This window comes from Haliotis cracherodii, unplaced genomic scaffold (genome assembly GCF_022045235.1).
Source record: "Haliotis cracherodii isolate W230 unplaced genomic scaffold, xgHalCrac1.p SCAF_5, whole genome shotgun sequence".
Taxonomy (NCBI): domain Eukaryota; kingdom Metazoa; phylum Mollusca; class Gastropoda; order Lepetellida; family Haliotidae; genus Haliotis; species Haliotis cracherodii.
This window is the reverse complement of record NW_027266308.1, coordinates 56,985,123-57,057,211: the sequence shown is the minus strand read 5'-3', so window position 1 is coordinate 57,057,211 and position 72,089 is coordinate 56,985,123. Positions and strand designations below refer to the sequence as shown.

At 38.7% G+C, this 72,089-nt stretch overlaps 2 protein-coding genes across 2 annotated transcripts; both read left to right on the top strand.

The window, feature by feature from the left end:
* Positions 1–32,163: 32,163 nt before the first annotated feature.
* On the top strand, positions 32,164–56,359 carry LOC139443785 (ALK tyrosine kinase receptor-like). Its single transcript, XM_071224702.1, has 9 exons — positions 32,164–32,192; positions 32,942–33,091; positions 35,824–35,914; positions 39,175–39,239; positions 40,669–40,798; positions 41,455–41,552; positions 44,610–44,702; positions 55,057–55,158; positions 56,167–56,359. The coding sequence occupies exons 1-9, from the start codon at positions 32,164–32,166 to the stop codon at positions 56,357–56,359; spliced, it is 951 nt and encodes a 316-aa protein (XP_071080803.1).
* An 11,655-nt stretch (positions 56,360–68,014) lies between these two features.
* On the top strand, positions 68,015–70,182 carry LOC139443784 (uncharacterized). Its single transcript, XM_071224701.1, has 2 exons — positions 68,015–68,064; positions 69,168–70,182. Exons 1-2 carry the CDS (start codon positions 68,015–68,017, stop codon positions 70,180–70,182), a joined length of 1,065 nt encoding a protein of 354 aa, XP_071080802.1.
* The last annotated feature ends 1,907 nt before the right edge of the window (positions 70,183–72,089 follow it).

Below are 72,089 nucleotides of genomic sequence, written 5' to 3'. Positions count from 1 at the left end.
GGGTTATCATATTTGGTTGAAATTTCACATGTGTTATGATACATGTATCTATGGGTTATGTCTGAATTTGCAGCACCGAACTATTAATCTTACCACTTTTACAGGTGTTATGATCAAGTAGGGTGTGACAATGGAGCCAGTAGAATACCGAGCAGTGATTAGGTTTTCATATTTGAAAGGTCGCACACCAAAAGAAACTTTTGATGAAATGAAAGCAACTTATGGGGAAGATGCCCCATCATATGACGTTGTTAAACACTGGCATCGCCAGTTCAAGTGTGGTCGGACATCTGTGGAAACAGCTGCCATTTCTGGTCGCCCCCATTCAGCCATTGATGAGGAAACTATCCATCAAGTGGAGACCGCCATTTTGGCAGACTGACGTACCGGTATAACTGTTCGCCAGTTAGCACAAGATGTGTGTAGGGTCTGTGGAAAAAATCATCCTTGACAATTTGAACATGCATAAGGTTGCTCACACCTTTCCATCGGAAGTGGGTCAGGGGAAATCTTTAATTAACACCCCTGGTACTTTGAACAATCGACAGTTTGTGTGTTGGGATTTTGTAAGGGACTGATCATTTATTATAGCAAGGTGAGGTGAGATTTGTCTTAGAACTGTATATTCTTGACATTCTTCACTTCCTTATTAGCAAATAGGAGCTTATTCATCTCGATTTCAGAAACATAGCTAATGATCACAGAGCAGTGCATATGTTGTATAGTACATGATCAATCATCACGGTTATTTCTCTGTGGCAGTATAAATCAAATCTTGGGAAGACATTGGATCCCTTGACAAGAACTGTTATTACATAGCTAGCTCCAGACATCAGCCTGTCTTCACTTGTTAGTGTTCTTACAGGATCTATTTTTGTGAAGGGGGGACAGGAATAGAAATGTTTTCATAGGTCTCAGGGCACTAAATAGGATGGGTTGTTAATTCAAGTGTGCAAACAAGAAGTTGTTTACGGTCTTGCAATCAGTTTTGTGCTACATTCAATGTAAATCACTTGTCTGTAGGTAATATGGAATTGCAGGTGTTATTAATACCATTTCCATAAGATGGGTCCTCCTAAAATCTTGCAGAATGCCATTTCACAATGAACCCCGGTGGGGATTGCAGGTTACAGTATTGTGGTCTTAATCTCAACCAATGGATCTGGTTGATGTTTTATTGACAAATTAACTCACAACAGAAGAGATAGTTAGGAGCACCCTCATAGTTAGAATATTGTCTCAATCATCATGTCAAGGACCCAGGTTTGATTGCCCACATGGGTTCCATGTGTGAGTTAGGGTACTGTCTCAATCATCACTGCAAAGATTGTATTTCAGTGGGCTAGCACTATGTAATCAGCATTAGTCTGGACAGGAACTGGAGACAACGGTCACTGGATAATTTGAGGAAACGGCAACTGCATAAGAGAAAACAGCTTATAGGGTTAGTGAAAACTGGCACCATTAAGGGAAACTACGTCCACCACAAATGGAGAAAGGGGCCTCTTTAATAATAATGTTTTGATAATAGAGCACTTTAAAAAAGTAATCCTTTGTGTTTTCATGTTGTGACTGTAGAAGGCAAGAAGACATGTTAAACTTGTTACACATCTTTAAGAATCTACAGTGAAATGGTTTCTGTATAACTTTAACAAACTGATCCATTGTATGAACTTTATCTTGAATGAGAAACTCTCATTTCAATGTTTTGTTTGTAGAATGCAGTTATCTATTATCACCAAACACACAAGTGCATGCACACAGCTATCTCACCCCTGATCTCCGACAATGTCCTACCTACGAGTACTCTGCTTTTAGAACATTGATCAAGATCTGTCTCTTCCGCCAAGGGGGGCACAGGTGGCCCAGTCGTCTAAGGCGCCGCGATTCGCTGTGCAGAATTGCGTCCCTTGGCCATGCCAGAAACCTATGATTGTGGGTTCGAATCCCGGTTCGCCCCGATTATGTTTCTAGGTTTGTCAGCACCATACCCGTGCTCGTGGGTTTCACGGAAGTGGTAAACATCTAAGACCTGCATCACTTCGGGCTTTCCTCCCACATTAATCTGACATGCTGTGATATAACTGGTAACTGGAATACTGTTAAAAGCGGCATTAAACCCAACTCACTCACTCACTCACTCAGTCACTCTTCCGCCAAGCTCTCTCCTGAACTGCCTTCTCTTGTCTGCTCATTGAGCATAATATTTGAGTATGGCAACATGTGCATTATAAATTAACTACTATACTACTATATACAAGCACAATAGTCTTGAACATGACATTGCTCCCCATTTCACCTCACCTCACCTCACCTCACCTCACCTCACCTCACCATTATAAAAAGACATTGTGACATATTGTCTTGAGTATAGTGCGCATCCGAGTATAGTGCGCCCCCCATCTCCCACCCCCCAATGGTATAACTTTACAAGATTTTAATGCAAGGATCGTATTGTATCTGAAGTTTTTTTGTTCCAATATCTCGTTATTTTAGTTGCAGCTTTTACTAAATATATTTCAAATGATTATAACCCTAAGCAAAGCAGCTGATCGCTATTGACGGTTATTATTTTCACATGAAACCAGTTTGGCCAGTCACCGAGAACTATGTGTTGACATAGAATCGTCAAACCATAACAAATATGGCTTTTAACGAGTAAAGTAAAGTATGGCATTTATGATATATGTATCCATTCTCTGTCAACTAAAGTTTGTTTCAAGACGTCAATAGTGGTAATCTGACTGTGGTTGCTGTTAATAACAGTGAGTTGTGCGATCTTGCGATCGCTTCACACACAATTTTGCCGAAATTAATTAAAACAATATTAAAAGGAATTTTTAATAAAATTAATGAAATAAGTTACAAACATAAGTCCAGATATGCAAACAACACTTTTTATAGCCAGACTGTGCAATTAAATGATTAATTTGTGTACTTCAGTATGGTTTTGTTGATATGGTATTTCCGATGTTACGTGCTCACGGTAATGTCTTTCCGTTGGGGGAAAAAACATGAATCTTTATTGCATGTATAATGCGCACACCCTTCTACACAGTTGTGTATTTTGGAAAAAAGTATGCACTATACTCAAGAAAATACGGTATTCTCATTGAATAGTAGCTTTAATAACTTTTAGCTAATCGATCAATGCCCATGACATCAAAGAATCTTGCTGTGTGATACAAGAACAATGTTGGTGTCGAAAGTTTTATGAGAGATATCTTCTGGCATGAATGTTACACTCACTGCTATTATTCTGTGGATTTAAACGTCCAACATCCAGTTTGCTGGGACAGTAAGGAGCTGTTATAGGAGGCTATGAAATGGATGATGGATAGTGTGTTGGTTGATGATGGCAGATAGTGTATAGATCTACAACATATGTATTTTTAAATATTTCAAACTGTTGTGTTCAGTTGCTGTTAGTATCTCCGACATCTGCAAGCTTTTCATCTATTTAATGACTGCACAACTGTATCGGCATTAAATTTCAATGATGCACTTAGTATCTCAAAAACTATTGCATACGACATGTATGTTTTGTTATAAGTCAGTCCTGTTTTAAATGAGAGCTCTTATTATCCCCAGCCCAACAATGTTTTCTTTCCGGAGCATAACTCTGCTCAATATTTTTTCATGAAATTTTGCAGGTCTGTCAAGCACATGCTGAACTAGTGCCTTTTGCTAATTAGAAATTTTAGAAATTTTTATTTTTTACGTTTCTATGGCAACAAGATGGACTTGTGACTTGTTCTGTGAGGGTAGGGCTCATTTCCGGAGCATAACTCATAAACCATTCAATATTTTTTCATCAAACTTTACAGGTCTGTCAGGTACATGCTGAACTGGTGCCTTTTGCTATTTAAATTTTTTAGAAATTTTAGAAATTTTTATTATTTACATTTTCATGGCAACAAGATGGACTTAGGTTCCAAACTCTTCTGTTTTTAAAAATTTCTATGACAAGTTCCACCTCAGTTAAAAAAGGTTAGGGTTTGTTTAGATTTAATTATGTCATAAATTCTGCAACAGGAGCGAGGGATATAGCTACATTTGTGGCGAACTCTTGTTTGATTTCTGTACATTGTGCTTGCAAAATATTTCCAATCATCAGCACTAAGCACAACAATATTTACATTGTACAGAATATGGTAAAGCCCCTGTTGACACATCATGTCAGGCATCTTGGAGCCATTTTGCAATTTCATGATTGTAATATGGTGTTACGTTTCAGTGACAATATTTCATGCTTGGATGCCAGTTTAATATGACATTTATGCTTAAATAAGAAACATCCAAAAGATTCAACAAATTCTATCTGGACATTGTTAAAATATCAAAACTGAAGAAAAATGTCACAATATCAAATCCAAAAGAACAATATTTCCATTCTGTAGCATGCCTATGCCATCTGTTGACATGTCATGCTTTGTGAAGATACACAGTGCTCATGGACTTGTTTATTGCTAATACCTGTTGTATATGCTGATGGAACTGCATATACGAAGACCTACATTGGGTCGTATGTATGCAGCTGAAGAGATTTAATATCTCCAATCTGGTTTTCAGATAGTTTTAGCTGTAGGCTGTAACCTATATATACATGATGTAGCAGGTGGGTTCTCCATTTTAGAACTAGGAAAGGGGCGGTCAGGTAGCCTAGTGGTTGAAGCGTTTGCTCATCACGCTGAAGACCCGGGTACGAGTCCCGACATTGGTACAATGTGTGAAGCCCATTTCTGGTGTCCCCCGCCATGATGTTGCTGGAATATTGCTAAAAGCAGCGTAAAACCATACTCACTCACTCACTACAACTAGGAAGTGATGTCGAGATATGTTCCTGAGCCAAGAAAATACTAAACCTGAGATGCAAGTTTTGAAAACAAATATCATTTGTTAAGTGTGAAATATACAGCCGAAATTACAAAGTAGGATGTATTTACTCATTTTTCACCTGTTTTTATGCTTTCTGATTTAATCGTTCTGTAATTGGTTGTAGCCGTACATACACAGATACAGACCTTAACTGGAGCACTGGTTTAAGTGAGTGAGGGTGGGATTATGGTTGTGTATTCCAGCGATATTATGTCAAGGGACACCAGAAATTATCTTCACACATTGCACCTATCTAGGAAACAAACCCGGGTCTTTGGCATGACGAGCAAACACCAAGCCCTAGACTACACCAGCACCCCGCACTTCTATAAATCTTATCCTTACTTAGAACTCCAACTTCTAAATGCCTCTCAAAGAAGTAACTTGTATCTATTTATGTGCTGCTCGAAGGGAGTTACATCTATGTCCCTCTGATGGGCGAATGATATTCCACCCTCACATCACCTGCATTTGCTTCAAACAAAATGTTGGCGCCAGTCAAGATTAACTGACCTGAATTGTAATAAAACAGTCTTACCCCCACAAAGTGCATCAATCACTTGAGCACCTTGTTTAAAAACATGAAAAGATTTGGAAAATATCCGTCGACACCCAGTTGACCATGCTTTGTAGATCCTGCAATCAACTGTAATTTGAGTGGCAGTTGCCATGTTGTTTACAAACCAGAAGTTGGTTTTGTAACGCAATTCTGACTCAACTATGTGTAGACTTGTTAGTCCAATCAAATTCAAAATTCCAGCCTAGTTCAGCACAATCTCATTAAAAACAGATCTTAGTTCTCGCTATTGCTTAACAAAGATCTGAGGACATCCCATTACGGGTCACATCAGAATGACCTTTCATCTGACCAATCAAAGCGACGCTTACCAGATCATGAAAGTGACAGATGGAATGTGTTTTCTAATCATGCAGCCTCAAAAACATTAACACGGGGTATTACGAATGACAGTGACGGCCCGTACGACTGATTCCGTCAAAATTATCGTCTTTCTGGACGGAGGAGGCGTTGCACAGTATGCCATACAATCTCAACCATATATTAGACAATCTGTCTACAAAATCTGTCATGAGTATTTGGAGGCAAGCAAATCAAAAGTTTTGGTTATGGTGATTTAGTTTGCATATTTTGTTCAAATACGCAGCTTATCGGGAGCTCTGAACAGCATGCAACTAGGATGATTGATTTTAAGCAAGTGTGATGTATAAAATGTGACAGTTGATACATTAGTGTAATAGTAGCGTAGAGTGGAGCTCCATGGCCCATCATTATAATGTTTAATAGTTTCTTGGTGCAGCATCTGTATGTGATAAATGATCAAAATGAATCAGATCTATCGTTCATGGGGTTATAAATTCTGTCAACAGATGGAAAAAACTTGTAATTGGTAGATAAATGATATCCCTGAAAGGTGACTCACTGACTTCCATCATGTGGTGTTTTGTAAGCGCTAGATTATGTGTTGGATGACAGGTCCAGATGTACTGCATTAGTGTTGTATTATATGCTCTTTAAAATAAGTAAGGGATCATGAAATACCATTAATCTGACATGGTTGGTTGCATATGATTATGTCGTATTAACGAATGTGTCGGATAAATGAAATTAAGTAGTATCACTGTTTGTGATCAAAATTCGGACAACTACACAAAAAATAGTGATTCAAACATGTTATTAAAAGATGAAATATTCATATTGTTATGTTACATTGTTTGCAGAATATGCTTTCTAATCATGCAACCTCTAAAGCTTAACACAAAACTACTGTTACGGGCTGTATGACTGACTCAAAATACTTTAGAAGCGTAGTCTGGAATGGAAGTCGCCAGTTTGAAACTAGTGCCGCAAAGCTCAAGAAAGCTGCTTTCTTAGTGGCTAATGTCGACTTCCTGTTAGTCATTTCATTGATCGGTCAAAGTTTGCGAAAGGGATGTCCTCAGCGGTATCGAGAACTTGTATCTGATTTTAATGAGATGGAGGTAATCTAAGCATGTGATTTATCCTGTTTTGTTTATTTAAAGCATAAATTGTTTATGGTTAAGCAAGTTTTTCTCTGCAGCTGTTAATATGCAGCTACTAGCCGACTAGTCTCGCATCAAATCACGGGGCTGTGTACTCGCGGGCAGATGACCTCAGACTGAACGCTGATCACTGTGTGGAATTAACAAGACTGATTTATGGGTGATTTCGGTAATTCGTTGCAAACTGAGTGTGACAGTGCGAGAATGGTGGATTAACGGGTCTATATACCACTGAATTAGTTGGTTCCCATCATTAGTGTCAGATAAAGCCGATTGTACATCCTATGAAAGAATGTTTATGTCTGTAAAACTTTACACCAAAACACATTCAACTAAGGGTAGGGTGTCATTCCTGATTTTGACACCTTTAAGGAAGGTTTATTAATCTCTGTGGACCATTATTTTGGTCAATGTTATTGATTGACTTCATTCATTGTTTGTGTTTGAACTAGTGATGCAGCATCTGCAACGATAGACAGCCATTACTCGGCCATTGGCATTCTGGAAACTGGCTGAAGTGAGAATTCATACCCAATATCTTCAATGTTTACAGATAGCAACAAGTCCAAAATGTTGACGATGACCCCATTCAGGGTATTTCTTGTCAATGACAAGAGTACCGGATTGATAGATCCGACAACAGGCGCTGGGTCAGATGATTTGAAATCATCTAGATGCAGCTCTACTCCATGCTCGATGGCCACATGTTGTGCCCCCTTACAAATTATCATATTGGCAACAATCAATGTCAAGGATGTATGCAATATCAAAACTGGAGTAATTGTGGCTGGTCACGTGTCAGGTTTTCAAATGAGTCCCGATTTACTTTGCCCTTCCTTGATAGGCATGGTTGCGTCTGGCGATGTTGTGATGAATGTCAAGCCAATGTCAACCTGAGACATGTCAGTTGATCAGTTATGGTGTAGGGTGGCATCACTTAAGGACATTGTGTGCAAGAAAGGGACTATACAATGACACTCATTGTTGTCCTGTTTGTAAGGCATGTGGAATGACATTTTGTCTTTCAGGATGACATTCCCCGTACACTCATCGTCAAATGCTCACCTCCAGCAGCACAACATCCATAGACCAGCAATGACACCAGCTTTTTCCCCACTGAACATGTCTGGGACATGATAGGGAGATGTGTGTGTCAACGTCATAGGCCGCCTACCACTGAACTTGGCCAAGCACTGCAAGAGGAGTGCATCAGAGTGGGACAGATTGCCATTGGGAGACTCATATGCAGTATGCCTCGTCGAGTCAATGAATGTTTGACAAATCATGGCGGTATTACGCACAACTGATCCAAAACGTCAACTTTGAAATTTCCCATCTTATCCCTATCGTCCTTCAAGACTATTGGCGGTAGACTTGGTTGACATTGGGCGTCATTCCGAGATGACACAAATCATTCATTGCTCATGTTACTGGATTGCCTGGTCGAGACTCGACTGTTTACATGCTGCTATTGTATGGCAGAAGTAATGCTGGGTTTGTCATTAGGAAACCAACCCTTACTTGTTTATGCAGATTATGTGGTGGCAGGTGCTGCTAGGATTATATCCTACCTAAATATTATCCCGGGGGAAGTTTTACTCTAGAATATAGTACCTTAGTGCACTTACACTGCTAGGTGAGCAGGCTGACACATCATGATATATCTGAACCCAACTCAATCACTCTCTGATGCAGGTTTTTAGATGGTGACAGCTACAGTGCCTACCAGAAGCTGAGGACAAATCTGAGAAGATTTCTGATTTTTAAATTTATTCATATTTCAAATGTGTTCCTGATACCAAAACTGTGTTTGTCAGTTAATGTCCTTGTCATCCCCACTATATATTCATCAGCAATCGAGAAAATTGGAATATTAGAAAGCTGTCACAATCATCAACTCAAAAAGGTGTTCAGGCAATTATTCATACATACATGGTAATTACCATATTGAGAATGATTACAGCTCGTTTATGTGATACGATAAGGGTTTATGGAAGATCATATTCCAAATTCTTTCCATGCATGTTCAAGTAGGTTTCACTTAATATACAGACAGGTGTAATGCTCCATTTCAGTCATACTAGGCCACAATGTTTGTGTACTACTTAGATCACATACATGTACTTGTTTAGATGACACCAAAAAGCTTATTTCAAATCGATTGCTGGAAAAAAGTAATGAAACAAACAGCATGTCTTCAAGCACAGACCTAATTTTTATTCCAGTTATGTTACTCTGTAGTTACCATACCTGATTTTGGGTGATCTGGAAAGAACCTTCTCATTTAGTGAGCGACCTGTGAAGATCTGGGGTAGAAAAGGTCTTCAGCAACCCATGCTGGCCATAAGAGACGACTATGCTTGTCGTAAGAGGCCTAGGAGACTGACAGGATCAGGTGTCAGGCGCACTGACTTGGTTGATGCATGTCATTACCCAATTGTGTAGATAGATGCTCATGATGTCACAGGATTGTCTGGTCAAGGCTTGAATATTTAAAGACCACCATCATATTGCTGAGTGTGGCGTTCAACAACATACAAACAACCTGTTGGTTTACCAAAGTGGGTACACATCTAAGACCATCATTGTTTGAGGAGTTCCTGGACATGCATAATGACTGAAACACTGTTCTAAATGTCATGAAAGACCTGTGAAGATCCAAGGTAGAATAGGTCTTTTCAGCAACCCATGCTTGCCGTGAAAAGCAACTATACATGTCATAAGAAGCGACTAATGGGATCAGGTGGTCAGGCCTGCTGACTTGGTTGATGCATGTCGTTGTATCCCAATTGCGTGGATCAATGCTCATGATGTCAATCACTGGATTGTCTGGTCTAGACTTGATTATTTACAGACCGCCTTCATATGGCTGGAATATTGCTGAGTGCGGTGTTAAACAACAAATAAACAAACAAACAATAAAATGTCATGATCAACCATTGAAGTCTTAACAAAATCGGGCAGTGGCATAGCCAAATATTTGCTTATCACACCAATGGCCTGCTAAAAGCAGAATCCATAGTACGCTTATGACTATATCTTGAGCATGTGTTTACGAATCACTATCAAATAGTGATGATACCAGGTTTGTTGTAAAAAGGTGAGCAAATCCTGCCTCATCAATGCTACCTGTCACAAACACATGCAAAGGCAAGTCAATAGTTCACCTGAAAAACGCCCAGGAACATATGGCACAAGTCAAAATAGCAAAACAAAGTCTTGATGTCTCACACCAAGGACATTGGAAAAAGCATTGTTCAAGTGTACTTGTACTCAATACTCACATATGCATAACCTTGTGGATGACCTTGTGGATAACCATCAATAATATGTCAACGTCTTATTGGGATGGATATTTACTGCCATGCTCCGTTTCTTTCCAATAACCTACAATCTTAGGTAGCATAACAATCCAGCCATTTTATGAACACAAATTGGATGATTTGAATCAATACCATCTTCAAAAAGAATTCAAAGTAAACAGTTCAACAAAGAAATATGGAACCTTTTTTAGTGTTGTAAGTCCACTATTTCTCATAGTGTTTGAGGGGCGGTCGGGTAGCTTAGTGGTTAAAGCGTTCACTCGTCACGCCGAAGACCTGGGTTCGATTCCCGACATGGGTACAATGTGTGAAGCCCATTTCTGGTGTCCCCCGCTGTGATATTGCTGGAGTATTGCTAAAAGTGGTGTAAAACCTCACTCACTCACTCACTCACTCACTCACTCACTCACTCATAGTGTTCGAGGAACTGTGATATTTGTGACAACCAAGCTAGAACAATTTAATTCGCAGATTTCTAAAGGATGATCCCAGCTGTTGTAGTAACCAATGTTAACCAGTGTAGTAACATTGTTATCATCACTGTATATAGACAGTCTTTTGTCCAGTGTATTTGGAGATGAATCCATGTGTGCTTCAGTTGATGTTGTTACATTGTAACACATGTAAATATTGAGTTCATACCAAATGGCAAATGCACCGAGCTTCTGATTTCGGTTAATGAATACATTCGTCAAACTGTAAAATCATAATGGATTTAAGCAATTTATTTTTCATTCTTTCCTACCTTTTGATCTGACTTTTGCAATTTGTTGTCATCATCCAGGGATATATAAAAATGTTGGAAAGGTACAAAGTTTTGCCTAGAAATTTTCATGTGAAGAAAATATGTTTAAAATTCAACAATTATGACAGCAAAGTAGGGATAATTTATGGATAACAACTTCTTTATTTACTGTAAAGGCGACGTTTCGGTATATATCTTCATACCATTGTCAAATAAAGTAAATAAAGAAGTTGTTATCCATAAATTATCCCTACTTCGTCATGCGTCAACTTCTAAGTAATGCCTATCAGTCAATTCAGTTATGACAGCCATGGTGACATCTTGGGATAGAGAGGGACAGTTGTAATCTTCTTAATCCATTCATTCGCATCCCAAATTGGATGACCAGGCATTAGGTACCTAATGAAGAGAGTCATAGCTGGCAGCACCAAGCTGTGCTCGCTTCATTTAAAATTGCAACACTTGATGCTGGGGATGAGACCCTCTTCATCATATTTTCATAGGCAGAAATGTTCTTTGCTCTTATCTTTGACTATAGTGTGTAGGGGGCGGTCGGGTAGCCTAGTGGTTAAAGTGTTCGCTCGTCACACCGAAGACCCGGGTTCAATTCCCGACATGGGTACAATGTGTGAAGTCCATTTCTGGTGTCCCCCGCTGTGATATTGCTGGAATATTGCTAAAAGCGGTGTAAAACCTCACTCACTCACTCACTCACTCACTCATAGTGTTCGAGAAACTGTGATATTTGTGACAACCAAGCTAGAACAATTTAATTCGCAGATTTCTAAAGGATGATCCCAGCTGTTGTAGTAACCAATGTTAACCAGTGTAGTAACATTGTTATCATCACTGTATATAGACAGTCTTTTGTCCAGTGTATTTGGAGATGAATCCATGTGTGCTTCAGTTGATGTTGTTACATTGTAACACATGTAAATATTGAGTTCATACCAAATGGCAAATGCACCGAGCTTCTGATTTCGGTTAATGAATACATTCGTCAAACTGTAAAATCATAATGGATTTAAGCAATTTATTTTTCATTCTTTCCTACCTTTTGATCTGTGACTTTTGCAAATTGTTGTCATCATCCAGGGATATATAAAAATGTTGGAAAGGTACAAAGTTTTGCCTAGAAATTTTCATGTGAAGAAAATATGTTTAAAATTCAACAATTATGACAGCAAAGTAGGGATAATTTATGGATAACAACTTCTTTATTTACTGTAAAGGCGACGTTTCGGTATAGATCCTCATACCATTGTCAAATAAAGTAAATAAAGAAGTTGTTATCCATAAATTATCCCTACTTCGTCATGCGTCAACTTCTAAGTAATGCCTATCAGTCAATTCAGTTATGACAGCCATGGTGACATCTTGGGATAGAGAGGGACAGTTGTAATCTTCTTAATCCATTCATTCGCATCCCAAATTGGATGACCAAGCATTAGGTACCTAATGAAGAGAGTCATAGCTGGCAGCACCAAGCTGTGCTCGCTTCATTTAACATTGCAACACTTGATGCTGGGGATGAGACCCTCTTCATCATATTTTCATAGGCAGAAATGTTCTTTGCTCTTATCTTTGACTATAGTGTGTAGGGGGCGGTCGGGTAGCCTAGTGGTTAAAGCGTTTTCTCGTCACACCGAAGACCCGGGTTTGAATCCAGACATGGGTACAATGTGTGAAGCCCATTTCTGGTGTCCCTCGCCGTGATATTGCTGGAATTTTGCTAAAAGCGGCGTAAAACCACTCACTCACTCACTCACTCACTCACTCACTATAGCGTGTAGAGTTTCCAGTGTTATCAGTTGTTGTTTCATATTCTCTCCATAACAGAATTTAATAATGTTCTGTATTGTTTTTGAAGGTGAGGAGTTAAGTGTTCATGACCACATTGCTGTTTTATGTTGTTTAGGGTTCCAGATGTGGAACTCTTCATATCCAGGTAGCATTACTTAAATTCTCACGATGGCATTTGACTGTAATTTTATGGATTATATAGGACTTCAGAAACGGTGGCTCAGTTTAATGTATGTCAAGGCAATAGTGTGATTGTCAGAAGTATTGTGTGTACAGGTTGTGAGTTTAATCGGACATATGACTGTTGTGTATGGATTTATGGTTGAGGGTTTGTGGGTTAATGAGTAACCTGAATGACAGTCCTACATCATTGTCAGTGTGAAGGATAAATATTGGAGAGTGGAGTCATCCTGAGTAGCTGAATGTGCTGACATTATCACTTGTTGGGGGACTGGTCATTTGCTATTTGAAGTGGATGGGGATTGGTTTTTTTTAAATTAGTTTGTTCTAAGAAGTACTAAAGTGTAGTGATGAATTTAGACTCAAGTTTTACACACGATCAAAAATACTCTGGGTGTCATGAACAAAATGCATTTAGCTGCACGTTTATGGGAAAAACATTCCATATCTTGATCAAAAAAAAATAATTCGATAGCAAAAATATCATGCACCTCAGAATATCAAATGCTTGGACTCAGATCTTGCTGTCTCTTGAGACCCCAGTAGGTGGGTGAGGTTAGAAATCGGTCAAGGCCAAGTATCTAAGAGCATTTTTGTTAAGATATTAGCAAGTGATCATTTTATTGTAATTGTATTTGTGGAGCCAATTACCAGACATGGTGCACTGTGGTCTGTGAACCATGATGAACCATGGTTATTCCATGCTCATTTCACCCATATCACCTATATCACCTGGCAAGCATGTCAGATGTGGGATATATGTTGGCAATGACAAGATATAGTTCCTGCAATGTTTCTGTATCACAACATGAAGGAAAACAACATGTTTTAGTTTGCAGGTTACAAGGTCAACAAAATAGCTGTGTAAGCTTTTTCGAGCATGAACATCTGAATGTTGTTTTTGCAGGTTATGAGTTTAACAGTTGTGGAGGGACAGGATCCAAGGCACCAACACAGAATAGGTGTAATTTGTCTTATCGGGGAGAGAAGACAGTCGAGGTGCTCCAGGGGGAGTATGCTGGAGCTCAGAAGTGGGAGGTGCCAAACACTGCCACCTATAGGTAAGTCAGGGGATATAACTCATGCTGAAAAACATGACTACAAATCTCATAAAAATCAGATCTTAGTTCTCGCTATCACTAAACAAAGATCTGTGGACATCCCATTACAGGTCACATCAGAACAACCTTTCATCCAACCAATCAAAACGTTGCTTACCAGATCAGAAAAATGAGTCGGAATGTGTTTTCTTATCATTTAAGCTTCAAAGAGGTTAACAGGGGGTATTCCAAATGACAGTTACGGGCTATACAACTGACTCCATCAAAATCATTATCTAACTCTCACCGTAATGGGATAAACATTTGAAATCGGAAGAGACATTTGATAGTCAGTAGGACGTATTACTGCACATTCTTGACCATACCAGAATGTTCTTATGTTCATTTTTCAAATTTTGATTTGATAACCTTGTCAAGATATTTTTCAAAGCATAATCAGGACTGTATGTCGTCAGTTTGAAACTAGTGGAGTAAAGCCTGAGAAAGCTACTTTCTGATAATATCGACTTCTTATTAGTCATGTTATGGTTGGTCAAAGTTTGCGGTAGCCATCAGTAAGATCTGATTTTAATGAGATTGCATGACTACCAGTGTCTATTGGACATATATAGACCTCCTAGTGGTCCCTGGTACAATCACTGAATATTTTAATGTACTTCACAGTAGACTTTTAGGTCTTTAATATTGTATCAGTTTGTTTACAAAGTTGTTCGCCTAAAATTCAATTGAACATTAGTGACTTTACCATCTGAAGTGAATGTTGTTTTACAACACAGTTGTTTCAGCTATTTCGTAGTGTGGCCTTAGTTATTAAGGTCAAACTGTGGTTGACGGAATGAGCAATGATCACACTGTGTGCTCAGCATTAAGGTGATAAAACAAGGACTGGTCTGCTCGGAGTCAGTATCTGTGTCTATCGTCCTTGCCACTTGATGATTAATCAATGAAGATAGATGCATAAGGGCTGATACTTATGACGGGAAAATGAACCATTCCCCTGAAAAGGAATATTTAATTACTTGCAGTAATGACAAAAAATTGCAAAGTGCACTTTTCAAGATATGTGAGAGAGAAAAATTGAGAAACAGATTAAGAGTACAAAATGGATTCAATGCATATTGAATGCTACTAATACATGAATAAATTATTGAAAATAGTATAACATGAAACATGTATTTTATTATGTGTTACCAGGTAACATAAAACCAAAGATGACTAGATTACATTTAAACTCTACTTTTGGAGATTCACTTTGTCTTTAACCTTGGATACCTTGAACTATTTTGAAGATATCTATAAGTAGAACACAGTAAGATTCAACAGTAGATGTAATTAATTACTATTTGATATGAATAATTTGTTTTTAGATGAGTTTAAGTAGATTTGGTAACCTCACTGAACAATCAGAATTGACAAAGATATAATTATTGTTTTCAGAAGATGCATGTGATTATCTTTCTGCAATAACAGGTTATTAAAACTATGGCCTTTCACTCTTAAGAATTTTATGAATTATTTCATGAATGTTATGAATTATTTTCTGTCACAGTATTTCAGCTTTAGGAGGGAGTGGTGGTCTTGGAGCGGACAGTACAGGAGATGCGCCATATGGTGATCTTGTTCAGGCTAAGTTCAATTTGTCAAGGGGAGACTACCTTTACTTCTTCATCGGACAAGAAGGAGAACATGCTTGCAAGCAACAGGTACTTGTATAATGCCCACCATATGAGAGATCCAAGTTAAGAAGATCAGTATCTTATCTTTGACATTGTGAAGGAAATAATGAGTAAATTCATGGAAATTAAGATCTTATGCTGTTGTCAACAGTTTTCCTGCTATATGACATCAGGCTTTAATTTTTTTTAATCTGGGCCAGGCAATCAGGTGACTGACTAACAGGATGACAGACATTCAGGGAACATTGATCCAGGACTGGAACCTGAACAGGAGATACATACCTGGGACTTATTCAGTTCTTGTTACTTCCTGCAGTAATTAGAGAGGGAAAGTGATGCGACTGATCATGGATTAAAACCCCAGCAAAGAACCTTCTCATTTAGTAAGCAACCCGTCTTCTGCAACCCATGCTTGTCATTAAAGACGACTATGCTTGTCGTAAGAGGAGACTGACAGGATCAGGTGTCAGGCTCGCTGACTTGGTTGATGCATGTCATTATATCCCAATTGCGTGGATCGATGCTCATGATGTCAATCACTGGATTGTCTGGTCTAGACTTGGTTATTTACAGACCGCCATCATATAGCTGGAATATTGATGCGTGCAGCATTAAACAACAAATAAACAAACAAATATTTAGTAGGCCTAGGTGAACTAAAAATCTGTGACAAGGATTTACTGGATAATACCAGATTAAGTTACTTTCTTAAGAAGCACCATACCAATGTTTGTAGACAGCACCATGCCAGTGTTTGTAGACAGCGCCATGCCAATGTTTGTAGACAGCACCATGCCAATCTTTGTAGACAGCACCATGCAAATCTTTGTAGACGGCACCATACCAGTGTTTGTAGACGGCACCATACCAGTGTTTGTAGACAGCGCCATGCCAATGTTTGTAGACAGCACCATGCCAATCTTTGTAGACAGCACCATGCAAATCTTTGTAGACGGCACCATACCAGTGTTTGTAGACGGCACCATACCAGTGTTTGTAGACGGCACCTTAACCAATCTTTGAAGATAGCACTATACCAATATTTGTAGATGTTGGAGTCCCCTGCATTATGATGGCCTTTCAGTGACATCACTCATACTCTTAATTTTGTTTCAGAAGGAATATGACCTTGGTCATGCCTGTAACCCCAGGTCCACCGTGAAAAAGAGGGACAGCTCCCTGCAGGGTGGGGGAGGGGGAGGGGGTGGAGGGACATTTGTCTTCAAGGTAACTATTTTTGAGACTATGCATGCTTAGCCCAGCCACTCACTCAGACAAAAATCACATTTTAACTTACAGACACAGGAAACACTATAATAAACACCTGAAGATTTGTAAACGCCAGGAAGGACAAGGCAGGGTAGTGGAAATGTCAAGTAATTAAGTTGCTGAAAACTTTATACATACTTTAGTATTGGTATGAAAATTGTACAAATGGCTCTCATCCATTCTTTATACTTCATTACACATGCAAGTTTTGGACATGATAAAACACATTTTTTAAATATGTCTAAGACCAATTATACAAACTTCACAGACCTGAGATAAGCATGGGTTTGATTTTGATTGGGTATCCACAATTTTTACTGGGTAATAAAATCTTTTTTGATGTGATTTGCCGATCATATCATACACGATTCCGCCGGAATGAATTAAATGAATGAATGAATGAAATCTTGGAGAAAAGTAATATAATGGATAACAAACTTTAAGTCCAGATACACAATGAACACTTTCATAGCCAGACAGTGTAATTATAAGTGAAACTTCCAAACTTCAGTACAGATTTGTTGACATGCTTCTTCTGGTGTAGTGTTCCCACAATGATGTTTTCACATTATGAATTAAAACCAAAGCTCGTTGTATGCATGTATTATGCACACGGTCCAACAGTTGTCAAATATTCATCAAGGAATACATTTATTTAGGGAGGCCCTTTTCCCAGGTTAATTCTACACAACTGTTTATTTTGTTACATACTAGTTTGAACAACAACAACAAAAATAAAAGGCTGTCTACCCGCACTATATTTTCAAAAGCTATTTGCCTGAGAACAAATTATTTTTTCTTACCTCTGCCCTTTACAATTCTAAGAGTATGGTATATAAAAGTAGACTGTCTTTCCTGATGTTCAGAACATGAGTGATGTCATTACTGAGAGGAAACTGAATTACATCTTTCAAAGAGGTCGATGCCTTACTTTGAAAATAGAACTATCAGCTAATGGGTCCAGTAATCCTTATACTTGTTTGGTATCAAATATATACAGCCAAAGTTAATCAAAAGAGATTTTAGATCTATTTCTCATTTCCTGAGCCTTAGGAAAAAGCTTATGTTGGTGGCTTGTAAAATGTCGTAGGGATGGCATATTAGGCCAGCGTGATTGATTTGTCAGTGATTGACCCAGGAGGGATACAGTTCTCCAAAGCCAGGACATCACCCCAGTCATTCAGTGATGTAGGTTAAAAACAACCAAACCCTTTCAGTAATCATAAGAAATCTCTACTAAAAGCAGAGTCCATTGTATGATTTCACATATATCATAAGCATGTGTTTATGGATCTGTGGTAACCTGGGATCGGAATCCTATATGTTTCATAAGAAATAACACAGACTTATCTTGTAGTCCCACATAATTGTTTTCTTCAGAGCGTTGATACAAACATCCACCATAACAATCGTCTGACAACATTACCCAACATGCATGCAGGTCCTGTTGCACAAGATTGCAGGGGACCAGTAATTTACAATGATGATTTAGATATGAGGTTACAACAGTATCACTATCAAATAGTGATACTAGGTGTTCACGAAAAGGTGAGTGTATCCTGCCCTACTGGAGGCATCCATCACAGACACATGCAAAGGCATGTCAAGTTTTCACCTGAAAAAAAACCCCATTGGAACATATGGTGCAAGTCAAAATAGGGAATTGCGTGAGACATCTTGTTTTTGTGTCAAACTTGAAAATGTCCTAAACATGTTTACCATAAAACTATTTGAAAACTTTACCGAGGTTTTGAATGTTGCTACCTTGATTAAAGAAATTTTGAGCAGGAGTCGTATGACACTCTAAAAATCTTTGTAGAAAGAGCTCGCTTAATTGTACCTCAAACGTTGTGAAATGTAAACACCAAAATCTGGAGTGGCTGGAATATTGCAAGACATAAAAGGAAAGTAGACTATTGGAAAGGTTTAAGTCATCCCTCTGGTCATATAGTCTTGCTGATAGATATTTGTCACTCTGATTCTTTGTGCGTAGATCTAAATATGAAACACATAAGGCACTGGTCTCTTTTACTCCTAGCACAGATAGGTACATTAGTAGAAGGGAATTGGTTATGTGACCATTATTGAATAGAACAACTAGGATGAAATGGGAATCGTACTGGACAATGAAACAATTGTTCCTGAAATTAACCATATTGTGGGTCATTTAGGGAAAATGAATTATTTTGGAATTACCATGCAATAACTCAGCAATTGGTTGCTGTAGCAGTCAATGGATCATACCTGTGCTCGTTGATTTCATCAGTGTGGTAAACATCTGAGACCTACATTACTTCAGACTACAATATTAAACACTTCATTTAATAAAGCATAGTTTGTCCTGCTGCTCTACAAATTATCATCCAATAACTGTAAAACTTTGGTTTTGCAGCCGTAGATTCAGTTAGTTTTCAACAATGCCTCAACACTTTATATGTAAAAGTTTGAATCCCAGTTCGTCCCGCTTATGTTTCAATGGTTTGTCAGCACCATGCTTGTGCTCGTGGAATTCGTCAATGTGGTTAACATCTGAGACCTACATCACTTCAGTCTTTCCTCCCACATTAAGCTGAAACACCGTGATATAACTGGAATACTGTTCAAAGTGATGTTAAACTCAACTCACTCACTCACTCACTTATTTGTAAGAGAATAGCTAGGATTACATGTACATGTGTATAAATCAATTCAGACCTAGTTAATACTTTCTAAAGACCATTAGTAAACCAGTTAACAGTTACCTTATTGGTTGGCACAGTGGTGCAAGTCAGTGATTAACTCACTGATTATCGGTAGCTATGTCTTATACTGCATAGAAGGCCTTCCTCCAATGGCCACATGCACGTTTTATCCTGCTTTGCTTTGCCTAGATTTAAATAATTAGAGGCTGATGTGATATAGATGGAACCCACTGGTGTATTCCATGATCATCTTCTGTGACAGAAACACCAAAGTTCTGGAAAGGTGCAGCTTCTGATGGTTGCTGGAGGCGGAGGTGGCCTTGGAGCAAGGTCCTTTATCAGCCATGATGCTGAGGTGAAGCAGACATCTCAACCTGGGGATGGACACGCTGGGCTGTCTCCACAAGATGGATCTGGTAATGTCACACTACAATAGTATACCGACAAACCTATGCTCATGATTGAGTAGACCCTGGAAAAAGACTAACCCCTGCCTATTCTACATTTTCAAATGTTCTGATCTTACAAGAATAGTTTGGAAAGGTTATAGTGGTCTTATTATGTCTGAGATACCACTGATGCCTGCTGAAAGGTTAATAACAGGACATTATATGTTCCTTCAGAAGACTGCACATTTTTGTTTTGTTTGCACTCAGCAATACTCCAACCATATGATGGCGGTCTATTAATAATCGAGTCTGGACCAGACAATCCAGTGATTGACATCATGCGCATCGATCCACGTAATTGGGATATGATGACATGCATCAACCAAGTCAGAGAGCCTGACCACCATCCTGTTAGTCGCCTTTTACGACAAGCGTAGTTGCCTTTTATGGCAAGCATGTGTTGCTGAAGACTTATGTTCTACACCGGATCTTGATTGCATGTACTTTGTATTTGGCCACAACAGTTTATGAAGCAATTGAAAGGGTAGTTGCCTTGGAAAAGCTATGAACCATTTTATTTATTTCAACTCAAAATATGAGTGTTTCATCAAAAGAAAAGTAGTGCTTTACCTGTTCTTGATATTTATGACACTTACATATCTTCAAAGATCAAAGGTTAATGACAATTTTGCCGAAGCTTGTGCAAGTACTATGGCCTGCAGTCAGGATCACAGTATACATTTGATCCTTGGCTAAGTCTGAGACATTTCCGGGATACAGCTGTACTATTTCTGACTGCTTAGCTATAATATAGCTGTGGATGTCATGATGTAGTTCTGTTATATTTGGTTAAACCACAGTCCATGAAACAGTCACCTTTTGCCATTTGTTGCATTATCCCAGACTCCATAAGGACACAAGAGAAAACTACATCCCACTATATCCCACTATACCATGGTTGTTATTAGGGCTAACTAATTAGTATCAGGTGGCAACAATGTGTGACCTGTATTGGGACAAGTTCACTCACTCACTCACTCACTAACTCACTCACTCACTCACTCACTCACACACACAGAGGTACATATCTACCTTCATATACACCACGAGGGGGGAAATGGATGCCCACCCACCCCCGCACTCACTCACCCACTCATGCACAGGTACATAATGACTTCCTTCCTATACATCACGAGGGGGAGAAATGGATCTGCACGCATGCACGCACGCATGCACGCACAGGTACATAATGACTTCCTTCCTATACACCAGGAGGGGAGGAAATGTATGCGCATGCACGCACAGGTACATAATGTCTTCCTTCCTATACACCAGGAGGGGAGGAAATGGATGCCCATGCACGCACTCACGCACGCATGCACAGGTACATAATGTCTTCCTTCCTCTACACCTGGAGGGGAGGAAGTGGATGCCCATGCATGCACTCACGCACGCATGCACAGGTACATAATGTCTTCCTTCCTATACACCAGGAGGGGAGGAAATGGATGCCCATGCACGCACTCACGCACGCATGCACAGGTACATAATGTCTTCCTTCCTATACACCTGGAGGGGAGGAAGTGGATGCCCATGCACGCACTCACGCACGCATGCACAGGTACATAATGTCTTCCTTCCTATACACCTGGAGGGGAGGAAGTGGATGCCCATGCACGCACTCACGCACGCATGCACAGGTACATAATGTCTTCCTTCCTATACACCACGAGGGGGGGAAATGGATCTGCAGGCACCCATGCACCCGAGCACGCACTCACGCACGGGTACATAATGTCTTCCTTCCTATACACCACGAGGGGGGGAAATGGATCTGCACGCATGCATGCACAGGTACATAATGTCTTCCTTCCTATACACCAGGAGGTGAGGAAATGGATGCCCACGCACACACTCACGCACGCACTCACGCACGCACTCACTCACGCCCTCACGCACGCACAGGTACATAATGTCTTCCTTCCTATACACCAGGAGGGGGAAGTGGATGGCAACCACGGCCAGGGATGACACTTGCACAGAGCATGGCTGGAGGAAGGCCGTGTCAGATGTCTGTGGACGCTGGCTTTGCCGCCGCAGGGGGATTTGGTGGAGGGGGAGGAGCGTGTTCATCAGGGGGTGGAGGCGGAGGATATACTGGTAGGTAACACTTGTCACTATTTCATCTTGGTCACGTGGATTTTCTTAGAGAAATTAATCAAGTTTAATCGTATCATACTGCGCAAAAAGTCATTCTTAGTTTGTTGTTTAATGACACACTCGGCAATATTCCAGTGATAAATTTCACAGCAGTATGTAAATAAAGGAGTCTGGACCAATCTAGTGATTGCCATTACAAGCATATACCAGGTATATGAGGACAATTAAGATATGAAAAAATCCATGAACCATATTAGTGAATCTGACCACCCGATCCCATTTGTCTCCCCTTAATACAAGCATGAGTTGACCAATCTTGCTAAAATCCAATCTTAGTTAGTAAACTGTTAGATGAAAACTAGGTTTAGGTTTGAGATGTGTGATAGCAGAACATAATTTGTTCGTCTTGCAAAGACTCAGAAAGCTGTAAGTGGTAATAAGAGGAAGGTGTATATTTCATTTATTTTTAAAGAATGTTTTGAAATTAGGACTGGTAAAAGTATTGACAGTCTTCAAAAAGTCACTGGTTTAAAGCCACATTGAAAACTTGTTCTGTTATTATTTCTGCATATTATAATGCATGCATGCATTTCCTATATTAATATGTAGCAAACGCAGATAAAAGAAGACTAGATTTACAATCTTCATCTCCCCTTTTTACCCCGACATGAATCATCCCCAATAATTCAAAACTCGGTTTTATAGGAACCCTACTTCTCAAGTAGGAGCAAGTACGACTGTGCTAAAAGACATGCCCTAAATAGTCGAGAGACATCTTCAGGACATCAGATGCTTTGTTTTGTAAACAAGGAACATTGCAAACTTCCAAGTGGCTCTATTTGTATGTTGTCTAATGCTGCGCTCAGAAATATTCCTGCCGTATGAAGGCAGCTTGTACATATCCATTGATCAATCCAGTGTGTAATGATCCACTCTGTTGGGATACGATGACACGCTATCAACCAAGTCACCAAATCCATTTGGTCGCCTCTTACAACCTGCATAGGTTTCTGGGGACCTCTTCTCACCCAGCATCCACACGAGGGTAGTGGCTTGTTTACAGAGGAATCAGGATTTCAGCAACCAAATCAACAATCCTGTGATATTTGTGTCTCTGTTGGAGAAACTTCCTCTCGGGGACCTGTCAAGAGTGACAAATTGTTTTGGTTTTCGCACCAGACTATAAGTTTCTTTTCACTCATTCACTTGACACTACTGTAGATCACTGACCTTAATGAGGAATCAAGACGAGTCAATCTCCAACCTTGGTGTACAACATGGACTACTAAGAAACAGACTGATGCTTGTATTGATTTTTTTAGGAGAATAAGGCAACCTAACAGGGTGAAAATGGTCAGTCTACTTCATGCTCTGAAACTCACAAAACGGACGAAACTTTCGGGTTTTCAGATAAAAAATATTCATTGCTGAATAATCTTTGTCATTATCAGTGTCTTTAATGGGACAGATTCTTTAAATGTTTAGAAATTAGGACTGGTAAAAGTATTGACAGTCTTCAAAAAGTCACTGGTTTAAAGCCACATTGAAAACTTGTTCTGTTATTATTTCTGCATATTATAATGCATGCATGCATTTCCTATTTAATATGTAGCAAACGCAGATAAAAGAAGACTAGATTTTCAATCTTCATGTCCGTCATGGACCAGATCAAGTCTGAACCAGACAAACAAATGATTGATCCCACGAGGTATGATGACTGATTGATTGCATGTCATCATACCTCGTGGGATCAATCATTTGTTTGTCTGGTCCAGACTTGATATTGACTAGCTGCCATTCTATAGCATGAATTTTTCTCAGTGTGGCATCAAAGAATGAACAAACAAACCCAACATGGCTATGGTGGCATATGGGTTCAGGTTATTGTCCCCCACCGCGTGAAAGCGCGAAGCAGGGGATATAGTATTCACGACCGTCCGTACGTCCGTCCGTACGTCCCAGCTGTTTGTTGCCGCGATATATCTCAAAAACTAAACACTGGATTGTCTTCATATTTGGAACTATGGTGTATATACGTCTCCGCAGACACCAGTCGGTTTTGGTGACCTTGACCCTATTTTCAAGGTCACAGCACGCAAATCTGCTTTTGGAGTTGGAAAACGGTGTTGCCGCGATATCTCAAGAACTAATCGCTGGATTGTTTTCATATTTGGAACTATGGTGTATATACAGACTCCGCAGACACCAGTCGGTTTTGGTGACCTTGACCTCATTTTCAAGGTCACAGCACGCAAATCTGCTTTTGGAGTTGGAAAACGGTGTTGCTGCGATATCTCAAGAACTAATCGCTGGATTGTCTTCATATGTGGTACTATGGTGTATAAACAGGCGGGGGACATTTCGTCACTTTGTGACAAATACTTGTTTGTCCTATTCTAATGGAGATACACTGGATCATAGAGGATGAGTCAGAACATTGGGAAACTCTCTGGCTTTTCTGGGTTCTAAACTTAAAATAATACCAGATATTAGGGCCTAAGCCGTTCTCGTGATTTCGTTAACTGCATAAGAACTTGAGGCTTACCTTGCATGTTTCTAAAACAAGTAAAATTCAACTTAATGTAGTTGACATAACAAGTGCCAACAACGATATTTGCTAATATTGTGAACAGTATAGTTATTAGCAATTCTATACCCCTGCTGTTTTCTGCAAAACAATCTGTAATATATTCAAGAAATTATTGACTGTCATGTAAATTTGGGTCTGAGTAAGGAGAGTTTAATATGATTACTTACTTCCAGAATGGTCAAGAAGATGGTGTGGGGACATTTATTGGAGCGCTCAATTTTGGTATATCAGTCAGTCTTTATAACTGACAGAATCAAGTTTTATGTCCCAAATTGAACCATCGAACTTCTCCCAGTTGCGCTATTATTCAATGACATTTTAGTTTTGATGCATGTATAATTTTGTTTTGCCAGGTGGTGATGCCTGTGTTGAAGACAAGGAGGACTGCAATGGCAAGGCTGGCACCTCATATATACATCCCTCCGCACAAGATGTCCGCCACGAACTAGGTAGGCATCAGTGAGTGGATTGAGTTTATGTCCCAGTCAGCAATAGTCCTCCTATATCATGGTAGTTGGTACATAATTGAGTCTGGGCAAGTCACAGCAATGGTTGATGAACAATGTCCATCCATCAGGGTAGGATGTTATGCCTTTGTGGAAATTAAGCCAGTCATTGTTTCTTGGATCACAGGTCCATGAGACCAATTCTTGAAAATTTCGAAAAACAATTATAATTTCTGCTGAGTTAATAACCAGGTTCCACTTGCACAAAGCGATCATAGCGCTAAGATGATCTGAACTCCCATGCTTTAACATAGGCTTACAATAGTTGTAGCGCTAAGATCGCTTTGTGCAAGTGGGCCTTGATCTGTCCAACCCACATATTAATTTCACTGTAATGTTACTTTCAAGTCTTGTCAACCCATTTAGAGATAAGAGACAAAAGAAATGTGAAGAAGGTTGTGACTGAAGGAATAATGTCCGTGTCATTTCTTCACTTTTATTTTTGTCCGGTAAAAAACAAAATCTGTTGATCTCCAGCTGTATATAGGGAGTACAATAAGGCTGTGAGTCAAGTATTGATTATATATATGCTGGCATGGTTGAAACATTGTTGGTTGTCAATAGTGAATCAGTGCCTGCATCAGATTGAGGTGGAGTGAGGTGAAGTGGAGTTAAAGTGGAGTTAAAAGATTAACTGCACTTATTGCACGCTCACAGCAATATGCGTGTGTGCGTATGGCTGCTTGTGCTAGTTTTATAGTGTTCGTCCACTGAGACTCTATGGTGCGGTTTAACATGGATACTCCACTCAGTCTTACTCTTCACTTTAAATAGGGATATTTTTATCTTCAAGCTCTGATGTTCATACAATTTGGTCCTTGCTCTATGAAGGTTCATACTCCAGTGAACTCACACGAAACGAAAGTCAATTCTTAATTGTTAAGAAGCAAATATTTATGAAGCATTTGGTGACTTCATTCTACTGAGCTCTGTTTTGAGTGTAATTGGAAACTTTTGAGATTGAAGAAAAGTGAAAACTTGTGTTTTTAGAAGTCTTCGTTTATACATGATGTGTCATTTCCCCTGTTCCTCTGCGTATCAGTTCTGATAAGAAAACACAGTTACAATGATAGCATGTTTGTTATGATCATGGATCTATTCTCCACATGCTTCTGAAACAGAATGCATTTTTGTCATTTGAGCTTTCAGCATCAAAGTTAAACACTAACATTGAAGTTTAAAATACAACCATGTCGTCACTGTATTGACTTTTCATTAGGAATGTTCTTGCTACAATGATCAAATCACAGGGGCTAAATGCAGCATGGATTTCAAAGCATGAAGTTATTTCTGGAAACATATTTCTTGTCATCCCGTGGAGATCAGGGTTAGAATAGATCTTCAGCAAACCATGCTTGCCATAAAAGGCGACTATGGTTGTCATAAGAGGCAACTAATGGGATCGGGTGGTCAGGTTCGATGACTTGGTTGATGCATGTGATCGTATCCCAATAGCATGGATCGATGCTTATGATATTAATCACTGGATTGTCTGGTTCAGACTCAATTATTTACAGAACCCGGTCACATAGCTGGAATATTGCTGAGAGCGGCATTAAACAACAAATAAACATATTACTAATCATAAGCCCTAAGGACAGATAACTAACTTACCAAATTTGGGAGTTGATTCAAATGTATGTTGATATCATTTTAGAATAAAAGTTTTCTTCGGTTTGAAAGATTTTCTGATAACAGTTTGTGTTAAAGGTCCTGTATGTTGACTGTTGTGAATCATTGTTTGCAAACAATAGCCCATAACCCCCAAGCTTATTCCGCGAGAGAGGTTTCTGATCCAGTGACCACACCACAGGTGTAGACTTATCACATGAACAGACCTTTCTCTTTTTTGTAAACATGAACTTATTTTGAAATCAGAAGAGACAGGCTTAATGTAAGCCTTTCAATGCACTTTTCATGTTGTTTTGCCTAATTAAATAGATATGCTAGTACAGCTGCGACAGTGAGGTGCATGACGATATAGCTTTACACATCAAAGTGACCATATTGCTAGCCCTCTGTAGGACTTCAGTGACAGCACTGGAGCCATAAAACTTTGATGACAGCCCTTGAGCCATAAACAAAACAAAGGATGAATATGCAAATGGAAATAGTTTTTCATGTCTTGATTATTTTCTCAATGAAAGCTGGAAATAGTTTTACTTTTGATTATTTTCTCAATGAAAGTTGGAAATAGTTTTACATGTCTTGATTATTTTCTCAATGAAAGTTGGAAATAGTTTTTCATGTCTTGATTATTTTCTCAATGAAAGTTTAACATTTCATGACATTTGTTCATCTAAATGTGAAGACTTGCTACGGCCTGAATGGATGGTGTAAGTTTTGACTGTGTGGTATGCAAGGAACTCTGGGTAGGAGAGCGTTCTACATCGTGACTGGGTTCATACAACTGTAGCATTTCTATTGTAATCTTGGGTTTGATAATCACAAATTTCTAATCCAATTAGTATTTTGTAACTCATCCCTGTATGCTTGTCGTGAGAGGCAACTAACGGGATCGGGTAGTCAGGTTCACTGACTTGAATGATTGGTTGATGCATGTCATCGTATCCCAATTACGTGGATCATTGCTCATTATGTCAGTCACTGGATTGTCCGGCCAAGACCTGATTATTTACAGACCACTGTCATATAGCAGGAACATTGCTGAGTGGGGCGTTAAACAACATACAAACAAACAAACAAAACGGACTCATCCTTGATGATCTTGTGTCCAGTTCGAAATGTCTACATGTGTCAAACTGCAACATTGTTTCTGCGTCATCATGGTAATCCTTAACTGTTAGATTGATGGGCAAATCAAATCTTTTAGACAGCAGATGAAACAACATGTTTTGAATGACTTGAAATAAGGGCAGTTACTTGGCCCGAGCTTAATTTCCCCTTAAATACTGTAATTTAAGGTTGTTCAAAATGTGCTCTCGGTATCATCTGGTAAGGTAATCCAAGTGATGATCAGCATGCCTCAGGATTGGTTGAGAATTGAATCATGCGTGAGATAAACCTGTGACTTCACACACGTCATGCTAGACTGTCAACATACTGGCCCTTTAACTTTTTATCAGCTTATTTTTCCTTGAGACCCAGCGGTCTTTAATGCTGCAATTTCACTGTGCAGAGCTGCATCCCTGAGGCAAGCACGAAACCTATAATCATGGCTTCAAAAATTCATCAGCACCATACCCGTGGTTATGGTTTTCACAAAAGTGATAAACATCAAAGCCTTAGTCACTTCTTGCTTTCCTCCTACATAAAGCTCTTATGACATGATGAAATTGAAAGACTTTCAGGCTTCATTGTACCAAACTCAGGAACTCACCTTGTGAAGAGGCTTTCGTGAGCTGTGAGCTTTATGAAGGAATCACCGTTACAATCAACAAAACATTATGTTTGTTCATTCAATTATTAGCTTTATCATGGATCCAGCCCAAATGCCTGACAATGCAAGAGCAATTATATTAACAAACATCCCCCTGAGGTGTCTAATGTGAGTGTAGTTCATCCATATTGATCTGGGGAAGGACTGACAAAATTGTGATGAAAAGTGATAAGTAAGGTTGTTGGTGTAATGAAATGGTGTCAAGCTATGTGTGTGTGGCTGCTTGAACTTGTCTGGACTGATGGCAGTTTATAGTGCTAGTCACTGAGATACCATGCCACAGCTTAGCATAAATACCCCACTCAGACACAGTATACTGGATCCGAGCCAATATACTGGATCCTTGTTTTAGCCCTTAATGCCAAGCGCCAGACAGGGTAACAACAAGTACCATCTTTTAACAATGGTATGAAACTATACATGTGCAATGACCATATGCTCAATTAGTGCCTTTTCATATATTTAAAGTTTTTAATTTGTTGTATTTCCATGGAAACAATTTGGACTAAGTCTCAAACAAGTACAGTTAATGACTATTTCTGCAAAAAAACATTATATTTCTTTGCCAAATTTGTTATCATTGTTTTTTGGATTTGTAAACATGTTTACAGTAACAACTTGAACTAAAGTATAAAAAAAGCAGTGGGGAGACATATATTATTTAGTAAAAACACAGATAAGATTACCCCTATCAAAAATGTAGTGGTATATATTTTTCCATCATTTTCGGGTCGACTGAATCAGGAAACCAACTTTAAAAAGTTTCCCGAAGTTTTTGAATTTGCTGCTCTTTGTTTTGACCTTATGTACTGGTTAATTTCCTTGGAACATGTCCTTTCAGGTAGAGAAGGCAATGGGTTTGTGGATGTCCTGCAGATGAGGAACTGCCCCTGTAGTTACTACTGTATCTGGGAGGACCAAGATGCTACTAAGTACAAGTGTCTGTGTCCTTCCAAAAAAGTCCTAGCTGAGGACGGAGTCACATGTACCACCAATGGTAGGTTGAATGTGTTGGACATGTTCTGGTGTACTTTTTCTCCTATACAAGCAGGGGCGGTCGGGTAGCCTAGTGGTTAAAGCGTTGGCCTGTCACGCCGAAGACCCAGGTTCGATTCCCAACATGGGTACAATGTGTGAAGCCCATTTCTGGTGTCCCCCGCTGTGATATTGCTGGAACATTGCTAAAAGTGGCGTAAAACCATACTCTCTCTCTCTCTCACTCACTCACTCACTCACTCACTCCTATATAAGCAACAAGACAAAAATGTATTATTATAATTAGATTAACTTTGCTGAAAATTCAAAATGTCAATGCCAGAGTATTATCAGTCTTGGGTATCTGCCAAAACAGATTCCATAGGGCCTAAAAAGCAAAATGGTGATGATAAAATTAAGTGAATGAGTCTTGTAGTAAGTGGGATTTGATGGTCTATTTAGCCTCATGTAAGGATAACTGAAAACCAGTTATCACATCAGGTGTTGGAATCTTCTGTGTAAAGGTCATATCGTGACTTGTTGTCAAGTTACTGTATTCGATGTAATAAGCGCCTTGCTCTAATAAGCGCCCACGGCGATATTTGGTAATGTAATGGCTAGTGAACAATCCCAGTCAGCACCCCTTCCGATTGATCAATGTACACAAGACTTGTATCATTCAGACTGTCAGCATAAACCTCGAAATTTACGATCTTTCAACTCTCTTTTTTTTCTCACCAAAATTATATTCTGATAATAGTCCCTATTTCTAATTTTGAGAGCGGCCTGGGCACTTATTATGTCAGATACGGTATGTGTCTTACTCAGTAAATTCATCTGAATGGCTATCATACAATTTATGGAATGACTGAATCAGGCCTTTGATAGTGAAACCTATAAACATACTTTAAGTGGTATCAAACATTTAAGTGTGTTTCCATGAACTTGAATGACATGTACATGCTCTTCAAGCACCTAAGCAACTGAGAAATGTAGAATGGGTGAGTGAGTGAGTTTGATTGTACGCCGCTTTTAGCAATATTCGGCAATATCACGGCTAGGGACACCAGAAATGGGTTTCACACATTGTACCCATGTAGGGAATCAAACCCGGGCCTTAAGCATGACGAGCAAACGCTTTAACCACAAGGCTACCCCATCGCCCCTAGAGAGAAATGTAAAAACCATTAGCATCTAATGGTATATGGCTTGAAATGTATGGGAAGTTCCGAATTAGACAGTTCATCCCTCTTGTCATACAGCTTGATACTGAGGTCTCCATCATTTTGAATTTCTATGCACATGTCCAGATAGGACAATGTGGTTGTTTCTTTCATTTCCAACTCGGGTGGATAGATGAGGTGAAGATACGCATTTAACTTGGCATTGTTAAAGAAAGGCTGTCCCGTATATAACCGAAACTGAGATTGAATCTTTTTCTCAGGAAACCCTTTCTCTTTTATGCCTTCACAGGCTGTTTGGGTTGTATACTCCCCAGGGAGATGAGAACAAAAATTGAGTCACACTGATGATGATCCATTGACTGGGGTAATAATAATGTGGTGCTTCAAGCATACATTGTGTGGGGAGTTATGGGCTTTACAAGTGTATTATTATTATTACTATTATTATTATTATTACTATTATTATTATTATTCATTGAAATCAACAAATCCTTAATCCAAGGCTGTTTTCTGATTATTTATTATACAGCCTTTTATGTAATGAACTGTTTCAGTGGGAAATAAAAGCGTCGACATCGTGACGCCACCGACCCAGGCTGGTGCCAAAGGCATGAACATTGGTTTCATCATTGCTATCGCTGCAGCGTGCTCCATCTTCTTTGTCATGATTGGAACAACATGTTTCTGTGTCTGTGAGTCTCAGTACAGCATCTGTATTGTTATAGCAACCTAAAAGAAATTTATTAGAAATCACACGATGCAGATCACTGAAAGTCTTTGGAGATTTTGCTCCCTGCTTCTTCTGATTCTTTACGTCACATATGGACTTCAGGCCGTCTAGAGAAACATACAACTGGAAACACGACCACATACATGTGTTGGTGGTATCTTAGACATTTATCAAAAGTCATATCTAGATGTTTTCTGAGTCAAATATATCAGGTTTTTCTAAACTTGAAAAAAACACTTTTTATAAGTGTCTAAAAATGTTCATCTCAGAGGGGGCACGGGTGGCCCAGTCGTCTAAGGCGCCGCGATTCGCTGTGCAGAGTTGCGTCCCTTGGGCACGCCAGAAACCTATGATTGTGGGTTCGAACCCCGGTTCGCCCCAATTATGTTTCTAGGTTTGTCAGCACCATACCCGTGCTCGTGGGTTTCACCGAAGTGGTAAACGTCTGAGACCTGCATCACTTCGGGCTTTCCTCCCACATTAAGCTGACACGCCGTGATATAACTGTAATACTGTTAAAAGCAGCGTTAAACCAAACTCGCTCACTCACTTCATCTCAGAAATCAAAATGGCATGAAGGCTGAAGTGCAGAATCCTAAGTAATGTCACAACATCATCACAACTATATATAACTATAGCATGCTATCTTTGAACAGATACTGACAATTCTGATAAATGTGGTTACATCACCATGAAACAGTCCTTTTATCCCAGACGCCATGGGGTCCCCAGAGCAGAATAGATCCCTCTTTGCCATGGCTGTTATTGGGGCTGTCTAATTAATATTTGTCACTCCCAATATTAGCACAAGTACACTCACTCACTCATTCACTTAAACACTCGCTCACTGAAACACACTCCTTGCTCAAACACCAAGTAACTCACTCACTCAAATACTTCTCACTCACTCCCACCAACTCACTTACTTAAACACTCACTCACCCAAACACACACTCACTTGCTCAAACACCCACCAACTCACTCACTCAAACACTCACTCACTTGCTCAAACACCCACCAACTCACTCACTCAAACACTCACTCACTCAAACCCACACTCGCTTGCTCAAACACCAACTCACTCACTCACTCACTCAAACACACGCACACACTCACTCACTTGCTCAAACACCAACTCACTCATTCACTCAAACACACACTCACTCAAACACCCACCAACTCACTCACTCACTCACTCACTCACTCACTCACTCACTCACTCACTCACTCACTCACACATCGACTCCATGCTACATTTTACAGTATGTTTGTCTCACATAGGTGGACGTGGAACATTCTCCAAGGAGTGTCATGGTGGGGGAATTAGATTTGAGAGGATCATGTCTTACTGCAAACTGAAGAAACTACGCACTCAACGTGTCCGTCAGACTATACAACGCCCGACAGCAGTAATGGAGTTTAACCCCAACTACGATTTCATTGGCGCAAAACACCCACAACAACTGCCAGAGATTAACAGAAGACATATTCAGCTTGTCAGGTAGGTGGCAGACATTGGTAGGAAGTAATGTTATGTTATGTTTTGAATGACTTGAATCGAGGGAAGTTACTTGGCCCGAGCTTAATTTCCCTTTAAATACTGTAATTTAAGGTTGTTCAAAATGTGCTCTCGGTATCATCTGGTAAGGTAATCCAAGTGACGATCAGCATGCCTGCTATCTAGCTGAAGTTCAATCTGGCAATAATATGTTAGCATTATAGAATGAATGTCTTCACACAGGACCATGAACGTGCATCAAGTATCCATTCTTTAGCTGGGATTCTTTTAGCAAGGAAATGGTGGCCAACTTAATGATAAATTCATCAAGAATTCTTTCCTTGTTGATGCAAATAGGTTATGAAGGATTTAAATTTCTTTTTTATTACATCAACACAATGTTTTAGTACATATGGTTGGTTGTCGCCCACAGGATTGACTTTGGTGCAGATTCTAGTACCATCATCAAGCATCTAAAACTGAAATCTGGCCATGAGCAAAGACAACAAAAAAAAACTGTCTGTCTTGTCTTGAAGACTGTTGAATAATGCATATCTATGAATAGACTAAAGGGTTAATAGACTTCAGCTTGTTTTGGCTTCATTAGATTGATATTAATTTTATCCCCTAGGGTAATTTTCTATTTTGATATGCATTTGATTCTCATCACAAAACTCTCTCCAGGCACAAGAACTAGAAGTTGCTGAAATTGTTGTGATAATTACAATGTCTCAGCATTATTTCCGCTTGGGCAGCCTGTGTTGAAGTGTGTTCTTCATGATATTAAATACACTGATATGGAGGACATTTCAAAATTTGGTGCATCAGTGGCAAAGATGATATCCATACATTGACTTGTATCATATGTTCCTGTGTTTTTTTCAGGTGAACTATTGACTTGCCTTTGCATGTGTTTGTGATGTGTACTCTGGTAGGGCAATATACACTCACTTTTTCATGAACAACTGGTATCATCACAATTTGAAAGTGTTCTTAAATACGGGGTACATGCTTTATGATATAGTCAGAATTGTGCAATGGACTCTGTTTTAGCTAAGATTTCTTGTGGATATATAAAGAATTTTATTGCTTTTAATTAGTACTGATTATTGAAAGGGACCTGTCTCTTTTATTTAGTATAGAAATGTTAAATTTGTTCTCAGCTGTAAAAGCTTGAAAGGAGATTTCAGAGAAACAGTGACAAATGTTATATCATTTATCAGGATATCATATACACACTTACATCATTTTAATGAATAATTTAAAATGTGTTTAAAATATTCGATAAAATTCTAGTCAGAAAGGTGGACTGGTAAGTTGAATAGATTTCCAGTCTGATGTAAGAGTTGCATCAGAATGTTCAATTACCAACATGTGGCATACCCTATTCAAAATTCAAGTCAAAGCTTGTGATGAGAATAATTGAGTACAAACTGAGCCAATCCACTATGAGTTTAATAGCCGAAGTCCATAACACTGACAAGTATCATCAGTCATCATCCATTATCATTAGGTCATTATATCATCATAAGTATATTATCATAAGTTCATATTCTATTTTTTATTTATTAAATATACAAAGAAAATCTAACACTGCCTATATGCACATAGTGATCTTAACGCTATGATGACCATAACTCCCATACTTTAATATAAGCTTAGTCGTAGAGCTAATATCACTTTATGCATGTGAGCCCAGACCATCAGATGTGAATGTTTTAAAATTTGACTCTCCAAGACTGAAGCATCCTGTCTGGGACAGTCAGACAGGTCGATATTTTAAACACGTCTTAGCACTCTCCATCATTCAGCCCCATGTCTGCAAGCATCTGTTGAAACTCCCCAGTTTAAATACAAAAAATTGTTATAAGTTAGCTTTTCAATGATTTTTGTGATTACAGGCACATAAAGAGGAAAAAGAGCTTTATCTCCAGTTTTGCATTATCACTTTACATGCTATGTTGAATTACCGTTGTTTGAATGCAATGAGATTCTATTTCTCTAACTTTATCTTCATAAATACCCGCAATCCCCATGTAGACTGTACCATACTGTACCATACCGTATTAATTGTGTGATGCCTAGATGTTAATTCTATGATGCCTTGATATTAACTCTGTGATGCCTAGATCCTAATTCTATGATGCCTAGATCTTAATTGTGGGATGCCTTGATGTTAGTTCTATGATGCCTTGAAATTAACTCTGTGATGCCTTGATATTAACTCTGTGATGCCTACTAGATGTTAGCTCTGTGATGCCTAGATGTTAGCTCTGTGATGCCTAGATGTTAATTCTGTGATGCCTAGATGTTAATTCTGTGATGCCTAGATGTTAATTCTGTGATGCCTAGATGTTAATTCTGTGATGCCTAGATGTTAGCTCTTTGATGCCTAGATGTTAGTTCTGTGATGCCTAGATGTCAGCTCTGTGATGGCTAGATGTTGATTCTGTGATGCCTAGATGTGAGGTCTGTGATGCCTACTAGATGTTAATTCTGTGATGCCTAGATGTAAGCTCTGTGATGCCTAGATGTAAGCTCTGTGATGCCTAGATGTTAGCTCTGTGATGCCTAGATGTTAGCTCTGTGATGCCTTGATGTTAATTCTGTGATGCCTAGATGTTAATTCTGTGATGCCTAGATGTTAGTTCTGTGATGCCTAGATGTTAGTTCTGTGATGCCTAGATGTGAGCTCTGTGATGCCTAGACGTTACCTCTGTGACTTGTATCTCCAGGCCCCTGGGACAAGGAGCATTTGGTGAGGTGTACAAGGGCCTGATGTCTCACGTGCCCAGAGTTGAGGGGATGCTGCAAGTAGCAGTCAAGGTCAGTCTTAGTTTTTAAGATCATGCAGATTTAAAGGTTACCAAACATTGTCATTCCATGACTTCTTTACAGGGCAAGACCGCCTCCGTGGTCAAGTGGTAGAGCGTCCGCCCGGAGACCAGAAGGTCTGGAGTTCGATCCCCAATCGCGTCATACCAAAAGACGTTAAAAGATGGTACTTATTGTTACCCTGTCTGGCGCTTGGCATTAAGGGGCTAAAACAAGGACTGGTCGGCTCGGAGTCAGTATACTGTGTCTGAGTGGGGTATTCATGTTAAACTGCGGCATGGTATCTCAGTGAGCTAGCACTATAAATCGGCATCAGTCCGGACCAGTACAAGCAGCCACACAAACACACACAGTTGGCCAGAAGACACAGACATGAGGGTGTACAGCTGGCCAGGAGACACATACAAGAGGGTGTACAGTTGGCCAGGAGACACAGACAAGAGGGTGTACAGTTGGCCAGGAGACACATACAAGAGGGTGTACAGTTGGCCAGGAAACACAGACAAGAGGGTGTACAGTTGGCCAGGAGACAGACAAGGTGTACAGTTGGCCAGGAGACAGACTAGAAGGTGTACAGTTGGCCAGGAGACACAGACAAGAGGGTGTACAGTTGGCCAGGAGACAGACTAGAAGGTGTACAGTTGGCCAGGAGACACAGACAAGAGGGTGTACAGTTGGCCAGGAGACAGACAAGAAGGTGTACAGTTGGCCAGGAGACAGACTAGAAGGTGTACAGTTGGTCAGGAGACACATACAAGAAGGTGTACAGTTGGCCAGGAGACACAGACATAAGGGTGTACAGTTGGCCAGGAGACAGACAAGAGGGTGTACAGTTGGCCAGGAAACAGACAAGAGGGTGTACAGTTGGCCAGGAAACAGACAAGAGGGTGTACAGTTGGTCAGGAGACACAGACAAGACGGTGTACAGTTGGCCAGGAGACAGACAAGAGGGTGTACAGTTGGCCAGGAAACAGACAAGAGGGTGTACAGTTGGCCAGGAGACAGGCAGGAGGGTGTACAGTTGGCCAGGAGACAGACAAGAGGGTGTACAGTTGGCCCTGTAGTGTTGTACATCCTAGTGTACACTTGTCAGGCAAAGGTCATCGGTTCCCAATTATGACACTCCATGGAAAGTGATATGGCTTAGTTAGCATGCCCAACACCAAACTACACAAAATAGACTAATGCATCATTGCTTGTTCATTCAGTCAAAGCTAAATTTGGTTTGTAGTTGAGATAAACAAAAAGAAGAATACTTTCATTTTAAATCAGTGTTTCAATAAACAATTATATGTTGTTGTTTTTCAGGCACCCTTTGATATTTTGTTCCAATCCCGGATTTGTGTTCATGTGGCATATGTGACTGTTAGGTTGGAAATGGCAACTACCTTCTGAGACCGATTTGGTATCCAGGAGGTATTCATTTCAAAAGGATTATTTTGAACAATCCCCAAAAAAACTTTAAAGAACCAATATCTTTCAAAGATGCTGAATTATCTGAGATGCCCATATTGAGAAATAGAAAGAACAGTTTCTATATAGGGGATGAGACTCAATTGAGCACACTAGGGACTTTCATATTGCTTTCCTTGGTCTTCCTGAAGTTCCCTAATTCTCTAATACCCTTAGGCAAATCCAATTTTGCAACTGAAATATTTAATATCCTATTTGTGTTCGTTTGTGGTTATTAAATATGTGATCTTTCATTTTTCATTGATGTAGCATTTATCTTTAAAAATAATTTGATTGGAGAGTAATCACATAAAAATATCTTCTCAGTTGTTATCATAACAATTGGAACTAGTCAGGCTCAACATAGAAAAGAATTGTTCAGGTATCGGTGCAGTAATGAAAGCGCCTGGGCCAAAATAGGGACGTCTTGATACAACAGGGAACAGACTTCTATTGGAAGTCACGGACATCAAGCCCAAATCATCATGTGGGAATGAGGGTGCTTAAGAAATGCATGAGTTTGCATCTTCTTTTCTTTGTGTAGTATTGTCAGCGGGAAGTTGTACTGATTGGTGTAGTTTGGTAGAAACTTTGATGACAATCAGTGACAAAGAAAGAGTTCTTATCAGTTCTGCTTTGGATGACTTCCTTTCTTAATGTGGGACAATTTCCTAAACCTGACAGGAGAGATTTATTGGTTGTTTTTAGTCAGGCATTTAATTGATCTTATTCCCTGACTGGTAATATATTAATTAAGTTACTTGAAGCAAAAACTGGAAAACAATAATTTCCAATTAGAAAACAATGAAGTAAGATCAAAACTTGATTTGCTTTCCATGTGACCTGTTCAGGGCTGTGAAAAGATAACTTGAAAGTTTGGCCTTTTAAGACCGTTTTATTGTTGTCTTTCTTTTTGTTAAAACACCTTAAAACAATGAAAAAAGCAATGCAGAAAATGACACCATTTCTGTTCTTATCTTTGAAAAAAAGACAGCTGGAAAACAGCCGTCTAGAAAATACAATTTTGTCCATAAAGAATAGTTGTAACAATCCAATGGAATTATCATAAACATTTGCAGCAGCCTTGTTTGTCATTAGGAACAAGAATGTACCTTCATTTATGTTAAAAGTGGTGTGAGTATACTTTCTCCCCTCTCTGTACTTTATACATATCATGGAGGTACACAAAACTACTCTCATGATACAAACACTATATGATGTAACTGTAATACTGTGTCATGTGAACCCTGTGGAAATCCTTCTAAATGAAGAATGTGTCAGTTCCTGAGCCAATCAGATGTCAGTTTTCTAAAACGATTCAGCTTCATTCTTTATCACCACACTTTGGAGATTTCGACCTCAGCGACAACAACACACACAACACACACAAATACAGTTAACAGTAAATCCTTTTGGGTGTAGATGCCATGGGGCTCAGAAATAACAGGATGTATAGAATTTCCACAATTTTTCTTCATTAGGAGATAACGAGTATATTACTTTTCGAGATTCAGAAATCAGATATGCTTGTCTGAATGTTTTGCTCATTTGTCCTGAGAATCTAGAAGTCTTGAGGCTGATTGGCTGGTTATAAAGTTCCCCTGGCATGAGATTAACTATTGTAAACAAAGAATTGAATGAAAATAACAAATAGGTATGCAAAAAATTCATTAAGAACAATGTACGTGACCTCATAAGCCAAACCCAAACTGCTGATTGGCATTTACATAAGTTCTCAGGAACCTTTATGCCTTTATAAGACAGGAATCAAATCTTTTTAAATGCATTCTCTGATTCAGACATTGCCAGCACTAAGCACAGAACAGACAGAGCTGGACTTTCAAATGGAGGCCATTATTGTCAGGTATTGTCTTTAGTATTTTGGCTTACTTTTATTCAAACAGATTTCACAATGGATTTTAATGCTCATGAGTGGCTATGTTTATGTAATCTGTATATTGGTAAGTCATTGAAGGTTATTTCTCAGACGTTGAATAGATTCAGATGTTCAGTTACTATAGAAGTGGTTTAATGTAAGACCTTTTCCATTACTTTTCATACAATAATTTGTCTGTCTTGCTGGTAAATAGTCTTGTCCTGGAATCTGGTCAGTCTGATGCAATAGATCAAAATTAACTCATCTTTAGCTTTGTGATGAAGCGCTGTAGATTTCCTTTTGGTAAGGTTAGTGTCATTTGGGATCATTCCCCCGCCACATATGTATCAATTTATGTCTCTTGTTAATATCAAGTAAGTATGAAGTATTTATTTTCGAATACCGGCAGATACGCCAAGATAATAGTTGCCCCACTGTTTTGGTCCTTTCTGAAACCACAAGGCTTTGAACTTGTATGCATGTAATTCAAGAAGAATGTCTTTTATTCTGTTCTGATTTTAGACATAGTCTCCATGTCAAATAATAACATCATGGCTCATCTTTTGGCATTAGGTAGTAAGTGGTAGCCACATCCAATTTGTGTCAAAAAAGATGAGATTGTTTTGTTCGATTTAATTTTACATAACTTTGATGATCTTCACCGTCACACGTTGTGGTGATACATTAAAAAAAATTGATGTATCATGTCGGAATTGGGTTTTTTATGTCCTCAGAATGGATATGGTGTTGTATGGCTCACTAAATTATCGATTACAGTGGCAGCCAAATTGAAAACATCATGTTGGCACAATCAGAACTCAACATTTTATGGATGGTTCTGTGTTCAATAAATAATGTTTGCAATATATATGAGGTCAACAGATGTTATTCATTCTAATACTCTGTCGTTGATCAATTCTGTTTCTTGTTTTACGGGGGGCGGTCGGGTAGCCTAGTGGTTAAAGCGTTCGCTCGTCATGCCGAAGACCCGGGTTTGATTCCCGACATGGGTACAATGTGTGAAGCCCATTTCTGTTGTCCCCCGCCATGTTATTGCTGGAATATTGCTAAAAGCGGCGTAAAACCATACTCACTCACTCTTGTTTTACGGATAAGCTTGTCTTGAATATAAGTAAAACAGAACAAAGAAAAATTAGAGGTTGTGTTTGATGGGACAGGTCATGTATTGTTGGTGGGAGGTGGGGTCAGTGACAGAATGACAGGAGAAATTTATCACAGGGACACGGCATATTTCATCCGCTATCCAATGAGTGCAAAGGTCGTCTTATTGTACATAGTCATTTTTTGGAGACATAAATGCGAAGTTTTGTTAATACGAGCATAGACCACTTGTATTTTTCGCTCACGTTAATTTCAAGATATACAGTATAACTAAAGTTTAACCTTTTTATTTCAGTAAGTTCAACCACCCAAACATTGTGAAGTTCTTGGGAGTATGTTTCGATGGTCGGCCACGCTTCATAGTCCTGGAGCTTCTAGAAGGAGGGGATCTCAAATCCTTTCTGCGGGATTCAAGACCAAAGCCAGTATGTACACCTAATGTTCACACATAATTTTGTGTGTTATTTCACTGAGGACTTTGTGATCTTATTTTATCACACAATCAGTTTACCATACTAAACATTGATTGATCAATTAAGTATATAATCCCTTTGAAGGGAGTTTTTTTACCTGTGGGTTTGACTTTTATTGGAACAATCCACAAATTTGAGTGGGTATTCAAATTTTGTTGCCTATATGTTTCTTAATATTTGGGTATTTCAACTTGAAAACCTGTTTTGTAACAATCCAAGTAAATCACTTAAAACCAAATGAATAGTAGTATACACATGTTTTACCAAATGTAGCAATTAGATTTGTCTGCAATTTTCAGTTTCTTTAGTGCATATATTACACAAATATGCAGCTTATCTACAGCTCTGGGTAGATATCTACGACACAGCCCACAAATTGATGTAGTCATTTATGTAACATTATTACATTGTGAGTCACATGTTAGCCTAAACGATATATGCCCTTCTTTGTAATATCTGATTATTGTGTTGCTCATCAACAACTATTAAGGGGAATACTGTGTTTATACTATGCATTTTTATCGAGATTTATCTGTCATAAGCAGAGAAATTGAAGAGGTTTACAGATATAAAAGTGTGGTTTGCTATAATGAAGTATTTGTGTTCAGAGTGAACCATCAAATTTGACTGTCATGGACCTATTGAGACTGGCAGTTGATATCTCCCAGGGATGCCAGCACCTGGAAGAAAAACACTTCATTCACAGGTAGGACATCCTTTGATTCAAAATGGAGATGTAGTGGATAGAGTGTCGGTGATTAGATCCCCTGGCAGTGTCGGATAGTACTTGTTGTTACTCTGCCTTTTGCTTGGCATGAAGGGGATAAAACAAGGACAGGCCAGCTCTGTGTCGGTATACCGTGTCTGAGTGGGGTATCCATGTAAACTCCAGCATGGTTTCTCATTGGGCTTATATTAGCACTATAAAACTGACATTAGTCTAGACATGCATGCATGTCTCTTTACTTAGGTTCACGCACTCACTCACTCACTCTAAAGGGGCTGTCGGGTAGCTTTGTGGTTAAAGCGTTCGCTCATCACGCCGAAGACCCGGATTCGATTCCCGACATGGGTACAATGTGTGAAGCCTATTTGTGGTGTCCCCCGCCGTGATATTGCTGGAATATTGCTAAAAGCGGCGTAAAACCATACTCACTCACTCACTCTAGTCATGATGGAGAAATGGGTTTTATTATAACTGGCCAAATTTAGAAATATTTGTACTAAGAATAACAGCAATGTATTTAATTATGTTTGTTTCAAATACCAGTGTGGGCATAGTCTCAACCTGCATCAAATTGTCAAACGCTTTCAAAGTCTAGGAAGGCTACAGTAGCCAGGATCTCTCTCTTGACATGCCGTCTTAGCTGCATTGGACTTTGATTTCTCTCCCTTGTCTGGTGTATTAGCAGAACTTCCCTTCTCCTCCCTCTGTCTCTATCCTCAGGGTTGTCAGAAATGTTTAGTATAAGATATCTCCTCCCTCTCTCCCTATGCTCAGGGTTGTCAGAAATGTACAGTATACGATATCTCCTCCCTCTCTCCCTATGCTCAGGGATGTCAGAAATGTTCAGTATACGATATCTCCTCCCTCTCTCCCTATGCTCAGGGTTGTCAGAAATGTTCAGTATAAGATATCTCCTCCCTCTGTTCGTATCCTGAGGGTTCACAAAGTTTCAGTTCTATTCAAAGCTCGCTGACATGGTTGATTGTGTGTCATTGTACTCAGGTGGCATCTGGTGATGTGTAATACCAGGACAAATTTTAAAACAAAATCTGAAACTAAGCAATGAATATGGAGAGACATTTCCATGTCTTTGAGACAATACATATTTCACAAATGAGGCAATCTCTCACCGCTTCAGGTTACTCAAATCTCAGTATTGTATGAAGAAGATATTACTGGTATACTGTTATTTGTTCTTGACAAATTTCCTGTTTTAGTAATTCACATCTGAGATAATCTATGTTATTCAAGTGATGCATTGTCAAATTATCTCATGTAGGTAGAGATACTCCTGAGTGGATGTTTTTCAATTTGTATCACTGCTACCTTTGAAGCATCCAGTGGAGCCAACATGACAGATTGTGACAAGTCTTTGATACAGATCAAAGAGTGTCTGCATCGAGATTGCTTTTAGCGGTATTCCATGAATATCACAAAGAAAGGAAGAATAGACACTCACACTTTTTACCCCTGTCAGAATTTCATACCAAGGCTTGTGTTGATGTTTTTCTGAAAAAGGATTTGTTTACATTGTGATAGCTTAGTCCTACTGTTTGAATAATGAAATCAATAAATCTCTGTATTTTGTTGTACTAGAGGCATTTATTAAGCACTGAGCCAAATCCACATGTTACTACATACATATGGGAAGCACTGGGTCACATGTTTGATAAGTATCATTGCAATACTAACATATCTTTACAAGTATTTATATGCCTTAAATATGTTCACTTTTACCATGATCAGCCATTTACATCCTTGGTGTAGCTTTTTGATTTGTATCAAAAGGCATGATGTGTCACAACCTGGCTTTTAGGGAACTTCAAGACATAGTCTGAGAAAAGGTTACAAAATAAAAAAAGATCAGATCAAGATAATTCCTTCATCTGAAAAAATGCATTACCATTTTAGGGAGACAAGGGAACACATTTCCATAGTGTCAAGTAGTATTTCACTTCCTTCTTTAAAAGATTATTTTCATCAGAATAATGGAACAATGGGGTGTCCAGTTGCTGCAAATGGGCTTCACATACTGAATCCATGCAGGGAATGAAACAGTTGCCTTGTGCATAACCAACAACCAAACTTACCACTCTTCACCATCTTGCTTCATTTGGTAGGGTGTTGGTGGCCCAGCCATCTAAGGTGCCACAAATGTGCAGATCTGTGTCCCTTAGGTGTGCCTGAGACCTTTGATCATTGGTTCGAATCCCACTATGGCCTGATTATGTTTCTAGGTTTGTCAGCACTGTATCCTTGCTCATGGGTTTCCCCAAAGTTGTAAACAGTGAAAGCATGCATCCCTTTTGGCTTTTCTCACAATCAAGCTTTCTTTGTCCTGATATAACTGAAATACTGTTTAAAGCAGCATTAAACCAACTCACTCACTCACTCACTCACTCACTCACTCACTCACTCAGGGGTGTCACGATAAATGGAAATATTGATATATTGCTGTTGGTAAGCATTTAAAGTCAATAAATCAATTGTTAAATCAGTTTCCGATCAATAGTATTTATTTCAGTTAGGAATATTGATAGTTTCGATTGTATTTACCGTATCAATAAAGTACATGCAATGCTGTTCAAACTTGTTCTTTTGATCATGAGTGGTATTAATTTACACATGGTAGTAATTTACACATGGTAGTGTGGAAGTTTCTTTTTTTTAGATTATTAGGGTAAAGAAAAAACAAATCAGTCATATCTCGAACTTTACTTTTTATTTGTTATGGTTATCACATTCAAAGGAAACTTCAGTTCCAAAGTTTAATTCAACACTAAAATCCAACTAAAATGATACACTGAAAACTATCGATATTTATCACAATAGTGTTTGCAATATCAATAATTATCGCAATAGTTTCTTTCAACATCAATAGTTATGGCAATAGTGATTTCCAGACCAATAGTCACCCCTACTCATTCACTCTGGATTTCCTCCCACATCAAACTGACATGCTGTGATATAACTGAAATATGGATCAAGGAGGTGATAAAGAAACAAAATTGATGAGAATTCTTTTTTTATTTCCAGAGACATTGCTGCAAGAAACTGCCTCTTAACAACAAAAGGTTCTGAAAGAAAGGCAAAGATTGCAGATTTTGGAATGGCTCGAGACATATACAGGTAGGTGATTGGCATCTCGGAGATACCTACCGATAGCTAGGACAGATGGAAAATGTTGTCTTGAATAATATTTGTGATTCCCGTTGAGCCAAGGGTGTATCCCTAATTACATGTTTTGGGCAGTGGGCACCTGGTACCTTTTGTTATATTTGAAATTAAATTTTGCCAGTTCCAAGCAAACAATTTGGAATTGGGTTTATGTGATTTGCGGGTTTGTTTCTGGAGAATTCAAAGGCAACAGGTTCCAAAGTAGACACAATTCATGAAACCAACTTCTTTAAATACTGTAAAGGCGACGTTTTGGTATAGATCCTTATACCATTGTCAAGCAAGACTGAATGAAGAACATGGGACAGAACATATATAGTAGGTGGAGGATTAACAGTAACAATAATTGCATACATGAGTGGGGTAACATTAGTAGGTAAAGTCACAAGGATAATACTACAGCAACATGATGGACAGAACACATGAGGTGGAAGCCAATGAGACATGAAGCCAGTTAAACAGGAATCATATATTGGATTGATATATCATTGACAGTTGGTTCTGCCAGGGTCCATCAAAATGCAGCCTCATTAAATCAGATCTATTACTCTGATACAATACCTCTCTGCATGAAGATCTTAGGACACTTCTACAGGTCATGTCAGGTGACCTCTGAGTGACCTTTGACCACCCAATCTAGATGAAGTATGCTTGTGTTCTTGAGCCATGTCACCAATGACATGACAGATGTCACGTCACCAATGACATGACAGATGTCACCTTTCTAAAATGATTTGGTTTCAATTCTGAATACATTTCCTTTTCGAGAAAAAGTTTTAACAAAAGAAAATCCATGCATGACAAATATTCCTTTGCTGGTACTCCCTCTGGGGTGTAGGTGCCATGTGGTGCTGATACAATTGGGTGTACAAACCATCCACAAAAACACAATGGTGCAGTCTTCATGAAGTACAGAGAGGTATTGTATCAGTGAGTGAGTGAGTGAGTATGGTTTTACGCCGCTTTTAGCAATATTCCAGCAATATCACGGCGGGGGACACCAGAAATGATATAACAAATAGTGTAGGGTGTCATCAATAAAAGAAACAAGTTAGGGTTGGAATGGATGTTGGACAACTTTGATTAAGGTTGATTATGTGTACAGTGTAATAATTGTATGACCAGAAGATGCCACTGACCTGTAGTAGGATTAAATTAAGGACACAATAAATGTTCCCAGACTACATTAATCATCACTCTTCATGTCATGGGAACTAAGTACATTGCACATGGTGATGATAGAGCAGTTTTTGCGATCACATGATTTATGTTTTTTCTGTCAGTGGTTCCAATTCATTTACCTTGGTAAATAAAAAACATCCCACTGACTACATGTGGCTACTATAAGATGGACAAATGCGCCATGGTACCATCATTGTAAGGGTACTTACCATTATTGTCTTGTATGCCTGATCCTGTGAAATGGGACTTATTAATGGATGTGACCTTTGAGGTGAAAAAGATTGGATGTAACATCAGCTGCTGCCTAATCGCAATTACCCCAGTGTCATTGTTATGGAGAACGATAGTCAGGGGCAAAACTACCGTTGTAGCAGAACACCAATTGCTAACACCTTGGAAAAAAATCATAATTTGTTTACACCTAAAAAAGAAACATTTTTTTTAGAAAAAATCCTTAATTTACCAGCTATCCAGTAAATTATTAATTCAAACACTAAGTGGTTGAACATGATATTAATTGTCTAACTTGAAAAGCGGAATCTTTACGCACTTTAGGATTTTAGTGGTAAATGGTTTGTGACACTCTCACAATTATTTTCCTTATAATGATGATAGGCTCACTATAAAATATGAAAATATTGATAACCACCACATACTACAAATGAAAACATGTAAAAACACATAAAAGTAATAGTATTGATTTGTTTTAATGTTCAAATTTCATTTGTCATCACAGATGTTTCTTGAATAAAAGTCGTAAATGTGTTGAAACCTAAACACACATATATATATATATATATGTATGTATATATATATATATATATATATATATATATATATATATATATATATATATATATATATATATATATATATATATATATATACACACACACTACTACTACAAAATTATAATAAATAAATGACTAATATTTGTTACAAATAAAATCTAAAATAAAATTAAGAGCATCTAATTTTTTTTAAAAACTGGGGCATGCCCCCAAACCCGGCTGTTTTGCGCCATTGGTTTTGCTTACACTTAGAATTAGCCTAGTTGCACTGTTACAGCTTACAACCCTTAGTGTAAAAATTACTCTTAATGTAAAACATTTTACATTAAGGGTTACGTGTTGACTCTTAATCTAAAAAAAAATTACATTCAGAGTAACAACCCGCAACCCTTAATGTAAAAACTATCTTTTTTACATTAAGGAGCAATATGTACGATATTAACCCTTAATGTAAAAAAAATAAACAAAGTTTGATTGGAAATATAGGATAGTTTTAATTATTTTCACATTTTGTTAATTGTTTTTGCTCGGTTTCTTGCAATTATTAATAATAAGCGACAGCGTGAGAAACTGACTTTGGTCAGACCTGAGAACAAAGAAGGGCTATTATAAGAATGGCAGGCTCGTTTAGAGGCCAAGCCAGCTTCTACTCTGGAAGGTGATGAGCATCAGTTGTCGGCTCCAGTCGCAGATGGCAACTCAAGTGGAACATCGTCAACTGTGGATCAGGAGGGGTGCTGCCGTCGAGGTCGAAGGTTATGCTAAAGCATATCTTACATTGCAAGGAATATAGAAGATCAACCATCAAGATTAACCATCAAACTGTCTGACATTGGCTTTGTTTCTTTTGTACCTGGACATGACATTGTTGCTTTATATGAAACATAGTCAATAGAAAATTACCAGCCACAAAAAGGTTCAAGTTCGGAAGGTATTCGGGAGGTATACTTTTGATAAAATATTCACTGGTAAGATATGTTATTGATGTTCGATACAGAGAACATGCTATTACTATTCTGTTTGATAAAAGTATGTTTGGTTTCAGTAGAGCTACATTATGTGTGTTTACATATATGCAGCCAGAGAAATCGACCTGGTGTGACAACAAAGATAGACAAAATGGGGTAGAGCTTTTGCTGTATTTTTATTGAGTACACTGGAAGAGTACCCAGCTGTTTCTCTCAGCTATATGAATAAATCCAGCTGTAAATAATCGACTCTGGACCAGACAATCCAGTTGTCGACATCATGAGCGAGTCTGACCACCTGATCCCGTTAGTTGCCTCTTACGACAAGCATAGTCGCCTTTTACGGCAAGAATGCAAGAATGGGTTGCTGAAGACCCCGGATCTTAACGGGTCCATTGTACATGAACAGTAGAACCGGTGTGATGAGGGACTATGTGGAGAACATTGTTTTTCACCATGTTGATAGTAATGTTTACTTAGTAGAGTTTTTTACACAATTTGAGATGGAAAGATAGGCTTGTGATGAATTACTAAATAGCTTTGGAAAAACTCTTTTGGAAATATGTTCAAATTTGAACATACATATTGTGAATGGAAGATTTGGAACTGACTATCAAATCGGTGACTGTACATTTATTGGGCATTTAGTGAGTGAGTGAGTTGGGTTTAACTCCGCTTTTAACAGTATTCCAGTTATATCACAGCGTGTCAGTCTAATGTGGGAGGAAAGCCCGAAGTGATGTAGGATGGTGTTAAATAGCTCACTTTCTGTAAAAAATAGGTGATGCACAAATAGGAAATATTAAACATGTAATATATTGCTATCCAAATAATTTTCAAATGTATATGTAAGAAGCATTAATACATACAGTACAAGACTTCACTAGTCATTACAAGAGTGCAATTATTATACCAACAACATAAGTAGTAAAACATTGTAAAGCCTTATTCTACCATTTCATGAACCACAATATCATACCCCAGCATTTTAAAGCCTTATTCTACCATTTCATGAACCACAATAACATACCCAAACATTTTAAAGCCTTATGCTACCATTTCATGAACCACAATAACATACCCAAACATTTTAAAGCCTCATGCTACCATTTCATGAACCACAATAACATAGTAAAACATTTTCTGCAATCACGTACCTGAATACACTCATCAAGTACAACAAAGGGTGTATTTTGAGATGATACTCTCTTTTTGACTGTTTTGAACAATATCTGATCATCAATATATGTGAGTTAAGTTTAAACGCTGCTTTGAACAGTATCCCAGTTATATCACAGCATGTCAGATTAATGTGGGAGGAAAGCCCAAAGTGATGCAGGTCTCGGACGTTTACCACTTCTGTGAAACCCACCAGCATAGGTATGGTGCTGACAAACCTAGAAACATATTCAGGGCGTACACAGATTCAAACCCACAATCATAGGTTTCAGGCGTGTCCAAGAGATACATCTCTGCACAGCCAATTGTGGCACTTCAGACATCTGGGCAACATGTACCCCCTCAATATACCTGAAGCTTCACTTAAACTTCTACTTCTTAAGTAAACTAAGCTGAGGTTGAAATTCCCTTCAGATGACAGTTGCTTTCACTTTTGGCAAATTGTCCTGAACCTTTGAAGAAAGAGATGTAATCATATCTTTGGTCACCATGTTTAGTGACAAATGCCCCATGTAAGTTTGACATGTGGGATATGGTGTACAAAGCGGAATAATCAAATGGTGTTGTTTTTTTTTAGAGAATTGGTCTTCATTCCTTTCTGAGATTACAAAATTCAAGCAAATCCTTTGCAATTTCTGACATATTTTACCATATTACAAGGTTGAATTTCTTGCAGTTTAATGAAAGAGAATGTGAAACCCGAATTATTCTCTAAAAATGGTACTTCTCAAGTTACAAAAGTACCCAAGGAAGATAAAGAAGTGTAATCAATACACTAGAAAGACATATTTAGAATATATATTCACATTAAAGTGGTACCGGTAGTTTATCCCTTTACATGGTGGTGTAAATGTGACTTCTGTTTCAAAGAGAGTTACTTAGACTTTTAACTCAATCCCATTTACATTTTAGAATAGCAAAAATAGCTTTGGTTGTGAGAGCTAATCAGATGAAAAAAACGTTCAGTTTGGTTTTTGCCCATTTTAAATTTTCAGGGGAAAAAAGACCTTTTTTAACATTCAGCCATGTTACTTCAAAGCTTGCCGGTAATGAATCTATATGCAGTTACTTTAACGTCTCTTTCTCCGAAATCCAATCATATTGCCATTTTATTAATCAAAGATGAAATAACTGTGCTGTATATTGTACATGGTTGGTAGCTTATTACCTGAAATGGTTATTATTGGTATAAAAGTTGTGACTGATTCAGGAGAAAGTTAATTTCCCTCTCATATAAGGATGCAATTTTATTATTTTGATGCTTCTGTTTTCCCTTAAGTTTGAATAAGTGTCTTGGGAAGTCGTTCAACCCAGAAGATGGATCTTCATCAAGGATCTCATTAATGGGGTTGGAATTCTTTGTGGAAACAGGTATTGAAATATCTCAAGGTTACTTTTATCCACTTCTTTTCCTAACTTCCATCATCTGAAATCAAATACTATGTTTGGGGAGTCATTAGAGAGGCAGCTCTTACAGATACTGCTGATGTCTGGGCTGGTGAAGGATTACTGTGGCCAGCTAAGTGCCACACTGATCACATGTAGTTACAGGCTGCTGCCCACACAAATTGGTAGTGGTGAATGTGTTGTCCTGTAGACTTGTGGAGCCCTTGATGAATGCACGGGGCAATCCTTGTTTTAAGATTATCTTGGTAATATCCATATTCCTCTTTACCCTGGCTATGAGAACCAGATATCCATGCATTATGTCTAACATGATGATATTTCATAGATGTTAGTGATGATGTTGTGTCAGATGAAAAGGATAAGCATGATGATGATGGAAATGTTTCTATATAAGTGCTGTTTACACAGGAGGAGTTATTACAATCAGCGATTTTCCAAACTGTAGGTCCATCATGAGTAAATAGGTGGTGGACCAAAAAATAAGTTAATCACAGATAAGTGCAGGGTTTCATTGCCCTGTTTTATATTCGTTCATTCATTATTTTGTTTTCATTTGTCTGACTATGTCATTTAACAAAAATATGTATTTATCATACAAAGGACACTGTGGCAGATGGCTTTGAGGCCACAACTTTCTTGCTTTCTTCCTATATATACTGCCCCCTCCCCAGCCCTTAAAACAATATGAGTATGTGGTTTTTAAGAAATTCATTCTGTAACTTCTACAATATAGAATACCTTGTGGAATGGCAGCCCCTTTTTAGCTCACCGGGTCCGCAGGACCACAAATTGGAAATTAACGAAATTTGACTGGAAGCATCCCTAGGTGGTGGGGATTCAAAATTGTACAAATGATGGGGCTGACCCCTCCAAGGGCTGAGAGGCGGGGCCAAATAGGGGTAATGTGGCTATATTGCTTTAAGCATCTTCTTCTCTGGAACTAAGAGATAGATATCAAGCATATTTGGTTGGAAGCATTCTCTGGTAATGAGGATGAAAAGTTGTACAAATGGTGGGGCTGACCCCTCAAGGGACTGAGGGGCGGGGCCAAATAAGGATAATTTGGCTATATAGCTTTAAATGACTTCTTCTCTGGAACTAAGAGATAGATATCAACCATATTTGGTTGGAAGCATCCCTGGGTACCTTGACCATAACATGCAAACTGATATTATCCCCACCCTATAATAAACAGATACATTGTATACATTTGTTTGTTATATTGTTTGAACATTTCTTGTTCCTGAAAAGTTTGGCATAATTGTTTTCAATTCTGGTTGATGTAAACATCTGTCTGGTTCATCCCACAGATGCTCACTTGGGTTTAGATCTGGCGTCCATCTGGCCAAAGCAGTATGTTAATGTATGAGCACTCAGGATTCAGTCCCGACTCATGTTGTGTGGGGATGAGCATTGTCATACTGAAAAATGGCATCTAGTGCTTTCAGAGCAGGGACAGCACGATGGACATGTAAGATCTCATCACAAGGGTGTACAGCTGTTGAGTTGACCTGGATATAAAAAGATAATTCTGTCTCTGATACACCCGTGTGCGAAATACGCTACAGTGGGAAAGCGCACGTTAAATCTCCTATATTAGTCAGTCAGTCTGATACACACACATCGGCCCATCTCTTCTTCAAAGAAGTAAACAGGATTCATCACTACCTGGTGACAATGTTGGAGAAGCCACTGTTGATAAAATTGACACCACTGCACCTGCTGAGGTCAATTATGTTGACATAAAATAATGCCATTGTAGGGCATTCATGTTTGGGTTACGGACAGTCTTAGCAGACAGGGGACAGGAATTAGTGTCCTGGACTCTGATGCTGTTATCCTGGACTACTGTGGTGGTGCAGGGTCGACCTGATCTTGGATGACCTTGAGTGGTGCCATATTGCCAATGTCAAAGTCAGGACATTGTTTTCTGGGCAAAGTTGAAATCCCTTGCCACAGATGATTGTGATTCACCAGCTTCATGTCTTCAATTAGATTTATTTCTGGCATAGTCATTGAATCTTGGAATGACAAAAGAATTTCAAAATTCATGTGGATGATTGTTGAAAACAACATGTGCCATAAACTTTCTCTAAGAAACATGTGAATGATTCCATGACATGCATGTGAAAAATGCTTTTCAATTTCCCAAAAAATCAAATCACCCTAATATCAAAGGTCATCAATATGAACTCTATCAAAGACACTAAAAAAGAACATGTAGCTTGTAACATTGTTTCTGTTTTTATGAATATCTTACAAAATGAAACCAAAATGCTGTTTTGTATAGGTTCAAGCCTTCTCTATGGGCGTATGGTATAAATATAGCATAGAGTGTATTTAAAAATATTAAAAGTGCTGTTAAAAATATTCTTTTCAACTTCTTTTGTTTAACATTTTGATTTTCAAGTTTAAGATAATCATAAAACTATATTTCTCATGCCTCTTGGGATATTGAATAAGAATATGTAAAAGAGAAAGAATGAAACTAGTCTGGTCTACTCTGAGATATTATATGTACCATCAGTACCATCAGTCATTTTGTTACCATTTTCTTAACAACATTAATAATATCGAAGGTTGTGTTGGCAAATGTCTCCTGCTTATTGAAAGCCTTTCTGCCTTAGGCTGTTTTTTGTCTGTGATGTAGATCAGGCAATGACTTTTCATAATGCACCACAGTAAAGACTTGTATGTTCAGTTTTGTGGTGTTTCAGTATGTGACAATTGATGATGAAGATCATTCCAGCAGCAGAGCCATGGATAGTCTGTCCCAAAAACCTTTGAGATTACTAGTCCCAACATGGCTGTTAGAATTATTTTCAGTAGAATATGGTGTTAGTATGGATTATTATCAGCTGAGTTAACTAGACTCAACAGAATTTTACTAGACTTGGGCTTTGGACTAGTGGTTCAAGTCGCAGACAGCATGAAAGGCCAGTCAGCTTTCACTCTGGTCAAAGACATGGTAGCTGCTACCTGAAGCTGAAGACAAAACTTTGACAAGTTAAGAAATGAATGTAGCAGTTATTAAATCAATCGCTATTTTTTCATTCATTGGGAAAAGCTGAGGCAAACTAACACATCCAATATTCCTTCAGACATGTATTTGCTACCTTTCTGTTTTGTCGAAGATTGCAGGTTAGAATTAATATAGCAGTGCAAAACCTGCCTCTGTTAGGTTCCATAAAGAGAATAATGTCAACATTTATGAAAAAAAGGCACATATCAGAACCAGATAATGAAACGAATAGGCTTAACCGGAAATCAACTGTCTCTGTTTACAAGGTTGGGTCTCTCACATACAGTGTCAGAGGGGGGGTGGTCTGGTAGCCTAGTGGTTAAAGCGTTCGCTCGTCACACATGTTCAATTCCCGACATGGGTACAATGTGTGAAGCCCATTTCTGGTGTCCCCCGCTGTGATATTGCTGGAATATTGCTAAAAGCGGCGTAAAACCAAACTCACTCACTCAATGTCAAAGGAACATTTCCAGCATGATGCTGGTTTGAGCAAACAGTATACCATGTAAATATGACTTTCTTTTACGGATAATAACTTCTATAATCTTTGTAATGAGCAACTATGCTTGTCGTTAGCGCCGACTAACAGGATTGCATGGTAAGGCCCGCTGACTTCGTTTATGCATGTCATTATATTGCGTGGATTGATGCTCATGATGTCAATCACTGGATTGTCTGTTCCAGACTTGGTTATTTACAGATCGCTGTCATATCGCTGGAATAGTGCTGAGTGTGGTGTTAAACAACAAACAATCAAACTTTGTCATGACATTTCAGGAATACTTCTCACCCCTTCATTAGGTATACAGAGAATAAAAAAGTTGCTATCCATAAATATGTATCATCTATTCATGTTTTCCACCTTCTGAATGTCTATCAAAGACTCACATGATGCTGGTTTGAAGAAAGAGTAAACCATGTTATTATGATATTTCACAAGGACCATTACCGTGTGACTAAATATTTTACACAGCTTGGAGAGTCACCTAAAAGTGTTTGAAAATAGAGTCAATGTCATGAAAAATGATGGTAGTTTTTTTGGAGTGGACTTTGGAGGAGGACAATGACTCCACTTCAGACAGTGTTTTGTATGTCTAATCTTGTACATGTTATCTACTTGATGGAGCTTATGGTTGCTTTTCTATGCAGCAGTTCAACACTAATTCCAATACCTATTCCAATCCAGCCATTGCTTTGTTAAATCTTGTCAGGGAACAGCTTAACAGACAAACACTAGGGTATCAATTCCTTGTAAATTGAGGCAATAATGAAATAGATGTCTTAGCAGAATTTCAGCAGTCATTCAACAAAATGTTTTGCAAGAAACACATTAATGCTATCTATCCACTCACAAATACCCTTTCTGGGGAATCTGTTAGGCGTTTTCACTTTGAAACTGATATAGGACTTCTAATAAAAAGTTGATTTCTTGGGAGCAATAACTGACAGCTGTTGAAGGGTTCTTTCGATTTGGTAATCCCCACATGTGTGAATATCTCCTACAAGATGGACTGCTGACACACGTTACTTATTCACTTCCGTCACTTATCCAACATTTAGCTCTCGGTGGAAGTGTAATGAATGCTGAAATATCACAGAATAGCAGCTTGATGTCACTCATATGTTAGTATTTTTAACCACTGCACCTTACCGATTATTTGACAAATCTTTATGTGTTGTTCCGTCTACCAAATGGTGAATGCAATTTTGTTTTGCTCTTAACAGCCAAAACAATCATTAATCCTTTACTCTTTCAGATCTGATTATTACAAAAAGGCTGGCAATGCCTTGCTGCCAGTCAAGTGGATGCCCCCCGAGGCTTTTCTGGATGGAATATTCACCACAAAGACAGATGTATGGTAAGACTCATCTGTGCAGAATAATACACGCAGAAGCCTTTAACTACTCATGACAGTGTCCTTTGGGGAATTAATGTACTGATGATGTAAGAAAGTTTGTGGGAATTGCAGTAATGAGGCAACTGTTTTGTGATCATTATCCCCTAATGGGACATCTAATTCTGGGTTTTTTAGATTGGATCACCAAACCCTAAGGGAGCAACCGTTTGATTTTCAGGGAAGGAGGGATGGGATTTTTGTTTGAGACCAGCATTTTTTTCAAATGTTTATTAGCTCAATTTTTTTTCAAACATAAACAGGTGCTCACTTATTATTATTTTTTAATAAAAAGCTAATGAACTGTATTCTTTGAACACATTTGTCTGCAAGAAAAGGACACATTACGTGAGGTGCATGTGAAAAGATTCAGAGGCTTGATTTCGTTTTTGTTTTTAGAAAAATCTACCTCCTCCTCCCTGAAATCAAATGGTTGCTTCCTAAGCAGTCATTATTCTTTCTTTTTTCTCTCTCACCTGCCAACCAGGATGTTCCAAAAAACAATCATTAACTAGATATCTGGCCTGGTTATGACATGCTGAAATCCTTTGCTGAGAGATCAGATATGACTTGATTTAAAAAAAATAATCAACCTTCCTGAGGAAGTAGGCCTTTTAGGGGCATTGTACTTCCATCACAATTGACAATTTTCACATCTGGAATTGGTATTAAGCTGGACCATAGGTTACTAAACATTAAAACAGGTCCTTTTTTAATCCTCTTATGATCGATTTGTAGATATTCTATTATTCGCCGACACCAATGAGGAAGTTACCATGGAAACTTTGACCTTGTCTGAGATGGTAATGTTCCAAAGCTGGAGGGAAACATGGCGCTAAGAACAAAGTTTCATATTTCGTTCCCGTCAAACATGTCTTTCTCACAGCAACTTGCAGCAGAAATATGGGATTAAATTAAACATTTTTTCAAATAAATGTCCATCTGATACGACTGTCACTGGGTTTGTTTCAGGTCATTTGGGATATTGTTGTGGGAGATATTCTCCCTTGGGTACATGCCCTACCCCGGCTGCTCCAATGAGGAGGTGATGCACTACGTCACCGTTGGCGGGAGGCTGGATGCCCCAGACAGCTGTCCTTCATCTGTGTACGTGATGCTGGGTGTTTGTGCCATGTTTATGGGTTTCATTTTCAGTACCATCTAGTGCAACTCCAAATCTAGAATCATTCTCAGTGAAGTAATTATTATATGAACACGACAAAAAGCCATCATTTCATATGGAAGTAGGTTCTCTATGAAATGAAGTTTTTGTATTCTATTTAATCTGACTGCATCTTAGAACATGATTTTATTAGGATATGAATACTATTTTCAAGTTCATTGAGTAAAATACATCTTTGATTTTCTAATGTGCTTAAAGATTGACGTTAAATCTTATAAAATATGTGTTCAGCTGCAGCAAATTCCTTCTGCCAATTAATGATGGGGTTTTAGAAATGGATGGGCTTATATGAATGGGGACCATGTTTTTGTTTAGTCTCTTACGTTTCACTGTTATAGTTCATTAGTAATATGCAATGAGCTCCAGCTTAAGGTCGTTATATTTTCCAGTTTTTTAGGTACTTAAGAGCATTAACACGTTATTAAAATTTCATTGTAAAACACATTTTGCTTACAGCTAAGCTGTTCAATCAAGGTTTCACCATCAAAGGCTTGATTATAGTTGACATTCAGAGGAATTCACTAAATATGGCATGTCGCTTGTCAACTTGATACTATAACCTTTACATGGAGTTTGTCAGCACTTTACTCCCGGCGATACAATTGATCAGGAGGTCAAGCTTGGTGACTTGGTTAATAGCATGATTCTGTACCCTGATGGCATGCATCATTGCTTGTCGTAGGAGGCGACTAACGGGATCAGCTGGTCAGGCTCGCTGACTTGGTTGATGCATGTCTTCGATCCCAATTGCGTGGATCGATGCTCATGATGTCATCCACTGGATTGTCTGGTCCAGACTCGATTATTTACAGATAGCTGGAATATTGCTGAGAGCAGAGTTAAACAACAAACAAACAAACAAACTTGAAAATCAGAGAATATGGGTTACCAAACAACCATACTTCATAGACCTGTTTAATGCAATAGAAACATGGAAAACTTTATTGCCCCCTGAAATCTTTCCAGGTATGACATAATGGCTTCATGTTGGAGTGGCCTTGCAGAGGAGCGGCCACCATTTTCACTCATCTACACTAGTCTAGAGAAATGTTTACAGGTGAGAACTATGAATGATGTTGCAACAGGAATGACAGAATATTATTACATGAACTGACGCTGAGATCCACTATAAGCCCCGGTGAGCTACCTGTCTGCAGCTGCCTTCATTGTCATCATCAGTGTCGTCGCAATGTCATCATCCTGAGAGGCGGTCGGGTAGCCTAGTGGTTGAATTTTTTGCTCGTCATGCCGAAGATCCGGGTTCGATTCCCGACATGGGTACAATGTGTGAAACCCATTTCTGGTGTCCCCCACCATCATATTGCTGGAATATTGCTAAGAGATGCTTGAAACCATACTCACTTACTTATCATCCTGAATGAGGGCATGGGTGGCCCAGTTCTCAAAGGTGCTGCAATTGGGCATGGGAGAAACCTGTGATATGGGTTCGAATCCCTGTTCACTCGGATTATGTTTCCAGGTTTGTCTGCTCATGGGTTTCATCAAAGTGGTAATTGCCTGAGACCTGCATCACTTTGGCTTTCCTCCCACATTAAGCTGACACACTGTGATATAAGTGGAATGCTGTTCAAAGCGGCATTAAACCTAACTCACTCTGTCACTCTTCATCATGGAGAAACAATCATGTAGATTGTGTGTATAAGTCTTTCTATTTTATGATGTTGAAGTAAATTAATGCTACATACAGGCTAGCTAGTTAATTTTATCTCTATTATCAGCTTTACAATAAAAACATCTGTGTATATTTGACATTTGATATTATCAATATATACTACTAAAATAAGTTACAATTTTCACGAATTCCTTTGACAATGCAAATACTACTAGCTAAACTTCATTGTGATAACAAATTTGCTTGCTTTTAGGACGAGGATGTGACCTCAAGAGGACTTCCTATATTATACCTACCAAAATTATCCTTTGCACGGGGCTTCAAATTGCCAATGCCTTTAAAAACAATGGGCCCGAATGGTGGAGATCGTAGCACTGGTCCATCAGAAGGCTATCTGGAGCCTCTCCTGCCCACCTGGATCACAGAGGGGCTTGCTGATCCCAGACTCACGGACGATGTTGATATGTCAGATGAGGAGACGCAAGTCAAGTCCAAGCCTACCAGTGATAACACAAACAGTCCAAGGACAAAAAGTAATCAGAATTTAGACCCTGGGACATGCAGGATTCCAAGTTCGGAGATTCCTTTATTGTCTGTTGAAGACTTTCAGGTTCTGTTTGATGATGACACCTCACATGCTCATGATGCCAGGATGTGAATGGTAAAGGACATGTGTGAGGAATTCCAGGACATGTGTGAGGAATTCCAGGACATGTGTGAATACTTTGTGTGTGTGCGTGTCTGTGTGTCTGTGTCTGTGAACATGTGGGTTGTCCTGGGGATGGATTTGTTTGAACCTGAAGATTAGGACACAGGTTCTGTCATTCTTGAATTTGGATGACAGAGATGAATATCTCCTTATTACTACTCTGCCATTCATCTGCTTTTCAATTTTGGCAGCTTTCTTGGAATTGTTGAAATGTGGATTGGATATGAAGCTTATGATGGCTATTGTGATATAACAAGTTCAAATGAATCCCAAGGAGATGTTGAACTCTGACTGAGAGTGAATACATGTATTTCACTGAAAGACATGAATCTTTGGATTGTGTTAGTGATCGACCCAGTGAATGTATATTTCATTTGTGACGCTCTGATGAAGCATATCAGAATGGTGATTTAAACGTGTCCTCAATGCTACTGTCCTATCTCCTTTCCTTCAGCAAAGACTTACGAAAGACACAGTCATAGAATGTTTTATGGAAGAAGAATCTGGTGCCTGTTGCTTACAGACACCTGATATTTCAACCTGTAAGAATACATGTGAAGAAAAAGTATTGATTACCATAAGTGTACAGGTATCAATTAAGTCGGTGTTACTAGGGTCTGATGCCTTCAAAAACAGTGTGTAAGTGTAAGTTACCATGGTTACAGCCAAGTATAGTTCCATCTTGATGCCATCCATGCAAATCACATGATTCTCAGAAGTCATCAGTGCCATACAGGAAGCAATGTGACGGTTATTTTATCATGTGTATGTGCCTGTTTGTTGTTGGTCTTGTGTCCAGCAAGATGTCACCTGCTGATATAATCATTCAATTTTGAATTGTTTAAGAACTATTTTTCCACTTTTTTTAAAACCATTTTTTTTTTTTTTTTTCAGTTCATTTAGGTAATAATATTTCATGTCAAGCACATCATTTATTTGTTATGTTTCTTATAAAATGTTAGTATTCTTCAACAAAAGATTGTCTGGCACCCTCAAATGTTTAAGGGTTACTTTGTAAGTAAATAACTGTTTATGGTAATTACTAGTAGTTAAAATTTGAATACAGTGTATGTGATAATAATATGAAAATAAGTGTCATATACCCGTAAAATATTATTGAACAGCTGATTTGTGCGACTTTACAAGCTCACATTTATCAATATTTACAGAGGGTTATTCTTCCATTAAGTAAGTAAAGATATATATTTTGTAATGTCAAGTGTAGTGATAAAGGTCTTTATGTATTGTGTATTATATCAAAGGCCACGTTTCTCAGTGAATTGGCATTCGGTGAATCGTTTTACCCTTAGATCCAAACCCAGCAAGTTGCATAATATACTGAAGGAACTGAAAAAGGGAACACGTACTTGTAGACACAGTTAAGTGATATACTATCATGAGTTCCCAGCCTTGTCTACTAAATACGTGTTGGAAGCAATGCACATAAAACTCATGTCAACATTTGATTCTGACATCTGTTGAATTTGTATGCTCGTTATTTCAAATGTACTGACAGTAAGCTTATTTCACTATATGTTTCATTGTTCCCGTATTTGTTTCCATCAGTATATATGAAATACAGAATAAAACTTGACTTGAGAGCTTAGATCATCGGTCACCAGTAGACTGGGAGGAAACGTGTGCACAGCTGATTGCTATTTCCGGCTTAGTTTACGTGAAAATACACACTGTGATCTTAATCTCTGCATATAAAACAATGCCAATACATTTTAAATGGTAAAATCATCATGTCTAGTGATGTTTTATATCAAATTTGATACTTTTATTGACCACGTTTGTTATGCCTGTTTATTCCCCTGGAGTCGCTGAAGGGATACGATAACGCTCATCAATTATTTGGACCCCGAAGGTAGCGTTGTTTGTGTTTTAAAATGTCCAGACAGAAAAATTTAGATGTCCGGTAAGCAATATTTTAAACCGGAAATTTGAAGTTCCCAATCGAACATGTCCGGTGCATATGACCGTTTCCGGACCCCTGCTTAGATGACACTGCACACAAATAATAAAGGTAGGAACAATTGCCAGCAAATGTTTAATATTTATAATGAAACCAATAAAATATAAAATCATTGGTAAACAGACAGAAGTGAGAATGGCTTTGAAAAACTCCATACAGTGTACAGGTGGTATGCAGACCTCGTTTATTGAGAGTGCATGTCTCTTATCCTTGTTCCAATAAGTTTCATTCGCACGAGTGGTCACAATTTGGTACACATAAATATCCATGTCCCGGTTCATTAGTGTAAAGTTCTTGTCAACATGACGGAAAACATCAACAAGGACAGTTTTCAATAAACCTGTACAACACTGCATGAAGCATGAAAATTGTTATCTTAAACTTGACTTTTTCTCACCCTGTAACCCTCATATGATGATAAATTGAAGCAACTATCCACTTGTGGTTTTCTTTTTTTATAAAACATTTTTGTATTAACTGATACAAGACAATTGTGGTTTTTTTCATTGTTTTTTCATCATATGTCCATCTTAGTGTTTGAAATAAAAAGAATTGCAAGGCTACCATCAGGACCCGCAGACTTAGGAGGCCCTGACTAAACTCCTTAGGCCCTCATTTAAAAAAACTGCAGCTTATTGTGACAAATAACTTTCCTACAGGCTGTAAGGACCCATCCAAATTTGACACTGTGGGCCCGACACAAGGGGCTACTGACAGGCGCTCAGTTTCTCTCTGTAGACATACTACCCCTATCACTCATGTGTGACTGGAGACCAAATCTGTTTCTCTCAGTAGACATACTACCCCTATCACTCATGTGTGACTGGAGACCAAATCAGTGTCTCTCAGTAGACATACTACCCCTATCACTCATGTGTGACTGGAGACCAAATCAGTTTCTTTCTGTAGGGATCCTACCCCTATCACTCATGTGTGACTGGAGACCAAATCAGTTTCTCTCTGTAGACATACTACCCCTATCACTCATGTGTGACTGGAGACCAAATCAGTTTCTCTCAGTAGACATACTACCCCTATCACTCATGTGTGACTGGAGACCAAATCAGTGTCTCTCAGTAGACATACTACCCCTATCACTCATGTGTGACTGGAGACCAAATCAGTTTCTCTCTGTAGGGATCCTACCCCTATCACTCATGTGTGACTGGAGACCAAATCTGTTTCTCTCAGTAGACATACTACCCCTATCACTCATGTGTGACTGGAGACCAAATCAGTTTCTCTCAGTAGACATACTACCCCTATCACTCATGTGTGACTGGAGACCTAATCAGTTTCTCTCTGTAGGGATCCTACCCCTATCACTCACGTGTGACTGGAGACCAAATCAGTGTCTCTCAGTAGACATACTACCCCTATCACTCATGTGTGACTGGAGACCAAATCAGTTTCTTTCTGTAGGGATCCTACCCCTATCACTCATGTGTGACTGGAGACCAAATCAGTTTCTCTCTGTAGACATACTACCCCTATCACTCATGTGTGACTGGAGACCAAATCAGTTTCTCTCAGTAGACATACTACCCCTATCACTCATGTGTGACTGGAGACCAAATCAGTGTCTCTCAGTAGACATACTACCCCTATCACTCATGTGTGACTGGAGACCAAATCAGTTTCTCTCTGTAGGGATCCTACCCCTATCACTCATGTGTGACTGGAGACCAAATCAGTGTCTCTCAGTAGACATACTACCCCTATCACTCATGTGTTACTGGAGACCAAATCAGTTTCTCTCAGTAGACATACTACCCCAATCACTCATGTGTGACTGGAGACCAAATCAGTTTCTCTCAGTAGACATACTACCCCTATCACTCATGTGTGACTGGAAACCAAATCAGTGTCTCTCTGTAGACATACTACCCCTATCACTCATGTGTGACTGAAGACCAAATCAGTTTCTCTCAGTAGACATACTACCCCTATCACTCATGTGTGACTGGAGACCAAATCAGTGTCTCTCAGTAGACATACTACCCCTATCACTCATGTGTGACTGGAGACCAAATCAGTTTCTTTCTGTAGGGATCCTACCCCTATCACTCATGTGTGACTGGAAACCAAATCAGTTTCTCTCAGTAGACATACTACCCCTATCACTCATGTGTGACTGAAGACCAAATCAGTTTCTCTCAGTAGACATACTACCCCTATCACTCATGTGTGACTGGAGACCAAATCAGTGTCTCTCAGTAGACATACTACCCCTATCACTCATGTGTGACTGGAGACCAAATCAGTTTCTTTCTGTAGGGATCCTACCTCTATCACTCGTGTGACTGGAGACCAAATCAGTTTCTCTCTGTAGACATACTACCCCTATCACTCATGTGTGACTGAAAACCAAATCAGTTTCCCTCAGTAGACATACTACCCCTATTACTCATGTGTGACTGGAGACCAAATCAGTTTCTCTCAGTAGACATACTACCCCTATCACTCATGTGTGACTGGAGACCAAATCAGTTTCTCTCAGTAGACATACTACCCCTATCACTCATGTGTGACTGAAGACCAAATCAGTGTCTCTCAGTAGACATACTACCCCTATCACTCATGTGTGACTGGAGACCAAATCAGTTTCTCTCTGTAGACATACTACCCCTATCACTCATGTGTGACTGAAAACCAAATCAGTGTCTCTCAGTAGACATACTACCCCTATCACTCATGTGTGACTGGAGACCAAATCAGTGTCTCTCAGTAGACATACTACCCCTATCACTCATGTGTGACTGAAGACCAAATCAGTGTCTCAGTAGACATACTACCCCTATCACTCATGTGTGACTGAAGACCAAATCAGTTTCTCTCAGTAGACATACTACCCCTATCACTCATGTGTGACTGGAGACCAAATCAGTTTCTCTCAGTAGACATACTACCCCTATCACTCATGTGTGACTGGAGACCAAATCAGTTTCTCTCTGTAGACATACGACCCCTATCACTCATGTGTGACTGGAGACCAAATCAGTGTCTCTCAGTAGACATACTACCCCTATCACTCATGTGTGACTGGAGACCAAATCAGTTTCTCTCTGTAGACATACTACCCCTATCATTCATGTGTGACTGGAGACCAAATCAGTGTCTCTCAGTAGACATACTACCCCTATCACTCATGTGTGACTGGAGACCAAATCAGTTTCTCTCAGTAGACATACTACCCCTATCACTCATGTGTGACTGGAGACCAAATCAGTTTCTCTCAGTAGACATACTACCCCTATCACTCATGTGTGACTGGAGACCAAATCAGTTTCTTTCTGTAGGGATCCTACCCCTATCACTCACGTGTGACTGGAGACCAAATCAGTGTCTCTCAGTAGACATACTACCCCTATCACTCATGTGTGACTGGAGACCAAATCAGTTTCTCTCAGTAGACATACTACCCCTATCACTCATGTGTGACTGGAGACCATATCAGTGTCTCTCTGTAGGGATCCTACCCCTATCACTCATGTGTGACTGGAGACCAAATCAGTTTCTCTCAGTAGACATACTACCCCTATCACTCATGTGTGACTGGAGACCAAATCAGTTTCTCTCAGTAGACATACTACCCCTATCACTCATGTGTGACTGGAGACCAAATCAGTGTCTCTCTGTAGGGATCCTACCCCTATCACTCATGTGTGACTGGAGACCAAATCAGTTTCTCTCTGTAGACATACTACCCCTATCACTCATGTGTGACTGGAGACCAAATCAGTTTCTCTCTGTAGGGATCCTACCCCTATCACTCATGTGTGACTGGAGACCAAATCAGTTTCTCTCAATAGACATGCTACACCCCACACTCCACACCCCACACCCCACCCCTGCCCACACTATATTTTCAAAAGTCAATTCCTGAGAACCAATTCTTTTATTATTTTAAGCCTTAAAAATTATTTCCTGTGGCTTGTGAATAGTCAAATCTTGTCATAGGGATGTGATGACACACAATCAGCCAGGTTTGTACACATTGTGACCACCCAGGCCTCATTGTTGTCAGCTCTAAAATAATCCACTGGGTTCTGGAAACAATCTGCCCAAAGTTCCCACGGATGGACGACTAAACTGAAGGCCTGCTGCTATTCTAGTATATCTTTAATGCAAGGCATTTACAGTTCTAGTTACGAAATTTGTCTAACATCACTAGCAATTGATGAAATTATTGATCTTAATTCCAAACGCATTGATGTGGGGCTCATATTGTCAGTTAGTAAATGCGAGTATTAATTTGACATTGCAACATTCTTATAATGTATAAAGGTACAATAGTATTGTTCTGTATTTTTTCAGTGATTAATTATTAGTAGAATAACTTTATCCTCATCACAAGAGTTACACGCTGCATTAGCATAATTAACTGGATATTATCCCTGGAAAGTTGGTGGGCTAGCCAGCTCATTTGCATGGTATAGTGTATCAACAATTTTCATATTTTGGAGAAACAACATTGTTTTCTCTGGTATTTTATTGCCCTTTCTCAACAATTTAAGTTTAAGAGTGATGTCAAATCTGCACTTGATAAGTCAGAAAGGACTTTTAATTTTGCTCAGCCAACACACAAGCTGCACAGATGTGCGTTGCATCATGTATACATGCTCAGTTTATGAGTTCATTTGTAGGAAAGCAGTTTAGAGTTACTTCCCCTTGCCGAAAATAAATAAGCCTGATGTGGGAGATGAAAATGTGCGGTCGGAGACCAGAAACTTGATACTTTGAGTTGTTTTTTTGCCTGATGAGAGATATTGACATTAATCATAACAGATTAACAGTGGGGTGACTGGTGTTCTTGTTTTGTCAAACATGATATGTATCTTCATACCAGTATATTAACACAGCATTTTCTGGACGTTTACCTCTTTTTCTTTTCATGATAGCATGGTCCATTGACCCAATATATTTTGAAAACTGAAAATATTTAAATGGTTTGTTTCCTTCCACCTACTGCTTTGTTTTTAATTCTGATATTTTTTATAATGTGACAAGTAACAGAATTCTGGACCAAATCAGTCTTCGAAAACATTATGTTTGAAAACTATAATCCAAACCTGCTTCTGACTATGTGGAATAATATTGGCCTCTAAGTGAGAAGACTACATTTGGCACAATGCTTTGTGTGTTCAATTTATGAAAGGTGATTAAGTGTGTTAGTAATATTATTGATTACTTTGTGATTCTTGTATAATATGCTGAAAAGTGCTCAACAATATATAATATTATTGTGATTGGTTTTTTTTAAAAAGCGGTTAACTGCTGTTTAGTTGTCTGCAGATGGCTTTCAATGTCAGATTGTTGTGTCAATACTTTTCATTTTGAATGTGATATATTTATTGTTAATGTTTTTTGTCATGCACGGTTTTGTTGTGTTGTATATTTTGGGGCTGAAAATAATGGCATCTATTGTGTTGATTGATTATGTTGATATTACAAAAAATAGACATGCATAAGAGTGACAAACTGGGCAAAAGACAAATTTTCAACTGAAGGTTTGGAAAATATTAAAAATCGATAGAAATTTGATCAGTAAGTGTGGTCGTAGTCAGCTGGGCCAACTGAAGTTTTAATGGGGACGAGTTTGCTGAAGAACTAGTTTAAGTATTAAACTAAACGATTCTTATTGGTTAGAGGACAAAAAATGTTTATTTAATGTTTTACAAAGTTGTGGACCTGTTTTTTTTACAATCATATTTTTCTGTGGTTAATTTTCAGGACATTCCATCAATTATTTTTTTTCCAAATCAGTTAACATTAATTTCTACGGTAAATCATAGAACCTAAAATGATTTTTTAGTCATTTGAATAATGTTGATAGAATGTAGCAGAATATTTCATGTGTGATTGTTTGAATTGTATCAATTAAAGTGATTTTTGGTCTCATCTGCCCTGTTTTTCCTCAAAATTGCCCAAAATGGTGATGGTTAATTTCACGGAATTATTCTTTTGATTTTGAAAAGGTGAACATGGCTGTTTTTACAGCTGTTTGTATAATTATTCATCTCTGAAATTGAATAGTGTGGGCTAAGAATAACACTTTACAAGATTAATGAAGGGTGATATTTGTTTATTCCATTTCAGGAGCAATTTATGGTAATATCATATTCGGTGTATTAAGCACTCTGCCCCAGTGACCCTGAGTTTCTTTCTAGCATTGTGCTCAATAGTATAGATGACAGTCCATATTTTCTTCTTTATGTTACACAGTTTGTACAATAAGTACAGATGTGTTGACAGCAATAATATTATACATGCAGACATTGAGTTATTTATTTTATTTCTGCCGCAAAATCATCACTGCTGGCATGTCAACACCTGGTATAGCATGTCCACAAAAATGTTTTCAGGTATGTCATTAACAGTAATTAAACAGTGTGGACTACACACATTTCATGTGATCTAATGTAACATTTGGCATTTTACATTTACCTGAAGTAATGTGTAAAGATGTTTTCTATTGATTCCTTGATAACATTCCTTTGAACGTTCTTGCTTTATTCTCAATTACAAAGTAAGAAATCCACGATGTTTGGCAAATTCATATGAATATTATATCATTATGTACATAATTACATTAAAGTGCTACTTTTGCTGATGATATTGTGCATTTTCAAGTGCTGTTAAATTACCGGTACATTTCTTATTTACAATGTTGATAACATTATATGTTTATAAATATGTGGGTGTAACTTCAAATAAACAGCCATCAAATACTCAATAACACGCTCAATATATCAAACGCAAAGTGTTTATCTCATCATGTATTGTACCTCTGATTGTTTAGGCTCTGCCTAAGTTTCTATCAGTATTGAAAGAAAGGTATGCATCAAGGTGATATGAAGAATTTGGTTATCCTCTTTCAAAGATATTTTTTACATGTGACTCATTTCCAGATTAACAGGTAAACTCAATTCCAAACTGTTAACTTCTAGGGAGTGTGTAAACCTGTATGACAAAGGCTGAATATTTGGTGGAGTTGTAGACAGAAGCAGTAGTTATTACTTGTTATAGCTGGAGGTATGCTGCTATGGGGATTGTGCCTTAAATACCAGGTCTACCACAGAAACTTTATGTTTATTGATTATGTGCAAAATTTCAACAATATTTTTTTACACAGTATTATAAACAACAAAATGAAATAAAGTGTCTTTATCTGTAGACTTTGAACACATGGTGTACTATTTTCATAAGATAAAAGACATGCTTGCAGAAATACGTGAGTGAGAAACTTCTTACAATTAACGCCATTTTTATACAATGTATGTACAAGTATAGCTATCTGTATGGCAGCTAGTCATCATGACGTCTGACTGGTCTGTAGTTCAAAATGATTTCCTTTATGAGATAGAGTGAGTGAGTGAGTTTGGTTTAACGCCGCTTTTAACAGTATTCCAGTTATATCGCAGCGTGTCAGCTTAATGTGAGAGGAAAGCCCGAAGTGATGCAGGTCTCAGACTTTTACCACTTCGGTGAAACCCACGAGCACGGGTATGGTGCTGACAAAACCTAGAAACATAATCGGTGCGAACCGGGATTCGAACCCACAATCATAGGTTTCTAGCGTGCCCAAGGGACGCAAATCTGCACAGCGAATCGCGTCGCCTTAGACGACTGGGCCACCCGTGCCCCCTTTTTGAGATAGATACCCATCTGGTGTTTAAGTGGCAGAGTGATCTATTTTGCCTTCTTTTAACACAAATGCACCTAAACTTTTCTTTACTTCACATATTTCGGAGAGCATGATTATTTTGTATTTGAGACATTCGTATGGAAACTTTACAGGAAGTTAATTTATTAGCCATTTTGTTGTTGCAAAGAAGTAACTTACTTTGTGGATATTTCAGTCTTTTGTGATCAATACACAAAATTTCTTTGGTAGGCCTGAACTTACAAAACGGGTCTGTAAAGTCTCAAAGTTGCCGATACACTGTAACCCTAGTAATCTGGACACTACAGTTTCACATTGGAACCTAGTAATCTAGACACTATGCTTTCACAGTGAAACTCCAGTAATCTCGTCACTACAATTTCACTTTAAAACCCCTTGTAATTTGGACATTAAGGTATCACAGTGAAACCTCAGTACTCCAGACATAACAGTGTTATATTGAGACACCAGTAATCCAGTCACTACAATTTCTTATTAAAACCCCAGTAATTCAGACGGTACTGTAACACAGTACAACCTCAATACTCCAGACATAACAGTGTCAAATTGAGACACGTCATCCAGACACTAGTTAAAGTGAAACCCCAGAAATCCAGACACAACAGTTACACAGCGAAACCCCAGAAATCCAGACACTACAGTTACAAAGTGAAGCCCCAGATATCCAGACACTACAGTTACACAGTGAAACCCCAGAAATAAAGAGACTACAGTTACACAGTGAAGCCCCAGAAATCCAGACACTACAGTTACAGTGAAACCCCAGAAATCCAGACACTACAGTTACACAGTGAAACCCCAGAAATCCAGAGACTACAGTTACACAGTGAAAACCCAGAAATCCAGCCACTACAGTTACAAAAAGAAACCCCAGAAGTCCAGACACTACAGTTACAGTGAAACCCCAGAAATCCAGACACTACAGTTACAAAGTGATACCCCAGAAATCCAGACACTACAGTTACACAGTGAAACCCCAGAAATCCAGACACTACAGTTACACAGTGAAACCCCAGAAATAAAGAGACTACAGTTACACAGTGAAACCCCAGAAATCCAGACACTACAGTTACACAGTGAAACCCCAGAAATCCAGAGACTACAGTTACACAGTGAAACCCCAGAAATCCAGACACTACAGTTACAAAGTGAAACCCCAGAAATCCAGACACTACAGTTACAAAGTGAAACCCCAGAAATCCAGACACTACAGTTACAAAGTGAAACCCCAGAAATCCAGACACTACAGTTACACAGTGAAACCCCAGAAATCCAGACACTACAATTACACAGTGAAACCCCAGAAATAAAGAGACTACAGTTACACAGTGAAACCCCAGAAATCCAGACACTACAGTTACAAAGTGAAACCCCAGAAATCCAGACACTACAGTTACACAGTGAAACCCCAGAAATCCAGACACTACAGTTACACAGTGAAACCCCAGAAATAAAGAGACAACAGTTACACAGTGAAACCCCAGAAATCCAGACACTACAGTTACACAGTGAAACCCCAGAAATAAAGAGACAACAGTTACACAGTGAAACCCCAGAAATCCAGACACTACAGTTACACAGTGAAACCCCAGAAATAAAGAGACTACAGTTACACAGCGAAACCCCAGAAATCCAGACACTACAGTTACAAAGTGAAGCCCCAGAAAGCCAGACACTACAGTTACACAGTGAAACCCCAGAAATAAAGAGACTACAGTTACACAGTGAAACCCCAGAAATCCAGACACTACAGTTACACAGTGAAGCCCCAGAAATCCAGACACTACAGTTACAGTGAAACCCCAGAAATCCAGAGACTACAGTTACACAGTGAAACCCCAGAAATCCAGACACTACAGTTACAAAGTGAAACCCCAGAAATCCAGACACTACAGTTACAAAGTGAAACCCCAGAAATCCAGACACTACAGTTACAAAGTGAAACCCCAGAAATCCAGACACTACAGTTACACAGTGAAACCCCAGAAATCCAGACACTACAATTACACAGTGAAACCCCAGAAATAAAGAGACTACAGTTACACAGTGAAACCCCAGAAATCCAGACACTACAGTTACAAAGTGAAACCCCAGAAATCCAGACACTACAGTTACACAGTGAAACCCCAGAAATCCAGACACTACAGTTACACAGTGAAACCCCAGAAATAAAGAGACAACAGTTACACAGTGAAACCCCAGAAATCCAGACACTACAGTTACAAAGTGAAACCCCAGAAATCCAGACACTGCAGTTACACAGTGAAACCCCAGAAATCCAGACACTACAGTTACACAGTGAAACCCCAGAAATAAAGAGACTACAGTTACACAGCGAAACCCCAGAAATCCAGACACTACAGTTACAAAGTGAAGCCCCAGAAAGCCAGACACTACAGTTACACAGTGAAACCCCAGAAATAAAGAGACTACAGTTACACAGTGAAGCCCCAGAAATCCAGACACTACAGTTACACAGTGAAGCCCCAGAAATCCAGACACTACAGTTACAGTGAAACCCCAGAAATCCAGAGACTACAGTTACACAGTGAAACCCCAGAAATCCAGACACTACAGTTACAAAGTGAAACCCCAGAAATCCAGACACTACAGTTACAAAGTGAAACCCCAGAAATCCAGACACTATAGTTACACAGTGAAACCCCAGAAATCCAGACACTACAATTTCACAGTCAAATTGTCCAGATTACGTGATCATGGGGACAGTTCTTTCAACACTACTGTCATCCAAATATTGTCCAGATTGCAGGGGATCCCAGATTAGCAGGGTTTCCCTGTACCCCTAAAATAGTACCTATGTACCTCTGGTCATTGTTATTCAAAGAGTTGCATTGTGTAGATAAAACATTGAATTGTTTAATTGGAGATTTCTTTCCAGTTTTAATGTTGTAAAATCTCTCTTCTTCCATATATGCACCTGCTACATAAGAATCAATGAATAAGTGTGACCAGCGCAGGAAGAACCCTTGGTGGCAATGTCCACTCACATACTGATCCTCTCTGAATGAGAGACAGCCAGTCATCCATTGATGTTGCTTTTCAGTGCTCGTGAATATATTTTTGTGCTAAGGTTCGATGACTACTGTATTACAATTATCAAAATATGAAAGCTTTTTACCATTTACTTCATCAGGATTTCAGAATAGCATTATTTTTGAAATGACCTCCACTCCAAAATCACAGTTGTATGCTTTCAGTCTGACCTTTTCTTTACGAAATTTGACATTTTAGCTGTCAGAAAAATTCCCATATGTATGGAAAGTGAGATATGACAATTCTTAACCATGAAACACTGCCTCAAGGAAGGCATGCAGTGTCTCCAATCAGCTGGTCTTGAAGGCTTGTCCAATCTCTTTTCTGTGGAAGATAGGCCATCCCAAATATGTCAGGGCCATTGCCAGAAGCAATGCTATTAATGTTTTTATTATATTCTTTTCCTGGTACATGTATTCATCTTTTGCAGTACTGTCATTCTGTATTTCAAATTTTAATAAGCACATGTCAGAAACAGTACACAACTTTAAGGTACAATAAAGCCATTTCCGTATTATGAACAGCAAAACTGCATGTGATTTCCATGTGATTTCCTGATGTTTGAGGTCAGGTGAGGTGAAATGGAGTTTCACGCTGAGCGCCAGGCTTGGTAGCAACAACTTCCATCTTTTAACGTCTTTTGGTATGACA

Excerpts from the sequence above, each read along its gene's own strand:
- LOC139443785 (XM_071224702.1), top strand. The coding sequence starts at position 32,164 with ATGAAGGCTGAAGTGCAGAATCCTAAGTA. Across the intron at positions 33,092-35,823 it reads AGACATATTCAGCTTGTCAG|GCCCCTGGGACAAGGAGCAT; the intron begins GTAGGTGGCAGA and ends TTGTATCTCCAG. Across the intron at positions 44,703-55,056 it reads ATGGCTCGAGACATATACAG|ATCTGATTATTACAAAAAGG; the intron begins GTAGGTGATTGG and ends TTACTCTTTCAG.
- LOC139443784 (XM_071224701.1), top strand. The coding sequence starts at position 68,015 with ATGACGTCTGACTGGTCTGTAGTTCAAAATGATTTCCTTTATGAGATA. Across the intron at positions 68,065-69,167 it reads GATTTCCTTTATGAGATAGA|TTACACAGTGAAACCCCAGA; the intron begins GTGAGTGAGTGA and ends CAGACACTACAG.